Source organism: Pinus tabuliformis, chromosome 8 (assembly GCF_031772625.1).
Source record: "Pinus tabuliformis cultivar Carrire ecotype Pingquan chromosome 8, CPIR1, whole genome shotgun sequence".
Lineage (NCBI taxonomy): Eukaryota > Viridiplantae > Streptophyta > Pinopsida > Pinales > Pinaceae > Pinus > Pinus tabuliformis.
The window spans coordinates 37,556,389-37,628,477 of NC_142294.1; positions in this window are offsets into that span (position 1 = coordinate 37,556,389).

Genomic DNA, 72,089 nt, shown 5'->3' on the forward strand with positions numbered 1-72,089 from the left:
GCTTCCAAGAAACATATCCAGAAACAAGTAGAGATGCACCCCATAGAGTACAAGTATCACATTTTGGGGAATCTGAGTCCTGAATGAATAGATGGATAGGAGTATTAATAAGAGGCATCCTTCTGTTGTCACTTTCATCAAAGTTGTCAATTTTGAAGGTCTCATTTCAAAATTTCCCTCTGAATTGAGTTCACAGACATGGATTGGAAAAGCAACCACCATGAAATAAAAAAGATTTGATCTTGCTCGTGGTTTTACTAGAGGACCCACATCAAAGCACAACATTACCAGCTTGAAATAATCGAGCAAGACAAATGAAAATGCAATGATTTCTCTCATGCAGGGACTAGAAAATTTCCATGATAGAGTCGTGTACATGAAATGATGGGAAGAAAAAAATCATCATGGAGTCCCATCCATCTAATTTCAGGTCCATCTCCTATGATCCGTTCTCTAAGGCGATTTTCATCGTAAGGGGGCAAAATTGAAGAGGCAAAAGAAACCCCTATAGAGTGCATGGTGGAAATAATAGAGGATGCAGAATCACTGCACAGATAGATGGAAAACACATGGAAAAAGTTGCCACTCCACTCACTTCGATGGGACTGAGATGATCTGCTCATACCATCTCTCATCTTTGTAATTAAGATTATAACCAACCCCAATCGTTGGCCTTTGGGCTGCCAATAAATGGCTATAAGCTTGTATATGCACATGGGTCTCTTTGTAATGAACTTTATATGGAGATGAAAAGAGGAAAATCAACCACATGCGAGGAGAACATGAGCTCCATATAAAGGTATTGTGAGGATAGAATGTTAAGGGAGCCAGAGGGAAGGAGACCCATTTTTTGAATCCATCAACAGAGAGGGTTATGAGCCATCATTTTGGTCTTTCTCCCTTTCCAATAGAGGGATTCAACCTCATGACCCCCTACTATTATATGCCTCTTGCTATAAGAGATATTTGATTTCCATCATGGGGTCGAATATTCCAACAATGAAAATCATGAACTCAAATCGCCAACACAGAGTACCAACTCTATTTGATGTTGGGTATCAATGAGTGCCCTTATTCACTGGTAACAATACTCTTAACAACACCAAAACTCCTTAAATTGAGTCTCCATAAGTATGTCCAGTCTCTACAACTCCACAGCCTCAAATGCTCTGCATCTGGGTTGAAATGCTCACCATTAAATTTGGAGTCACGAGAAAATGAATTGTCATGTCAGAAGCATTCATTGATTATTATGATATTGATAGGAAATCCATGAAAATACAACACAACCAAAATCAGATCCACTTTATCAACACCTCCGTTTATCTCTTTTCCCTTTTCATTTTCTCCGATGATTCGTACACAATTTTCTGGTTTGAACCCGATCGAAATGCGATTTGGGGAAATATTCTTCGATTTTGTTTGGGTTTGACTGTCAGTAAATGTGGGGAGATTGAATATCACACCACTCAAACTCCTCTCCCCAAAATTCCCCAATCCTCCTCAGCATCTCAACCCAAAACACATTTAATTACTTATGGTACACAACATCTCTTAAAAACTTGCAATTTATAATACTAATAACTCCATGTTACAATACTAACAACCACATATTATGCTCAAACCTCTAATAATAACTTTATCTAAATTTATGTTCAATAGTTGTCACATATAGATGCATCTAATCATGTTATAAGAAAGGAGATCACATGCATGTCTATTTGTATGCTAAATAAAATCAAGATAAAACATAAGGAGTCCAATGATCTAGAAACATCCAATGCAATTGATTCAAACAGGATTAGCTGAAAGGGTGTCACATGGAAAATCAAGCACCACCACCCAACCTAGACCTTACTTCCTCCAGTTCATCCCCAAGCCGAGAGTACTTGCCCATTGATCAACAACCTCTTTTTTATCTCTTAAATGGGTATTTAATTCCAAACTTAGCATCTTTCTCCAGCTAAGCAACTTAATGGATATTTATCTCCCATCCATTAAGCTTATCTAGAATTTGATCTAGAATTCTTATAATGAAAGAATTATCCATTTCCATTCACCATTGAGATTTCATTTGGAAAGAGTCTCATCTCTAGGTGTCTCATTTTCCAAACATTTAAACTCCCTTCATCTATTTGGTAATAAAATATTTACTTCTGTTTTTACCCCCACTCCTAGATTTTCTGCTATAACTGTAACATCCCATTACGTGAATAAGTTTTATTATTTATTGAACAATTATTTAAATTTTATGTATGTAGTTAGCAACCTGAATTGTGTTTAAAAGACTTTATAATAGAAAATGCAATGATGAGGTCATGGGGAGTGACCCAAGAATGATAATAATAATAAGGAAAATAATTTCTATTTTGGGCTTGACAGTTAAAAATCATTTATGTCTTGATATTCCTTCTCCTTTTCCTAGAGAGGGGCAGACAAATCCCACTCTAAGCCGAAAACAGAAAAATAAAGGAAAAACCGAGAGAGAAAGGTGTTCGATTGGAGAAAGATAGGAAGAAAAGAAAAGCGAAACCAAGATGGTTCGAGACATGGGCAGAATGATGGTTTGAGACATGGGCAGAATCGCCTAGTTTGGGGTTTCATAGCTAAATAGAAAGTCAGTTGAACCCTATTCAAAACTGATTTTTAAAGGTACAGTACTAGGTTGGATTGGGGAATCCTGAGACCCAGGTACAGGTACACGATACTTTCAAAGGAAAAGAAGGACCGTGGGTAAGGAAAGGCTTGGGGGGAACATGATGTAATAGCCTATTTCACTGTTGGGAGGCAAATATTTACGAAGAACAAAACACACAGAACCTTAAAAGATAAGTAAATATTACAGTTTTACAGTTTTCTTTTATGTAAATTTTATGAGCTTATTTACTAGCAAAGCATAGAACTTGTTTTTGGTTAAATGACTGTGTCAAAGAGATACATGTATAAACCTGTAAATATAATTGCTAGAAAGAAGAAGTTTATCTCTACATATTACATTAGACAAATGTAGTTAAAATAGACTGATAAGAATGCAATATAATGTCATTCTTTTAGAAGAAAAGAATTCTTTTTCCATTGTGTTCCAAGTAAGAGGTAGATTGCTAGAATGCAGATGGCAGAAAAAACATCGTGGAGGGAAAGAGGAATTATGTAATGTCAACTAAAAAACAGAAAAACATATGTAAAGAACACAACCACCTGTCTAGTTTATACATGGAGGGAAAGAGGAATTATGTAATATCAACTAAAAAATAGAAAAACATATGTAAAGAACACAACCACCTGTCTAGTTTAGACTTCATAATACCGAACATATTCTCTTTATAAGAAGGGGAAAGACTGCGTATTAGTTAAGAAAAGTTCACTCCTCGGTGGAACTTAAAACAAAAGAAGAAATGTGTTCAATACATGTCCAGAATCTCTCCAGAGAAAAGACTTTAGGATTGTATAATTCAAGAAGATTCTAATTCTTGATAAATTGCTTAAGCCATCTTAACAATGTAATTAAGGACATTCGGACTTAGAATTTATATACAAAAATCGATGAAACCAGGATTATGTGTCTCTTTAAAAAAAATGACACAAAGAATGGGAGACGTAATATCATCAAAACATTCAGTTTCGAAAATTATAAAACGACCGGACTAGACTGTGCTTCACCATTAAATGGGGAATGATATAGGGCTGGAACGATGTGGAGAGTCCATGGTCTAGGGCTGAGTATAAAACCACCTGCTGGTCAATCTATATGAAAAATGTTGGTAAAATGTTTCCCACAAGCCAACTATGGTTGTATCGAATTAACATAGGTCGTGCCAAGTGCAATAAACAACCAATACTATACCTTATTGGTTTCCATATCCAATTTCCACTTTGTTTCGTAGTCATTAGACCATGTACGCTTGACTGCACACCTAGGTGGGGGAAAAATAAATAAGGCCATGATTCAATTTTTTTTAAGAATATTAAAATTATTAAAAATAATCAAATGTAAAATAGAATGTTATAAAATAAGAAACTAAGATAAAAAAGAAACGTAATATAAATAGAAAAATGAAATATGGATGCAGAGGTCCTCTCGATTCGGTTAAGTGAAATTTAAGGTTGTACTACACACAAAAGTTAACCACCGTGGAATGCTTTACCATGAAACTCGGAGGGCATGAGTTTGAAATAACCATTGCATGGCATAGGATTTAGCTTTGTTTTACTGATGATATTAGGCTAGTTATCATTTTCAAGTTTGGGTTTTTTGTGTAGTTGGGTTGAGATAGTGGAATTAGGCCATTGGGCAATGGAGTCACATATTTAGGTTGATCAAACACATAATTTACAATCTAAACTTACAGGGCAGGTTAGGAAACTTCACTGGATCCTTTAATATTTATGGTGTGAAAGAGCAGAAAAAGATAAAGCAATCCAATTAATAAACAGAGCAATTAAGAATTTTGTTTTTAATTTTTAGAAGAAAACATGGAAATTATTCATAAGTTAGATACATAGTGTACTTTTAAACAAATTATGTTCGTACTCTTCTTAGAATAATTTAGATTATAGAAACATATGTGAAAAACAATGAAAACATTCAACAAAGAAAGATGCACTTCACCAATGAAATTGACACAAGAATCCTGTAATGCTTGAGTTGTATTACTGAAAAATGATCAAAGGTAGCCCTATGAGCTTCTTTACAATATAAATCCTTTCTTCAAAACTAATCCCAACCCTTCATAATTCGAATTATGAAGTACTTATAGAAAAATTTACAAATTATCTTGATCTACAATATCAAGATAGGATCCTAAAAATATGTAACAACTAATTACAAAAGTAGTACAAAAAACTAGGGATCTTCTAACTCCTGGAGCTGTTGGTATTAACTTTGAGGAAAATTGTTGATGACTTGTCCTCAAAATGTGTTGCTTTGTTTTTTGTGTGTTGGAGATGAAAATCTTTTACTCAATGATGTCACACAATTGATCCCATCTTTCATCACTAGGGATAGAAAGATTGAGTAATTTTCTATACACTTCATCGACTTTTTTATACTTCTCAAAGGTTGGCTTGTTGATGAAGATGTGTTTGATTTCATGTTTAAAAGTTAAATCAAAATCCAAAGCTTCTAAGAAGCTTTCCCTGTGATATGTCCCTTGATACCTGCAAATTTGGATTTATCTGTAGAAAGAACATAAAGTTTCTAACAGTAATCATCCAAGATGATCAATCTACCATCTGGTGCTACTAATCCTAGTAATCCTCTCTGGTTCAATAGATTGAACTCAGTGTGAAATCTCTAGACAACATTTTCTAGAGTCAGAGTTTTAGTCTCCAATTGGGTCATCAGGTTCCTTTTTTGAAATACTTTCTTGATCTCCGAGATAGTCTCTGTCTTGTCTGCTATCTGCCTCTATTCTAATTCTGATCTGGTATTTTAATTCAACACTTTAATCATGGTTGTGACCTCGCCTGGTTTGTGTCCCAGAGCATCTCTAACATGTTCTATTATTGTCTTAGGTCTTTCTATCATCTCTTCTTGCTCAAAAATTATCTGAATGGATGGCCAAATATCAGTCATGGCTTGACTAATTTTCAGCCAAACATTTTCCTTGGCCTATGCCAAAGTCTGAGCCATCAGTGACTCATTTTCCAATCTCTCAATATTTTGGGCCAACTGGTGAGATTTCTGCAACTCAACTACATAAAATTTGTCAATTTTCAACCTCTGTTCTTCCAGATTCTTTGATTTATTCTTTAACTTATCATTTTCTTGTCTCTGAAGAGACAGGTCCTGAATAATTTTGTTCATGTCACTTGATGTTGATGTAGAATCCTCGGTTGTTCCTGCAATATAAATCGGTATAGTTGTGACTGTAGTCATAGCTAATTGCACGTCATCTTCCTTTTCTTTCAGTAACTTTTCTATTTGCTCTTCCATCTCCTTAATCTGAACATTTTGGTTAATCATGAGTTTGAGCATATATTTTTTATCTTGCTCATTTTCTTCTATCTCTTTTGCTTGTGGATCCTCCGTATATGGTAATTTAAGATGCTTTCTAAGTGTTGCTATATCTGTATTCTTTTTCTTCAATATTTCTTCCACTGCTTTGACATCACTAGGATCATAACCCAGTTTGATCACTAAGTCCTCCAATGGTTTAATTTTGTTGTCCTTTGCTAATGAGGAGATTTTCTCCAGCTTTAACTGTGATTGGACATTACTGAGTGATGTCCTTAACTTTGAGGTTGTCATAGCAGTGTTGGTCATGGTGGAGAAAATAATGCATATCCATTTGATCTATAGGATGTATCTGCTTTGCATAAAATGAAAAAATAGTCTTCTTATAATCTGAAGGGGACTTTGGAAATGGCACTTGAGCTTATAAAAATGCCATATTCATTCTTCCTTGATCACTACAAAATGTTGTTAATATTCTATGCTAGGAAGTAGAGGCATGCTTCCAAAACTAAGCATATGTGTCAGCCTTGATTGATTCATTCTTCTACTTGATTTTCAGAATTTTATTGAAGATGTTTGGCTCATCTTGATTATCTACCAATTCTGTTGACTGTACTAATTCTGAGGGATCCTGTGAAGTTTAGGAGGATGGAGTTGCAGAGAAAAGATCCTTTGACCCTATTGAGACCTGTGTAGCAACCATAAAATGGGTTTCCTTCCATTCTTCCTGCTGAATGGGGATTGTTTTAGGGTCAATCCTTTGCCTTTTCTAATAAATAATGAATTCTTTGGCACTGATTTCTGTAACTGGTGAAGATATTTCTTCCCTCAATCTTTTTTTTTGCTTCTCTTGAGGCATTCGAGTTTAGGATATGGCTGTTGAGAGAGTTTACTCCTCTGCTTCTTGTAGTGTGTTTTGCTCGGAGGGCATGAGTTTGAAATAACCATTGCATGGCATAGGATTTAGCTTTGTTTTACTGATGATATTAGGCTAGTTATCACGTTCAAGTTTGGGTTTTTTGTGTAGTTGGGTTGAGATAGTGGAATTAGGCCATTGGGCAATGGATTCACATATTTAGGTTGATCAAACACATAATTTACAATCTAAACTTACAGGGCAAGGTAGGAACTTCATTGGATCCTTTAATATCTAAGGTGTGAAAGAGCAGAAAAAGATAAAGCAATCCAATTAATAAACAGAGCAATTAAGAATTTTGTTTTTAATTTTTAGAAGAAAACATGGAAATTATTCATAAGTCAGATACAGAGTGTACTTTTAAACAAATTATGTTCGTACTCTTCTTAGAATAATTTAGATTATAGAAACATATGTGAAAAACAATGAAAACATTTAACAAAGAAAGATGCACTTCACCAATGAAATTGACACAAGAATCCTGTAATGCTTGAGTTGTATTACTGAAAAATGATCAAAGGTAGCTCTATGAGCTTCTTTACAATATAAATCCTTTCTTCAAAACTAATCCCAACCCTTCATAATTCGAATTATGAAGTACTTATAGAAAAATTTACAAAATATCTTGATTCACAATATCAAGATAGGATCCTAAAAATATCTAACAACTAATTACAAAAGTAGTACAAAAATCTAGGGATCTTCTAACTGCTGGAACTGTTGGTACTAACTTTGAGGAAAATTGTTGATGACTTGTCCTCAAAATGTGTTGCCTTGTTGTTTGTCTGTTGGAGATGAAAATCTTTCACTCAATGATGTCACACAATTGATCCCATCTTTCATCACTAGGGATAGAAAGATTGAGTAACTTTCTATACACTTCATCGACTTTTGTATACTTCTCAAAGGTTGGCTTGTTGATGAAGATGTGTTTGATTTCATGTTTAAAAGTTAAATCAAAATCCAAAGCTTCTAAGAAGCTTTCCCTGTGATATGTCCGTTGATACCTGCAAATTTGGATTTATCTGTAGAAAGAACATAAAGTTTCTAACAGTAATCATCCAAGATGATCAATCTATCATCTGGTGCTACTAATCCTAGTAATCCTCTCTGGTTCAATAGATTGAACTCAGTGTGAAATCTCCAGACAAAATTTTCTAGAGTCAGAGTTTTAGTCTCCAATTGGGTCATCAGGTTCCTTTTCTGAAATACTTTCTTGATCTCCGAGATAGTCTCTCTCTTCTCTGCTATCTGCATCTATTGTAATTCTGATATGGTATTTTAATTCAACACTTTAATCATGGTTGTGGCCTCGCCTGGTTTGTGTCCCAAAGCATCTCTAACATGTTCTATTATTGTCTTAGGTCTTTCTATCATCTCTTCTTGCTCAAAAATTATCTGAATGGATGGCCAAATATCAGTCATGGCTTGACTAATTTTCAGCCAAACATTTTCCTTGGCCTGTGCTAAAGTCTGAGCCATCAGTGACTCATTTTCCAATCTCTCAATATTTTGGGGCAGCTGGTGAGATTTCTGCAACTCAATTACATAAAAGTTGTCTAGGGGTATGATTATAAGGTGTGGTTTTATACGGAGCTGCAAGACTCACCCCAAAACCCTGGACAAGTTTTACCTGTGAAAAGAAATGTCAGCCTTCTTATGGATTTAAGTGGCGTAGGGTGCATACATATTTATTATAATAAAACTACTAAAGGCGTTAACAGAAAAACATCAACATACCTGTAGACCCCGAACAATAACAAAACCTCAACCTTAAAATTAGATACTGTTGTTCATGTTGTAGAGCTCAGACTCGCCTTGTCGACCCAGAAAATGAAATTTTTCTAGTCGGGATGGAGCCAAAGGTGGTTACCCTATCGAGAGCTGGAACGATGTGGAGAGTCCATGGTCTAAGGCTGATCGAACGGTGGGTATAAAACCACCTGCTGGTCAATCTATATGAAAAATGTTGGTAAAATGTTTCCCACAAGCCAACTATCGTTGTATCGAATTAACACAGGTCGTGCCAAGTGCAATAAACAACCAATACTATACCTTATTGGTTTCCATATCCAATTTCCACTTTGTTTCATAGTCATTAGACCATGTACGCTTGACTGCACACCTAGGTGGGGGAAAATAAATAAGGCCATGATTCAATTTTTTTAAGAATATTAAAATTATTAAAAATAATCAAATGTAAAATAGAATGTTATAAAATAAGAAACTAAGATAAAAAAGAAACGTAATATAAATACAGAAATGTAATATGGATGCAGAGGTCCTCTCGATTCGGTTAAGTGAAATTTAAGGTTGTACTACACACAAAAGTTAACCATCGTGGAATGCTTTGCCATGAAAATCGGAGGGCGTGAGTTTGAAATAACCATTGCATGGCATAGGATTTAGCTTTGTTTTACTCATGATATTAGGCTAGTTATCATGTTCAAGTTTGGGTTTTTTGTGTAGTTGGGTTGAGATAGTGGAATTAGGCCATTGGGCAATGGATTCACATATTTAGGTTGATCAAACACATAATTTACAATCTAAACTTACAGGGCAGGGTAGGCAACTTTATTGGATCCTTTAATATTTAAGGTGTGAAAGAGCAGAAAAAGATAAAGCAATCCAATTAATAAACAGAGTAATTAAGAATTTTGTTATTAATTTTTAGAAGAAAACATGGAAATTATTCATAAGTTAGATACATAGTGTACTTTTAAACAAATTATGTTCGTACTCTTCTTAAAATAATTTAGATTATAGAAACATATGTGAAAAACAATGAAAACATTCAACAGAGAAAGATGCACTTCACCAATGAAATTGACACAAGAATCGTGTAATGCTTGAGTTGTATTACTAGAAAATGATCAAAGGTAGCCCTACGAGCTTCTTTACAATATAAATTCTTTCTTCAAAACTAATCCCAACCCTTCATAATTCGAATTATGAAGTACTTACAAAAAAATTTACAAAATATCTTGATCTACAATATCAAGATAGGATCCTAAAAATATGTAACAACTAATTACAAAAGTAGTACAAAAAACTAGGGATCTTCTAACTGCTGGAGTTGTTGGTATTAACTTTGAGGAAAATTGTTGATGACTTGTCCTCAAAATGTGTTGCCTTGTTTTTTGTGTGTTGGAGATGAAAATCTTTTACTCAATGATGTCACACAATTGATCCCATCTTTCATCACTGGGGATAGAAAGATTGAGTAATTTTCTATACACTTCATCGACTTTTGTATACTTCTCAAAGGTTGGCTTGTTGATGAAGATGTGTTTGATTTCATGTTTAAAAGTTAAATCAAAATCCAAAGCTTCTAAGAAGCTTTCCTTGTGATATGTCCCTTGATACCTGCAAATTTGGATTTATCTGTAGAAAGAACATAAAGTTTCTAACAGTAATCATCCAAGATGATCAATCTATCATCTGGTGCTACTAATCCTAGTAATCCTCTCTGGTTCAATAGATTGAACTCAGTGTGAAATCTCCAGACAACATTTTCTAGAGTCAGAGTTTTAGTCTCCAATTAGGTCATCAGGTTCCTTTTCTGAAATACTTTCTTGATCTCCGAGATAGTCTCTGTCTTGTCTGCTATCTGCATCTATTCTAATTCTGATCTGGTATTTTAATTCAACACTTTAATCATGGTTGTGTCCTCGCCTGGTTTGTGTCCCAGAGCATCTCTAGCATGTTCTATTATTGTCTTAGGTCTTTCTATCATCTCTTCTGCTCAAAAATTATCTGAATGGATGGCCAAATATCAGTCATGGATTGACTAATTTTCAGCCAAACATTTTCCTTGGCCTGTGCCAAAGTCTGAGCCATCAGTGACTCATTTTCCAATCTCTTAATATTTTGGGCCAGCTGGTGAGATTTCTGCAACTCAACTACAAAAAAGTTGTCAATTTTCAACTTCTGTTCTTCCAGATTCTTCGATTTATTCTTTAACTTATCATTCTCTTGTCTCTGAAGAGACAGGTCCTGAATAATTTTGTTTAGGTCACTTGATGTTGATGTAGAATCCTCGATTGTTCCTGCAATAGAAATCGGTATAGTTGTGACTGTAGTCATAGCTAATTACATGTCATATTCCTTTTCTTTCAGTAACTTTTCTATTTGCTCTTCCATCTCCTTAATCTGTACATTTTGGTTAATCATGAGTTTGAGCATATCTTTTTTATCTTGCTCATTTTCTTCTATCTCTTTTGCTTGTGGATCCTCCGTATATGGTAATTTAAGATGCTTTCTAAGTGTTGCTATATCTGTATTCTTTTTCTTCAATATTTCTTCCACTGCTTTGACATCACTAGGATCATAACCCAGTTTGATCACTAAGTCCTCCAATGATTTGATTTTGTTGTCCTTTGCTAATGAGGAGATTTTCTCCAGCTTTAACTGTGATTGGACATTGCTGAGTGATGTCCTTAACTTTGAAGTTGTCATAGCAGTGTTGGTCATGGTGGAGAAAATAATTTCTCCAAACTATCTATGCATATCCATTTGATCTATAGGATGTATCTGCTTTGCATCAAATGAAAAAATAGTCTTCTTATAATCTGAAGGGGACTTTGGAAATGGCACTTGAGCTTATAAAAATGCCATATTCATTCTTCCTTGATCACTACAAAATGTTGTTAATATTCTATGCTAGGAAGTAGAGGCATGCTTCCAAAACTAAGCATATGTGTCAGCCTTGAGTGATTCATTCTTCTACTTGATTTTCAGAAATTTATTGAAGATGTTTGGCTCATCTTGATTATCTACCAATTCTGTTGACTGTACTAATTCTGAGGGATCCTGTGAGGTCTAGGAGGATGGAGTTGCAGAGAAAAGATCCTTTGACCCTATTGAAACCTGTGTAGCAACCATAAAATGGGTTTCCTTCCCTTCTTCCTGCTGAATGGGGATTGTTTTAGGGTCAATCCTCTGCCTTTTCTGATAAATAATAAATTCTTTGGCACTGATTCTTGTAACTGGTGAAGATATTTCTTCCCTCAATATTTTTTTTTGCTTATCTTGAGGCACTCAAGTTTAGGATATGGCTGTTGAGAGAGTCTACTCCTCTGCTTCTTGTAATGTGTTTTCCTCCCATTGATCTTGATTCATGATTTTTTCAATCTCTGGTCTAGGGGTATGATTATAAGGTGTGGTTTTGTGTTCCACCCTTAAATTGGAAATTATACTGAAGGGGTCATAAGACCAAGTGAAACTTAGGTGAAAATTCATTTGCTTGAGGATTGAATTTGCCTCAATCCATGTTGCTCTGCTATTACATATAAAAGGTCTGACTTGTGACTTGATTTTGAATTGTGATTTTCTTTTACCTAAAACAAAATGAAGTTCATCCATATTAATCATTTGTCTGATATATTCCAAAGAAAAGATCCTCATTGGAACATATTTGGGCAGCTTATATGGGGGTAATTCACACCCATATACTTATTTTTGTGTAGCTCTCATACAGATACTAGTCTCCAGTTTTGTTTTGATCACTTAGGTGCAAAATCCTCTTAATTTATGGACTGATCCTTGGCTCAATTTGACCGTTGAGAAGCCATGCAGCTGTATGAATAAACTTGCCTATGAAATATGTGAAACTGAACTCCATTGTATTTCTTCTTACCAATGAGGTCCACTCTATCACTGATTGATTGACTCCTTGGATAAGTTTTTTTGCAATGCTATTGGAAATTTGTCACCTTGTTGAAAAAAAACATATAAACTAATACATATGGATACTTGAACATGCCTTCGGTGGTGATCTTCATCAATTTTTCATGGATATTATCAGCTAAAAGGTGACTAAAATTAAACATGAATGTTGGCTTATGTTCCTTAGAAAATATGGATAGAAAACCTAGAATGGGTTCATCCACCCATTGGTCTGACTAGTACCCTATAAGGCAAGACACTAAAGAGATGATCTGCTTAGTTTTTTCTGGGAACATGGAAGCTGGATAGAGAGGGATTTTCTTGGGAAGTTGAGCATCCTCTCGGAGGAAAATCTCAAATATTTGGGCTCTCTGAGGGAAGGTGAGTTTATGATACAGATCCATTAGGGAAGCTACAGAAAACTAATTGAGAGAATCATTCTGATGGATTAATAACATTTGATTTATAGTTTCTGGTGCAATAGTGAGCAGAATGTCTCCATTCTGGGCCATAATGGTTCTCTAAGTTGGATTGTATTTGGCTTGACACCATATGATGAAATCTGGGAAATGAGGGACCTGTGGGAACATGAACATGGGCAGTAAGGATTCCCAGATATTAATGTCATCCCCCTAGTCTAGATAGGTTTGCTTCAACTAGTGGTGTAATTCGAACAAGTCGAATTCACACTCAGTATCAGCAATCTTGTAATACTGGTCAGCCAGGGGTATATGGTCGAGGTCTGGGGTAGCAGAGGACATAGGGTTTTCCTCATTTGGTTTGGGATTGGAAGATTTCCCCTTTCCCTTGGGTTCCATGTCTGCAAACTGTGGAAAGAGGAAAGGGACAAAGATTCGATCAGAACAGTACTTAGATGGGCAATTTAGCGTTGAATTTAAGGAAACGACACATATTGGTGGTGGGTGGGAGATGTTATACGAAAGATTAGTACCTGTAAATATAAAATCAAGGGTGCAAAGGGGGATCGTGCAAGTTTTCCAAGGTTGATTTATATCAATCAGATTGGTGGTCATTGCGCACATGTCCGTTACAAAACGGGTGGATTTAGGCATAAATGATCAAACGGATAACTGTAATGGGAGAGTGAAACAGGCTTATGATATAATGGGTACTTTTTTAGGCGAATGACAAAGGGACAGTTGGCATGATGACAGGAGCGGAGTGTCAGAATGTGAGAGTTGGCATCGATGACCGTTGGCGGGCGTGAAGGAGAGGAAAGTGGTTTTCGGAGGGAGGGGGGGTGTGAAGTCACCAGTGGCCGCCACGTAGCGTGGTGCCCAAGGATTGGATTACCGCTCTTCGGACCCCCCCCCCTCCCCCCAACCGATAATGGCATGATGGACTTGGGGGGCAAAAACGATCCCATGTCGTTGATCTGGGCAGGGTAGATTGCGGTCGTTCAATTGTGCACCCAAGATATCACCTAGCGACAAAACGTTTTATCGTTTTGTGACTTATGAGAAAACCCGATATTTAATACCTAGCATGTTTTATTACATATTTTTAATCGTGGTTAAATAACACAATTAATTTTCGAAACCTAATTACTTATCCTAAGCATGATTAAACTATTCAAAAGGTGCATTATGATTTGCAAGCCTTTTATTTTATTTTTCCTGTTCAAAATAATATGAAATTCTATTTAACTGCTTCATTGAGCTTTAGCCAAGTTTAAATAATTTGGCTAATCTTTCCTCTAATCTAACTAACCATTTCAACCAAGATTAAGCTAGATGGTTGATTTATTTCCCTAACCTAACCTAAGGACCCAGTTTAATCACAATTAGACAGTATGATTAACTGCATCATTTATTTCTAAGTGGAATTTAAACAAGGTGCACACTTATATACAAGCATTTCTAAATGAAGGTTTTTTTCCCCTCGTGGCATTTTCCATATATATTTTTTTGTCTTTTTTTTCTTTCCTTCATTTTTTCTTTATTCTAGTTTTTCTATCCCCTACAATTTATTTTCTTTTTCCTTTTTGTATACTAACCTAAGGGACCGAGTTTAATCATGATTAGATAGTATGATTAACTGCATCATTTATTTCTAAGTGGAATTTAAACAAGTTGCACACTTACGTACAAACATTTCTAATTTAAGGTTTTTTTTTTTTGCTGGTGGCATTTGGACTTGCTCACCTAGGGGGACATTTTCCATATATATATATATTTGTCTTTTCTTTTCTTTCCTTTCATTTTTTCTTTATTCTAGTTTTTCTGTCCCCTACAATTTATTTACTTTTTGTTTTTTCTATATATATAGAGAGATATTTTGGGAATAAATTTCAAACATGAAACATTATTTACATTTTCAAAAAGAAGATCATCAGGTAAAAACAACTCCTCCTATGAAATATAGGACCCCAATAGGATCTATCTTTTTCCTTGCATCCATGGAAACATGACAGTAAATTGATGAACAAAAGATCCTGAAGTGTGACACATATGGTCTCTTCCCTGAAAAAGCTTCTTTTGGTGTACTCATCCCATGAATCTGACAAGGACTCCTGTTCTGCACATATACCTTTGTGTTGCATGCTTCAACCCACAAGTGAAATGGTAGGCCCTGAGCATGCAACATCACTCGTGCATTTCCCACAATACTTATGTTCTTCCTCTCAACCACTCCATTTTGTTGTGGTTTATGGGGTGTTGTCAACTCCCATCAAATGCCATCTTTTACACAGAAGTTCTAGAACTCATTCGACACATATTCACCACCATTATCGCTCTTGAGAGCCTTCACTTTCCTGTCAGTGTCTTTCTCAACAAGTGCTTTAAATTCACAAAAATTGGAGAATGTCTAGTCTTTCTTCTACATGAAGAAAATCCATCACTTACATGAGAAATCATCTACAAATATAACATAATACCTATGCTTGGTCGTGGAGGCTGTCATAAATGTCCACACACAACCGAGTGAACTTTTTCAAGGATTTCTTATGCTCTGTTGTCCTTATCATGAAAGGTGGCTTTGGTTTACTTCCCCAGTGTACACCCTTTGCATGTATCTCAATGCTCTAGTGCACCCTTGGGAAGTTCTGTAGAAATCTGTTGCATGATCTTTAAAAATTGCATGGTGAAAATGGCCAAGTTTCCTATGACATAATTCACTGATGTCTCGACTTTGCACCTTCTCCGTTTTCGTGCTCAAAGCAGCCTAGTCTTCTTCATCCAATTTGTAGAGGTTCTTCACCGGAACCCCGATCCGCTTCACTTTTCCCATGGCGATGTGTTTTAGGAAAGCCTTTCCTTTTCTAAATATCACATTGTAGCCATGATCTTCCAACATAGCAACTAAAACTAAATTCTTCTTCAGACCTAGATCATACATGATATCTTTTAATGTGAAAGGGGAGTCAGACTTCCTCTCAAAAGTAACTGTACTGATGCTAGTGGTGCTATACCTTCCATCATCTCCCATCTTGATTTGTTGGACATTAGATAAACCAACGATCCCCGTGCGTTTCGCGACATAGACTAACCACCCCTCGTAGATCCTTGTCTTTGGTGATGCGACCGTTGACTAACACATGCGGGTTTTGGTCTAACAAAAATTGTGATACCTAACAAGTGGTATCAAAGCGTAGGTCACGAGTGCAATACACACCCAACTCGCATTAGGGGGAGATCGTTGGACATTGGATAAACCAACACTCCCTGCGTGTTTTGCGACATGGACTAACCGCCTCTCATGGATCATTATCTCTAGCGATGTGATCGTTGACTAGCACCTGCAGGTTTTGGTCTAACGACAATCGTGATTCCTAACACGATGTGCATCTAGAGGCCCTTCACCTCCAAGTCACTGAAAAATTCTTTATTGTCTATCATATGGAATGAGGCTCCACTATCCAGATACCACACACGACCCATCACCGATGTCACCATGCATGCCATGAGGGTTAAATCCAATTCCAATTGTGAAGCTAGAGATTCACCTACCACTCCTCCTAAGGGATTCTTTCCTACCTTCTTGTGTGGACACTTCGTGGCATAGTGTACCAAATCATGACATGAAAGCACTTGATTTTCGACAAGTATTTCTTCTTGCCTACCTGACCAGAATATCCTTTGGATTGGGATTTCTTCCCTTTCCCTTTCTTTTCCTTTCCAGCCAAGACACAGTTCTCCTCATCCTCAACCTTGGATGAACTCTTGTCTCTATTTCTCCACCTAATCTCTTCCTGCACGAGATCATACCATAACCTCTCCCAGCTTGGTAGTTTGTCTCTACCATTCCCGAATCCTGATAACTGTGTCAACTCTTGAGAAGACCCAACAGAGCTAGAGCTACCAAATATTTTTCTGGAAAGTCACACCGACCCCACCTAGTTCATCATGACATTGGGTGAATTTTCTAAGGTACTAGAGAATTGATTCAACCTTATGCATTTTGATGCTCCGAATCTTGTCCTTTTCCAAACAATATGATCTTAAACTCCCTCTAATATGATCCTCATCGCTTTAGCTACATCCTTCTTCCACTTAGTGAGATCCTAGGCATCAACTGTTGGGGGTTTAACTACATCTGTCTTGATGTAATCTAGTAGCTCATTGTCATCTAATACCGCCTCCATATGGATCTTCCATGCCACAAAATTTGCGGTTCCTTCCAAAGCATACTAATGCCTAGGTCCGGTGGAAGTCATATTCTTAGTCCTAGAGAAAGCCTACAACACTGATCTTGAACTTTGAACCTCCTACACAAACTTCGAATTCTCTTCTCTACTGTGATTCTAGCTCCGATACCAAGTACAAATTAATTGTAGATTCAATACTGCTCATGTAATGTTCTAAAACATAAGAATCAAATCTACTCTACTCATATGTGGAATGGAATTCACGATTGAGAAGCAATATCAAAATCATGCAACATGAATCAATACACATAACACGAGGATATATCTAGGGGAAATTAATAGCTCCAGATCCGTTCCTATCTATATTGCATTAGTCTGAAAATAAATAAGAAATACAATTCTTGCTTAATCCTGAGGAACCTCCGCACAAGTATAATCTATCTCACTATCTCACAAGTTGACTCTGGCCAACGCTTAGCCAATTTTCTTGCCTGCCAAGCTTGTAGGTTTTAACCCCGTACAGAAATTCCCTACATACAAATTCTAAAACATAGAAAATAAACAGTGCGAGAGCATAACACATATACGCAGATATTTTCCCCTAGATCCCAAAACCGGGACTACCATCTTCATTTTTCATTATGTTCCTTTCAATGTTACAATACATATTTATACATGCCAAAGCATTCAATACCATGGATTGAAAACCATTGCATCCAAAACCATGGACCAAAAACCATCGCGTCCAAAACCATGTGTGAAAAATCATGCACAAAACCATAGGTAGGTTTGCCCAACCTAATATAGGGTCCAAAAACAAAATTTACCCCATAGAGTGGGGTTACCTGCACCCCTCAAACCCCCTGTGACACCCCCCCCTGAGCTACGCAATCGGTGCAACAAAGGGGGGGCTTCGCCCCCCTTCTAACCCCCCAGTTAACTACGTGGGCTAGTCGTGGAAAGAATATAACACAACCCAACATTCTCCCACTTATTGTTTTCTTTCCGCAGGGGGCCACAAGAGAGCTTAGTCATTTATCCAGCCCTGCAACACCCATTGTTTCTCTGCACCAAGAGAAATTCTCAAAGCTCACAAATTTTGTCAATGCATCTACAGTATTCTTCAAAGTGTCCACCTTTACCAACAACACCTTTTTGTCTTCTATCATATCCCTCACAAAGTGATACTGAACATCAATGTGCTTTGTCTTTGAATGATATGCAGGGTTCTTTGCAAAGAAAAATTCACTTTGGTTGTCACAGTCTATCCTTATAGCTCCCTGTACTAACCCCATACTTGAACACAATCTCTGCAACCAAACTGCTTCCTTGCTTGCATGAGTGGATAATATCTTCAAAGTGACTGTCTGCGACGTGCACCGCAAAGAGATGCACGTCAGGTAGCCCTTGCTCCAAATTAGTATGTTCCTCTCCAGTTGCAATGCGCGGCAGATGATCAGGTCCCACGTTCAGTCGTCCTAACTTCACAATAACTTAAAAGCCGTACTCCTGGAACAACAGCAGCCACCTACATATTCCCCCCCCCAACATAGGCTTTTTGACCAGGTACTTCAACGCAGAATGATCCATATACATCTTAAATTGTCTGCCCAACAAATAGTGCCTAAACTTCTGGAGCGCGTACACCATAGCTAATCCTTCACGCTCTATCGTGGAATAATTTTTCTCTTCTTGAGACAGCTTCCTACTTGCAAATGCTATAGGATGATCCAGTTCTCCCTCACCAGCGTGTGTCAGCACGGCCCCCAGTGCAATACATGATGCGTCCACGTGCACATCCTTCTTCCAGTTTGGGAAGACTAGGATCGACGCGGTGACCATTTTCTCTTTCAACACATCCAAGCTCTTTTGACATTCATCATTCCAACAGAACGTAGCATCCTTTTTCAACAATTTCTCCATAGGTGCGGTGGGCATATCTCTTGATGAACTTCCTATAGCATCTGGTATGCCCTAGAGTTGTGCGCAGCTATTTCACATTCCTCGGTGCCTCCAATTTGATTATCATCACGATCTTCGCGGGGTCAACCATCAATCCTTGTCTACATACCACATGACCCAGTAGGATCCCAAAAGGGACACAAAACAGAAACTTCTTCAGATTGAGCATGATCTGGTATCTCCTACATGTATCTAGCATCAAGTGCTGACTCGCCACATGGCGCTTGACCAATCCAAACACTGTCCAATCGTCAAAGTATACCTCCAGAAATTTTTGAATGGAGTCTTTGAATGTCACAGTGACTACATGCAAAAAGATGGTTGGCACATTCTGCAGCCCAAAAGGAATTACGGTGTACTAAAAACATCCCTATTCAGTCACGAAGGTCATCTTGCTTCTATCCTCAGGTGCAATTTTCATATGATGGTACCCAGAGAATCCATAAGTGAAAGGGTATTCTTCTTTTCCAGCTACATTATCCAGGACCTCATCAGTGAACAGGGTCGGGAAAGGATCATGCATACAAGCGTCATTCAATTTCCGGAGATCCATGCATATCCTTATTTCTTCTTTATGTTTCTTTTCCTGAACCACTATTGGGATTACCCAATCGGATTCTTCCACCGACTCAATAATACCTGCCGCAAGCATCTTATCTAACTCATCATGCCCTCTTTCCTTATACTTCGGATTAAGGTGGTAAGGTCTTTGTTTCACAGGTTTCGTGTCTAGTTTCAGGGTGATCTTCATGACACCCAGGTCTCCTATTATTCCCTTCAGATCAGAAAACTTCGTGGGGAACAAATCTTGATATTCGTGGAGGAGCTCAATGACCTTATCTACTATTGCATCATCCCAATAGTCCCCAATCTTCACAAATTTCGGCTCCACTTTTGTGCCAATGTTGACCTGTCTAGTTTTTAGCAACGCGGTTATGTCTGGATCCTCTATCTATGGTCCTTCAACCTCGCGGTGACCCTCGGTTTTCGGAATATTAATCTTTCTAGGATCCTTGTCTTCTTCTTCAGCAGTCACGTTATAGCATTCCAATGCATGGCTCAGCTGGGTAGTCCAATCAGGTTGAATCAGGTCCAAAGGATCCTGTGGTATCCTAAAGATCGCTGCTTTAACCTCTTGTAGCGCTGTGTCAATACAATCAAACCCATCCTCAAAGTTGAACGTCATTATAAACCCCTAACGCAAGATGTCCCATTCTTTAGTGCCATGGAAAAGCTCTATTTCTAAGTACCAATTCAATGGTATGACATTCAGGATATGACAAAATAGATGCACCCATTCAGGCTGGGGTTCCACTCCATAAGCCTTAGTCCATTTGGCTAGGTGATCGCGCAGATCATCCCTTCCATCATACTTGTCTGTCATCCATACATCCTCAAATATTTGCGCCAATCACTGAAATTATCCTTGTTTGTGCCCCACCATCTTGTGGGTGTAGTGTGCAATGCCCAATCCAAGGCCTAGAAGCAATGCTTCTTTGACAATTCTCTTTCAAATGCATCCAAAAAGAGATCAATGTCAGTTAGCCCATCATATTAAGGGAGATTCCTTACCTCTGATGACACGCAATGTAATGACTTGGTCATCATATTACAACGCAGTGTAGATACTTCATGCAGCTGGTTCTACCAGTACTCTAGTTCTTTGTCTGAATCTGATGTGTAGGAGCTCTCGCAGTCCCATGCAATACATCCATCTGCTGTCAGATTTACCCAAACCCAGTCTTGCCCGCGCCCCTGATACTCACCTCGCGCTCCCCCAGCACCTTGGCCCAGAGGCCATGTTTCTGCCTGCACCCTGTATGAAGGTGCCCTATACATCATTAATTTGTAACTACGACAATTGCGCTCCTCATGACCTACTAATTGAAAGAAATTGTAGAAGAACTATTGTGGTGTTTGCATGAATTTCTGCAGCAAATGGCAATTGTCGGTCGCATGTTTCCCAGCTACTTGGCATATGGCACACCATAGCGTGGGCCCTGCACTTGGCCCTGCCACTGCCTCCAACCTTAGAGGCATTGGTCCCCCCTCTGCAACATAGTTCACAAAGACTGGACAATGATCCTTTTCATGCCCCTGGCCTTTGCATTTTAGGCACCAAACTTCTTCGCATGCCTCCGACTGAGTTGTTCTGTCTTTTTTCAGACTTTACATTTCGAGGGAAAGGTTCTACAAATGCGGATGAATCTCCTGAACCCCTAGATTAGCATCCTGCATTGTTGTCTCATGCAGTCTCATCATGATTTCTAGAGCTTCTGCCTGGATCCCAATCTTTTGTTGTGATAGCGCAACCCTTAGGTGGGGCAGGAGCGAGGCCACAAACCATTCATGGTGTTGTCCATCAGTTAGGTTCATGTTGGCTTCTCAGATCGTACACTTCAATCTTTGATCCAAATCCCATGACGTCTCCCCAGGCTTCATCATGATCTCCTTTGAAACCCACAATTGATTGCGCTTGAGACTTAGGTCTACCAAATTCTCTATTCAGCGTAGTCTGGATATCTGCCAACGTGGACGTTGGGTTATCAGTACTGTACTTAATGTACCACGTTAGTGTGCGGTCTTGCAAAGCACTAACCAACGTGGCTTTCTTCATTTGGTCGTCCGTGATACCTTGAGCTTCCCATACAACCTTCGTAACGAACCAAAATTTTCAATGCATCAATCACCCTTTTAAATCTTAAGGAGCCATTTAACAAGATAATATGGAAAATTCAATTTAGTGTGTGCTTAGTTTCAAACATCTTCTCATTTACTATTACAACTACTTCTAGTTAACCTTCATAGCAAAGGCCTTGGATAAAATCATTATGTAAATTGGCATAAGGGGATAGATTCATTACATCCATATCTAGAAGTGGAAGAACCTAATATGCATGACCCATTTCTTGTTTTGTTCCCATTTTTATATTTAATGTATTACCCCTAGGAAAAGTGTTTATATACTTTAAATCATGACAACAGACACATTTAGTATAATTTGATGGACAAGAATCCGTTCCTTCTACCATATCTTTAGCATATCAACTGCAAAATTGAGAACCACCTAGTTGCTTAACTGTTACATCATAATTGAGATCAATAGTGCTTGTATTTAGGTCACCTTCTTAGTGACAAATTTTGGGTCCACACAATATCCTCCTCTTCTATGCTAATCATCATACATAGTAAAGAGACATTGAAAACCAAATGTTGAGAGGCTGGAAACTCTCCCACTGATAGGATCAAATATGGCTATGTCCCGAGAAGTCAAAATTGTTAGTGTTGGCTTGATGGGTCCTGACCCAGGTTCATCGTTAAGTAGCCAAGCAAACCCCTACACTACTGGCCCTTTCGGCATCAATCCGCAGAGTGCGGACTGAAGTCTCACCCGAAGCAATATGGGGGGATGTAGGAACCAAGTTTCCGCACCCTGAGATGGTTTTGATGTTGGTTTGTAAACCTTAACTCTGCCTTCATGCAGATCGATAAGCCCTTTAGGGATTATCAATGTACTTCTCTTATTCATCCTTGGAGCCTCCATGAACGTCTCTGATCGTCCTTTGCAAACCCTAAATAGATAGATTAGGGGCTTACACGCCTCTGTAATTATCCTTACTTCTGTGTCTACCCAGATTAGCTTAAGTATTGGTTAACTTTAACGTGCATTATATTTATCTTCGCGTAAACATATATTCTTACTTGCGTTCATATGACAAAGTAAAATACATAGATTCGCGCATTAATGTGGCATTAATTCATAACCCCGTATTCAACATATCATAATCGCAACATTCATAGCAGAAGAAAAATAACACACACACAGATGAAACGTACACAGTAATTCCAGAATACTTCTCTTTATTGATGATTTGGATTCTCAATACAGACTCTATCTGCCCTATGCACACAACTGCAGGGGTCTGCGTAGTCAACTGCAGACTTCTACCCTAGGCCTCTGCGCACTTAGCTACAAAGCCTCTTCCTATGCTAAGAATCTCGCTCTTATCTCTTTACAAACTCATCAAGTATTTCTACTTCACTGACTCCCTCGCTTAGACTCCTCTAAGACCTTCTTTTTATACAATCCCAGGGTTCGCGGACCAAGGGTGGATATCCAAAACCGACACAACCTATCTAGACTAACGGAGGAAAACCCTTATTGACTTTAGATATCTTCGTGCTCCGTGACCACAAAATGTGGAGACTTTACATTTCTTTATACAAAATTCGGGCCTTCTGCCCCAAAACTTGGGTTTTTAACCCCAAAATTGACCCCTAGGAAACCTGTTCCCAATAGTTAGCCAACAATGTAAATGTTAACACTAACTGTTATGTGTTTGGTCTATCTAATAATGTAATGGATTGTTGTAATCACTAGGAAGAATTAAAATAATCTTCCAAGTCTAACATCTCATTCAATCTGTTGTAATTCCATCCAAAATTCTATCGATCTAGGTCCATTTATTCTGTTTGTTAACCTCCGGATTAAATAGGCTAATTTCTAGTAATTTGTATGTAGGGATGGGCTTGACAATGTGAACTCTATATATTGTCTTGCATAGTTTGTTTTTTAAGAAAATATTGGTGTGCTCAACTTTTTTTGGAGTCATATATATCGCTCTAATGGAAATAAATGGACTAGTGACACCCTTCCCATGTTGAGACATATCTATTCACTTGAATTATAGAAATGGTTCACTTAGGTGTCCAATGATGACATTGTAGTCTATACTGACATATCAATCCCTTGTTATAACGAAGTCTCACCTAAGGCACATTGATAGAACATAAAACAATGCAAGAACCAATAGAGAGTGCAATTTTAACTGCCATGAAAGTGATTTCATTATCATTCTGTCCATTTATTCTATCCTTGATGGCATAATATATTATATCCATATAAGCCCATTCATCGAAACAGAAGTTATAACAAATAGGAGATAGACATAATTCATATAAAATGGACACATAAAAAATTGTGACTGTCATGACACTGCACAAGATCTTGGATTTGGTATAGTTGTTGAAGGATAACAATCTTAATGACTTCAGTCTATCCAGATCAATCACATCCATACTTTATATTAACAAAACAAAATACTCTATTACATGGGAGCCTGGTACAAACCTAAAAACACATGACAATCTACACCAGTCATGAACAAGTTGGGGAGGTCAAGCCTCAAATCACTAGAACTGCTCTTCTAGATCTGACTTGGCTCATTTTCCTAAGAAAAAAGAGTCTAACTTGGGAAAGACTGCTCACACCATCCTCCACACATATTCAAAATTTTTTACTATCATGAAAAATTACATGTAAAACAAAAGACTGAGAAACAAAATTTAAGCTTTCATGTTCTTATTATCTTGAAACCCTGCTTAGACAACAATTGCACTTTCAATACCCCTCCATGACCATAATGAGCATTCATAATGCAAGGAACTAGAGTTTGTCATTATAAGTTCTGATCTCTATTTTCTTCTTTTTTTTATCCACAAAACTCATACACAGTCAAATAAGAAAGAAATGATAAATCACATAAAGATACATGTTTAACTCAAAATATTTTAGAGATTTTCATATAGGTTCAAAAATTATTTAGTGAGTCCATGAGTTTGATTCAGAAATTAGGATCCATGTAACACACATACATGGATCTCATATTATTATTAGATCATTCAGCATGTTCATACAAAGCTTGTGGGGGTCCAATTGAATAGAACAATTAAGAACAAGACTTACCCATTAGGCCCATGGGCTAATCCATAGCAACTTTCTTTAATAACACTAGAACTACGCTTAAAATCCACATGTGACTGCGCATGAATCTCTACTATTTCAATGTGAATATGAGTGTATGCATCTATCTCCCAACAACGTGTGTGAGCAAGACTGTAAGTCTAAGATAATAATATATTTCCCTCCTTGTGCGCCAAAGTATAGTCATAGAGATCTTGCATAGAAATGCAGGGCTACAATCACACTTTGTGATCAATTGATTAGTGCTTTGGAGGAGACTTAGTTTCTTGTGCAATGGACTTTAGGTTTAACGTAACAATAATGTTCTCCAATTCATTCAAAACCAAGTCTCTATTTCATTTGCACATAGGTTAGAAAGAAAACAACCCATTAAACCACATATTTGTGACCAACAAATGTGAAACATTAAACACTAATACATGAATAAGGAAGGCATTGCACATCTCACCAAAATGAAGCCATGTAACTAGTCATACCAGCGATGAGGAGAGCACAAGATACATTGAACAAAGGAAGAAGGGGACGTTGTTATCTCGTGACGAGACCGAGAACTAAGTTCAAGACCATGCTTCTCCACCCAACCTTAGACTAGGTTGTGTTGTAATCATTCTTGAGGCCTAGTCACCCCAAGCCAGGTTCTAAGCTTGAGAGGATTTCTCTAGGGACCAAATATATTCTACTAATTGGACTAGGAATCCCAAACAACATAACCACTATAACTTCAACATTTCTTTTTTCATTTTTTTGGATGTTTTTGGCCAGTCTTCTTCAAAATGCATATGCTGGGTCTGATCTCTCTCACCGAGTCTCCCTTGTATTTTGTCCTAAGCTAATCGAATTTCATTTCGTGATAGAGCCCTTTAATTCCAAATGTTGAACCTAGGAGCTCTGATAACACTTATCACATCTCTCGTTCAAGACCCTTCTTCTTTTTCCTTTCACAATAGGAAACTTTGTTACAACAAATCCTTAAAACAGACAATAATACTCTATCTATCCAAACTCCAGAATAACTATCACCGTTGTTGCCCCAGGAGAACCGATAAGTGGGTCTTCACCTGCTATACAAATACCTCTAGGAGCATATCTCATACCCAACCTTAGAAATAGAAGCCTTCAAGGAGAGATGCTTTGTTTGGGTGAGTGATGAGAAGATAAGCAATTAAATAATCTGATAAGAGAATTAAAATAGTGTGCTACAAACAAGAACTTCACAATGCGAAATAAACCTGCAAAAGAATAACCCAATGTTCATTGTAATCCCATTTCCTTAAAAGAAGATGACAACCACTGGTTCCAAACAAACTCTTCGTCTGGATCCAAAATTGATGCAACACTTGGAAAAGGCCTTTTAATATCTCTTGACTCATAAATCACATCTCTCCTTCTCACATCTCTCTTCGCAAGACTTAAATTTGCATTTTTATTCTATAATCTTTTGTCGGTATTCCAACAGATGTTCAAGATTGGATTATACACGGATGGGCACAAAGTTTTAGTTCTAGAAAGATAGGGTTTGTTGAAATGGGGTTCTATTTCTTCTCCCAAACACACATTTGTGAGAACTAACAGGCTTCCAAGAAACATATCTAGAAACAAGTAGAGATGCACCACATAGAATACAAGTATCACATTCTGGGGAAACTGAGTCCTGAATGAATAGATGTATAGGAGTATTAATAATAGGCATCCTTCTGCTATCACTTTCATCAAAGTTGTCAATTTTGAAGGTCTTATTTCATAATTTCCCTCTGAATTGAGTTCACAGACATGGATTGGAAAAGCGACCACCATGAAATAAAAGAGATTCGATCTTGCTCGTGGTTTTACTAGAGGACCCAAATCAAAGCACAACATTACCATCTTGAAATAATCGAGCAAGACGAATGAAAATGCAATGATTTCTCTCATGCAGGGACTAGAAAATTTCCATGATAGAGTCGTGTACATGAAATGATGGGAAGAAAAAAATCATCATGGAGTCCCATCCATCTAATTTCAGGTCCATCTCCTATGATCCGTTCTCTAAGGCGATTTTCATCGTAAGGGGGGGAAATTGAAGAGGCAAAAGAAACCCCTATAGAGTGCATGGTGGAAATAATAGAGGATGCAGAATCACTACACAGATAGATGGAAAATGCATGGAACAAGTTGCCACTCCACCCTTAAATTGGAAATTATACTGAAGGGGTCATAGGACCAGGTGAAACTTAGGTGAAAATTCATTTGCTTGAGGATTGAATCTGCCTCAATCCCTATTGCGCTGCTATTACATATAAAAGGTCCGACTTGTGACTTGATTTTGAATTGTGATTTTCTTTTACCTAAAACAAAATGAAGTTCATCCATATTAATCATTTGTCTGATATATTCCAAAGAAAATATCCTCATTGGAATATATTTGGGCAGCTTATATGGCGGTAATTCACACCCATATACTCTTATTTTTGTGTAGCTCTCATACAGATACCAATCTCCAGTTTTGTTTTGATCACTTAGGTGCAAAATCCTCTTAATTTATGGACTGATCCTTGGCTCAATTTGACTGTTGAGAAGCCATGCAGCTGTATGAATAAACTTGCCTATGAAATATGTGAAACTGAACTCCATTGTATTTCTTCTTACCAATGAGGTCCACTCTATCACTGACTGATTGACTCCTTGGATAACTTTTTTTGCAATGCTATTGGAAATTTGTCACCTTGTTGAAAAAAAACATATAAACTAATACATATGGATACTTGAACATGCCTTCGGTGGTGATCTTCATCAATTTTTCATGGATATTATCAGCTAAAAGGTGACTAAAATTAAACATGAATGTTGGCTTATGTTCCTTAGAAAATATGGACAGAAAACCTAGAATGGGTTCATCCACCCATTGGTCTCACTGGTACCCTATAAGGCAAAACACTAGAGAGATGATCTGCTTAGTTTTTTCTGGGAACATGGAAGCTGGATAGGGAGGGATTTTCTTGAGAAGTTGAGCATCCTCTCGGAGGAAAATCTCAAATATTTGGGCTCTCTAAGGGAAGGTGAGTTTATGATACAGATCCATTAGGGAAGCTGCAGAAAACTAATTGATGGAATCATTCTGATGGATTAATAACATTTGATTTATAGTTTCTGGTGCAATAGTGACCAGAATGTATCCATTCTGGGCCATAATGGTTCTCTGAGTTGGATTGTATTTGGCTTGACACCATATGATGAAATATGGGAAATAAGGGACCTGTGGGAACATGAACATGGACAGTAAGGATTCTCATATATTAATGTCGTCCCCCTGGTCTAGATAGGTTTGCTTCAACTAGTGGTGTAATCCGAACAAGTTGAATTCACACTCAGTATTAGCAATCTTGTAATACTGGTCAACGAGGTGTACAAACTGTAGAAAGAGGAAAGGGACAGGGATTCGATCAGAACTGTACTTAGATGGGCAATTTAGCATTGAATTTAAGGAAACGACACATATTGGTGGTGGGTGGGAGATGTTATATGAAATATTAGTACCTGTAAATAGAAAATAAAGGGTGCAAAGGGGGACCGTGCAAGTTTTCCAAGGTTGATTTATATCAATCACATTGGTGGTCATTGCGCACATGTCCGTTACAAGACGAGTGGATTTAGGCATAAATGATCAAACGGATAATTGTAATGGGAGAGTGCAACAGGCTTATGATATAATGGGTACTTTGTTAGGTGAATGACGAAGGGACAGTTGGTACGATGACAGGAGCGGAGTGTCAGAATGTGAGAGTTGCCGTCGATGACCGTTGGCGAGCGCGGAGGAGAGGAAAGTGGTTTTCGGAGGGAGGGGGGGTGCGAAGTCACCAATGGCCGCCACGTAGCATGGTGCCCAAGGATTGGATTACCGCTCTTCGGACCCCCCCCCCCCTCCCCCCAACCGATAACGGCATGATGGACTTGGGGGGAAAAAACGATCCCATGTCGTTGATCTGGGCGGGGTAGATTGCGGTCGTTCAATTGTGCACCCAAGATATCACCTAGTGACAAAATGTTTAATCGTTTTCTGACTTATGAGAAAACCCGATATTTAATACCTAGCATGTTTTATTACATATTTTTAATCGTGGTTAAATAACACAATTAATTTTCTAAACCTAATTACTTATCCTAAGCATGATTAAACTATTCAAAAGGTGCATTATGATTTGCAAGCCTTTTATTTTATTTTTCCTGTTCAAATAATATGAAATTATATTTAACTGCTTCATTGAGCTTTAGCTTAAATAATTTGGCTAATCTTTCCTCTAATCTAACTAACCATTTCAACCAAGATTAAGCTAGATGGTTGATTTATTTCCCTAACCTAACCTAAGGACCCAGTTTAATCACAATTAGGCAGTATGATTAACTGCATCATTTATTTCTAAGTGGAATTTAAACAAGGTGCACACTTATATACAAGCATTTCTAAATGAAGGTTTTCTCCCCTCGTGGCATTTTCCATATATATTTTTTTGTCTTTTTTTTTTCTTTCCTTCATTTTTTCTTTATTCTAGTTTTTCTATCCCCTACAATTTTTTTTCTTTTTCTTTTTTCTATCTAACCTAAGGGACCTAGTTTAATCATGATTAAATAGTATGATTAACTGCATCATTTATTTCTAAGTGGAATTTAAACAAGCTGCATACTTACATACAAACATTTCTAATTTAAGGTTTTTTTTTTTTTGCTGGTGGCATTTGGACTTGCTCACCTAGGGGAACATTTTCCATATATATTTTTTTGTCTTTTCTTTTCTTTCCTTTCATTTTTTCTTTATTCTAGTTTTTCTGTCCCCTACAATTTATTTTTTTTTCTTTTTTCTATATATATATAGAGATATTTTGGAAATAAATTTCAAACATGAAACATTATTTACATTTTCAAAAAGAAGATCATCAGGTAAAAACAACTCCTCCTATAAAATATAGGACCCTAATAGGATCTATCTTTTTCCTTGCATCCTTGGAAACATGATAGTAAATTGATGAACAAAAGATCCTGAAGTGTGACACATATGGTCTCTTCCCTGAAAAAGCTTCTTTTGGTGTACTCATCCCATGAATCCGACAAGGACTCCTGTTCTGCACATATACCTTTGTGTTGCATGCTTCAACCCACAAGTGAAATGGTAGGCCCTGATCATGCAACATCACTCGTGCATTTCCCACAATAATTATGTTCTTCCTCTCAACCACTCCATTTTGTTGTGGTTTATGGGGTGTTGTCAACTCCCATCAAATGCCTTCTTTTACACAGAAGTTCTAGAACTCATTCGACACATATTCACCACCATTATCGCTCTTGAGAGCCTTCACTTTCCTGTCAGTGTCTTTCTCAACAAGTGCTTTAAATTCACAAAAATTGGAGAATGTCTAGTCTTTCTTCTGCATGAAGAAAATCCATCACTTACATGAGAAATCATCTACAAATATAACATAATACCTATGCTTGGTCGTGGAGGCTGTCATAAATGTCCACACACAACCGAGTGAACTTTTTCAAGGATTTCTTGTGCTCTCTTGTCCTTATCATGAAAGGTGGCTTTGGTTTACTTCCCCAGTGTACACCCTTTGCATGTATCTCATTACTCTAGTGCACCCTTGGGAAGTTCTGTAGAAATCTGTTGCATGATCTTTAAAAATTGCATGGTGAAAATGGCCAAGTTTCCTATGACATAATTCACTGATGTCTCGACTTTGCACCTTCTCCGTTTTCGTGCTCAAAGCAGCCTAGTCTTCTACATCCAATTTGTAGAGGTTCTTCACCGGAACCTCGATCCGCTTCACTTTTCCCATGGCGATGTGTTTTAGGAAAGCCTTTCCTTTTCTAAATATCACATTGTAGCGATGATCTTCCAACATAGCAACTAAAACTAAATTCTTCTTCAGACCTAGAACATACATGATATCTTTTAATGTGAAAGGGGAGTCAGACTTCCTCTCAAAAGTAACTATACTGATGCTAGTGGTGCTATACCTTCCATCATCTCCCATCTTGATTTGTTGGACATTAGATAAACCAACGATCCCCGTGCGTTTCGCGACATAGACTAACCACCCCTCGTAGATCCTTGTCTTTGGTGATGCGACCGTTGACTAACACCTGCGGGTTTTGGTCTAACAAAAATTGTGATACCTAACAAGTGGTATCAAAGCGTAGGTCACGAGTGCGATACACACCCAACTCGCATTAGGGGGAGATCGTTGGACATTGGATAAACCAACACTCCCTGCGTGTTTTGCGACATGGACTAACCGCCTCTCATGGATCATTATCTCTAGCGATGTGATCGTTGACTAGCACCTGCAGGTTTTAGTCTAACGACAATCGTGATTCCTAACACGATGTGCATCTAGAGGCCCTTCACCTCTAAGTCACTGAAAAATTCTTTATTGTCTATCATATGGAATGAGGCTCCACTATCCAGATACCACACACGACCCATCACCGATGTCACCATGCATGCCATGAGGGTTAAATCCAATTCCAATTGTGAAGCTAGAGATTCACCTACCACTCCTCCTAAGGGATTCTTTCCTACCTTCTTGTGTGGACACTTCGTGGCATAGTGTACCAAATCATGACATGAAAGCACTTGATTTTCGACAAGTATTTCTTCTTGCCTACCTGACCAGAATATCCTTTGGATTGGGATTTCTTCCCTTTCCCTTTCTTTTCCTTTCCAGCCAAGACACAGTTCTCCTCATCCTCAACCTTGGATGAACTCTTGTCTCTTTTTCTCCACCTAATCTCTTCCTGCACGAGATCATACCATAACCTCTCCCAGCTTGGTAGTTTGTCTCTACCATTCCCAAATCCTGATAACTGTGTCAACTCTTGAGAAGACCCAACAGAGCTAGAGCTACCAAATATTTTTCTGGAAAGTCACACCGACCCCACCTAGTTCATCATGACATTGGGTGAATTTTCTAAGGTACTAGAGAATTGATTCAAGATTTCTAGCCCAGTCTGCATCAACAAAGCCACGAATATCCAACACTCTGTCCAATCCTGGTCTTCCTTGGTAGCACAAACCATAATCACTAGTGCCACGCAAATACCTGAAAACTTGCTTCACTGTTGTCCAGTGCTCCTTCCCTGTTTCGACATAAACCTGCTCAATACTCCCACTGCATGTGCAATTTCTAGTCTAGTACAGACCATTGCATACATCAAGCTATCGACTACACTTGCATATGCAACATGGGACATGTCCTCTTCCTCTTCTTGTGTCATAGGACATTGTTGAACAGATAACTTTACACCTACAGGAATAGGAACCTTCACCGGTTTACTATCCTGCATATTAAGCCTCTGCAATATTGTCTCGACATACTTCCTCTGGTTTAACTAGAGCTTCCTCTTTGTCCAATATCTTTTAATTTCTATGCCCAAAATATAGTTTGCAGCACCAATACCTTTCATGTCGAATTTGGAGGACAAATGGGTCTTCAAATCCTGGATAATTTCTTTGTCATTTCCAACCAACAACATATCATCCACATACAAGACCAGATAAATAACACGGTCACCAATTAATTTAAAATACACACAGTGATATGCTTTGCTTCTGGGGAAGCCAAGTCCCTGTATAAATGTATCAAATTTCTGATACCACATCCTTGGTGATTGTTTTAACCCATACTTAGACTTCTTTAACTTGCATACCAGTTCTTTCTTACCCTTCACCGCAAAACCTTCAGGTTTCTTCATGTAGATCTCCTCTTCCATATCCCCATGAAGAAATGTTGTCTTCACATCCATCTGTTCTACCTCAAAATCAAAAGCAGCAACAATAGATAAAAGTAATCTAATAGAAGCTACCTTGGCAACAAGAGAAAAAATATCACCAAAATCAATTCCTGGCACCTGGGAATAACCTTTTGCTACCAACCGAGCTTTGTATTTCTCCACCTTTCCTTCTGCATTTGTCTTCTTCTTGAACACCCATTTGTTGCCAATGGGTTTCCTTCTAGCCGGCAACTCCACCAGATCCCAAGCCTCATTTTTGTGCAAAGATGCCATTTCATCAACCATGGCCTCTTTCCAGAGTTTTCCAGCCTCTGAATCTACCGCTTTCTTCACAGTTTTGGGATAATCATCAATAATAGATAAAGCAAAATTTGAACAGAAAGCAGATGGACTATACCTTTCTGGCTGCCTTCTTTCTCGAACTAATCTTCTCACACCCAGAGTTTGTGGCTCTTCATCTTCTGATTCCTCCTCTGTTGTAGAGTCTGATTCTTCCTCCTTTAGCTCAAACTCTATCTTCTTAGGTTCCTGTTAGAGCCTAGATTTTTCTCAGGCTGAAAAGACAAGGTTCTAGGTCCAAATCAAACCACGCTCAGCCTCGTAGCTAGCCCTACGAGGACAGGAGAGGGCTCTCTCCGGGTCAATCTCGGCAAAAGACAAGCGATAGGGCTCGAGATGACTGAAAAACAAACTAATTTTAGGCTAGGTATGAAGTACAAGGGTTTGATTTGAGTTTTTGGGGGTTTTGTGCTGGAAACAGGGAAAGGCAAATTAGGCTTGGGGATGAGGCACAGTTTCTGCAGAGTTCTGATTAGGGCAAGGAAGGAAATCGTTTTTATGCTTTAAAGTGAGTGATATGGATAGATCAGACTGGTGAGGAGCTAAGGAGAGCAAGAAAGTCTCAAGAATTCTCCTTAAACAGATGAAAACATGGAAATTTAAACAAATTCAAAGGCAGAGCATAATAGTTAATGGATTCCACCTTAATCACTCATTTGTTCAAATTCAGAAGAAAAGAGAGTAAAATGATACACATAACACTAATGAACTTACAATTACTTAGAGAAGCACACCATCAAAACATAAAGCCACATGGATCCCAAACAGTGTTGCAAAACCTTGGTCTTTCCTTAGCCAAAAATGCAGAGATAGAATGTACAATGATATGCCAAAACAATCCCAAGTGTCCAACCCTGAAAATGACTTGGGAATTACATGATATAGACTAGCCCAACCCATTCCCTTGCCTCTAGGGGTCGAGCTCATCATTCTAGGAGTTGTTTGAACTAATTCTAAACAAAGCACTAAAATCTAGGCAATCAAAACAACTTGCCTCTATAAGGTAGGAAACTGATTCATTCATTAAATTTTCACTTTTTGGTGAATGAATCCTCTAGAACACGTAAATAAGTGCAAACATTACATCATGTTTATCCAATTACATCAATTTAGATCAAAAATTACATCACAAAGCAAAACTAGTCAAACTGGCTGAATTTCTGAGCTGGAAGGTGAAAAATTGAGCAAAAATCCTTTGTGCGCCGCGCCAATTTCTCTGTGCGTCGCGCCACTTTGAGGCTGAGTTTGAGGCACTTTATAAAGTCCAAATTGAGCCCAAGTGTGCTTGTTGGAAAGCCTTGCCTGTCTACTTTCTAACCCAAGTGGAATTTCTGAATTTGGTGCCCATTTGCCCCTCCAAAACTTCAATCTCCCAAGACTGCTTCCTGTGTGTCAAAATAGGGGCAGAAAGGTCATTTTTGAGTGTTTTTTGACCTCCTGGGGACTCAAAACTTGCCCAAACTTCTTGGCCATGCACCAGAAGTCATGATTTTTCATGAAAAATCCAAAAATATAAATTTTTTTCCATTTGGGGCTTCCTATCAAAAGCGCGCGCCACGTGGCACGGCGCACAGGGAGAAAAACCCTGTTTTTTGTACAAAAAATTTCCAAAATGTCAAAAATGCCCCAAATTTCTTGAAATTTGGGTTGGAGCTTCTTCATTAAGTGTTATGTTGGGCTAAAGAGGCTTCGGCTAGTATCTGAAGACGACTAAGCTCCCTTTGCCTCTTTTGCCTCCTTATTGCCTTCCTCAATTTTGCCTTCAAATTCCTGATTCGGGCCTTGCAAACCTTGTTTCGTGCCATGTAGTGGAAAGCCATGTGTCTCAGCAATGCATGATCCTTATCGGCCTTGTCCAATAGCCTCTCTAAGTGCATGTTAACTCTCTCGATATTAGCCTCCCGATCCTCATTAATCTCTTGCTCCAATGACGTGAGCTCAATTCTTCTCCTTTGTGCAGCTTGGCGATGCTCGCGAATGTTTTGTAGCTCCATGATTGCTTGCTGATCTTCAAGCTATTTGTTCCTCTGCTCCAAGTATTTCATGGTCCACTTAGCTCTCTCCAAGTCAAGGGATAAGGCTTGGATCTCTGTTTGCTGCTCCTGGATGATCTCCCTAAGTTTGGCACTTTGTGGGCCCGTATCTGTATCATCATCATGAATGAGAATGAAGTTGGTCTCTCTTTCACCTAAAGGCCCCTCATCCTGCATTGGCCTCTTGCCTTTGTCCTGTACCTGTGATGCTGATGGAGGAAGCAAGGCCCCTTCCACCCTGGGTGGAGATAACACTCGCTTTGCCGCTGCAAACAAATGTCTGGTGCCTCTCTGATATGTGATGAATACCGGCACACTAGCGGTCTCATGGCGCTCATACTGATGAGAAGGTTGACCTTCATGCTTAACCTCTGATAATCCCTGTGAAGCTCTAAAGAAGTCACGGGAGATGAAATCATCCCATGTGATGCCCTGTACTCCAAGCTGATGAACCACCAAAATCTTAATAAGAGCAAAATGATAGACACTGTTAAGTTGTTGCTGAGGTGTTTTATGCTGCACAAGGGTGGTCATCCTCTCTATGTTCCAGAAAATGAAATACGGAATGTTCATCATCCATACCCTGGTGAAATGCATGAGCAACCTGATGTGATAAGCATAGAGACGAGAGAACCGTCCCTCACAGCTGAAATATTTCATGATCAACTTCATTAGTGGAGCATATTCATCTTTCAGATATTGGAATGGGAACACTCTCTTGAGCTGCCTCAAGAAATCGGCTTTAATGTATGGCTCATAATGCTGCCAGTCAATCTTCTGCTTCTTGTGCCATGGTTCTCCAATGTTCGGTATGCCGGTTGCTAATGAGACAGATTTTGGTGTAAGTGTGAATGTGACACCAGCTAAGATATCTTGATCTCCATGTAAGTGTAGCACAAAAAGACGAGCCAGCACATGATGAAATTGAACACTAGCCACCTTTTGACAAAACTCATAGCATGACTGATGCTGAAAACAAAACATGGCAAGAGGGCAGGCCTGCAATTCTGTAAAGGCGGTCGCTCCTTCTCTAACATGTCTGCCACCTTTATGAGGCCTCTGGGGTGCCTGTTCTTCCAAGGGTGAGTCACTTTGGGTTTCCACTTCATAGTCAGATGAATGCTCAGATGCCATGACTACTATTTTTCAACTGCCTTAGAGAAAAGATGCTGGTGTAGGAAGACTATGTTGAACTGCTCTTTTTAGTGATGTATTCAAATTCTGCCACCAAGGGGAAAAATGCAACAAGGGACTGTTAGGAAGGGGAGGGAAAAGATGAAGAGTTTAGGGAATATTAGGATACATTTTGTTTAGGGAAATGTAGGAGGGTTTTGGAAAGTTTATCTAAGGTAGGGTTTGGGGTTTTTACATTTGTAAAGGTGTGGAAGGGAATTGGGAATAGGAATTTGGTCATTTTTAGGGATAGGGAAGAATAAAATTCAGGAGAAATGGAATAAGGGAGAAGGGAATGATGGAAAGAAGGGAAAAATGGGATGGAGGGGGAACCTTGGTAACAAAACAATGAATTTGCAACCCTAACAGCAATTGGCTTGAGGAATTTTAGAGGTGGGGTTTGAGAGTTTTTATTTCAACCAATAGCAGCTATAAACCACCATCACATTGGCACAAAAATGAATGAAACATTACGATGGTGGTCCTACCTGGCAAATCCAAACGATTAAATGGCAATTTGGCGAAGTTTTGAACGAGTTTCGAGCTTTCAGGTGTATGCGCTGCGCCGCATACCCAACACGTCGCGCTCTGCCAGTGCGCCGCGCCCATTCAGATTTGCACTGGACAATTTCTCCCAGTGCGCCGTACTGATTCAGATTTTCACTGGACAATTTCTCCCAGTGCACCGTGCCTCCCCAGTGCGCTACGCCCGTTCAGATTTGCACTGGACAATTTCTCCCAGTGCGCCGCGCCTCCCCAGTGCGCCGCGCCACCTGTTCTATGCGCCGCGCCCGCCAAGTTTCCTCCAACTTCACCCAAAACGCGCACTTGCTCACCCAATTGCTTTGAACTGTTACCTCTTTACTCTTGGCATTCAAAATGACCTTGACCCTCATGGAGAAATCTTTATAAAGACATGGAGACATGGTTTTGATTTTTGATTCTCCAAAACCCATTTTTATAATGTTTGACATTGGCACTTTTTCACACTTTAATGTAACTCTGTTTTTCACACTTCCTTTTTTATTTTTCACTAAAATGATGAAATTTTTGGCAATTTTTGTAGGGACAGCTGACATGGAATTTGGCAAAGGAGACCAGGGTTGTGCCTGAAGATTTGAAAAACTGAAAACTTTGAAAATTATTACAAAAGGACAAAATGTTTGACTTTTCTTCAAAACAGAGTTTTGAAGAACAGTCATAATCCATCAACATGACGATGAAATTCATGAAATAAAGAACATGTGTAGAACCTCCCTCTGGCCTGCTGGCATTATTAGACATTGTGAAGACACATTTTGTGAAACCCTAGACCTAGTGACTGAAAATAACTCTTGCTGATCAAAAGACATGAAAACTTGATTTTGATGAACAGACCTGAGCCAGCAGTGCATAGCATGAGGGGGATGAATGACAAAGCCCTTCCGTCAGATTATGGCATGCTCCTAACGGAATGCAACTGATCGAGAAAAATGGGACACCTAAAAATGGAATGCAAAAAGAGTTTTGATCTTTGACGGAGGGATGACCAGACCGACTCTAACAGTTCCTTTGGTTGGACTTCATGTTTAATAACATCTTTCACCTCTCTGAACACCACATCTCAAATGTACACAACCTTCCTTGTTACTGGGTTCCAAAGCTTATAACCATTTAAACCATCCTTATACCCAATAAAGATGCACTTTTTAGATTTACTATCCAACTTGGCTCTTTTCTCCTTTGGAACATGTACATATGCATCACATCCAAATACCCTTACATGTGAAAGAGAAGGTTTCTTACCAGTCCATACCTCTTGTGGAGTCTTATCTTCCAATGTTGATGAAGGTGATCTGTTGACATGGTAACATGTAGTCCCCACAGCCTCTACCCAAAATTCTTGTCCTAACCCAGCACCACTGAGCATGCTTCTTGCCCTTTCCATCAACGTCTTGTTAATTCTTTCTGCAACTCCATTTTGCTGAGGTGTATATGGAGTAGTCTTCTGTCGTGCTATACCACACTTCTTACATAATTGATCTTCAAATTCCTTACTGCAAAACTCTCCACCGTTATCTGTCCTCAGCACCTTTATCTTCTTCCCTGTCTAGGTTTCCACCAGAGCCTTAAATTCTTTATACCTGTCAAAGACTTCAGATTTCTTCTTAAGGAAATATATCCATGTATTCCTTGAGAAGTAAGCTATAAATGATACATAGTACACAAACTTACCCAGTGATGGAACCTTCACAGGTCCAAACACATCACTGTGCACAAGCTCTAATATCTATTTCGTCCTCTTACCACCAGAGGGGAAACTCACCCAATTCTGCTTTCGATATATACAATTTTCACAGAAATCAAAATCTAGAGAGCTATTACTCATACCTTTACCATGAAGTATTCGAAGGCCCTTCTCTCCAATATGTCCAAGCCTTTGATGCCACAGCATGGTCTTCTCTCCAAAGAGCACTAAATTTTCTGCTCCACTTTCAGGAACCACAGAACTGTTGCACCCATCAATAACAGTGCTACCTTGCAGCTTGTACAGAGTTCCAATCTGAACTCCCCGCATCAATACAGTGCTCCCCAAACCATTTTGTAGGTATCCTTCTCGAACACTGTTTTTACACCTGCATCATCTAGCTTGCTTACGGAAATCAGATTTCTGGCCAATGCAGGAATATGCAGAACACCCAGAAGTGTTCTAACTCTTCCACCTTGCAGCTTCAACTTTACTTTTCCGCAACCAACGATTCTAGCCTTCCCGTCATCCCCCAAGAAGACATCGCCACCATCATAGTTCTCATCTCGCAGAACAACTCTCTATGGGGAGTGAAGTAAAAGGATGCACATGAGCCAATCAACCATGCCTCATGATCTACATGTGTACTTGAAGAAGCCAAGTACACATCCCCACCTTCGTCTGAGGTGGTTTTCGCCTCTGCAGAAGGAGCATCATCAGATCCCTTTCCTTTATCAGGAGCTTTAGATTTACAGTCCCTTTTGTAGTTCCCTTCCTTTCTGCATTTCCAGCACACCACCTTTACAAGTTTTCCTGGAGATTTAGATTTCCCTCTAGATTTAGATCTCCTACTCGATGACTTTTTTTTTTCTGTTCTGGGACCGTCCTCGTACAGATAAGGCATCACCATTCTGGCTCTCCATATTTTTCCGTCTCATCTCCTCCGTCAACAAGGATGAGACTATTTCATTAAAATGCAAGGTAGTTGCATTGCTACCTATTGCAATAACCAGACTATCCCACGAATCTGGTAGAGAACACAACAAACTGATGCACTTATCTTCATCTAAAATTTTAATGTCAACAGATAATAACTGACCTACCACAGTATTAAATGCATTCAGATGTTCTATCACCGAGTCTCCATCTTTCATCCCCAGGTTATATAGTTTTTTTCTGTAGGAACAGTTTATTCACCAGAGACTTAGATTGGTACAAAGTCCCTAACTTGTCCCACAAAGCCTTCGCCGTAGCTTCCCTTGATACAGTCAGCAATACTGAATCTGAGACACACAATCGTATTTTTCTCTTAGCCTTCTAATCCAACTTCTTCCATTCTTCATCAGACACTCTTGTTGGTTTAGTACTCGGATCTACCACGATCCACTGATCTTTATCCACCAACAGATCCTCCATCTTGAGTTTCCACAACTCAAAACTCTGACCATTAAATTTCTCGATCTCTATCTTTCCACTGCTCACCATCTTCTTTCACCACCCGAATCGATCTTGCGGATCTCCCACTGAACAGGGTCTACCACAGGCCCTAGTGAAACCCCTCAACAACAAAGGCGTCCCCTTGAAGCCAAAACAGCTTTGATACCAAATGTAGGTTTTAACCCCTACAGAAATTACCTGCATACAAATTCTAAAACGTAGAAAATAAACAATGTGAGAGCATAACACATAAAACACATATACACAGAGATTTTCCCATGGATCCCAAAACTAGGACTACCAGCTTGATTTTTCATTATGTTCCTTTCAATGTTACAATACATATTTATACATGCCGAAGCATCCAAAACCATGGACCGAAAACCATTGTGTCCAAAACCATGTGCGAAAAATCATGCACAAAACCATAGGTAGGTCCGCCCAAGTTAATATAGGGTCCAAAGACAAAATTTTCCGGGGCCTCAAACCCTATGAACCCCCTCCCCCTGCTACGCAATCGGTGCAACGAAGGGGGGGCTCCACCCCCCTTCTAACCCCCCGGTTAACTTCTAGGCTAGTCGTGGAAAGAATATAACATAACCCAAGAAAGCTCCTATTTCCTTGTGTTGTTTCTCAAGGAATTATCCCCCTATTAATTAGGGAAATCCCCATCCTAAACTGTGCAATCCCTATAGGTCCTTCTCTGACTACATGCACCACCTGTACAACTTGGATAATTATACAATTGATAGTACACTACCCTTGAACTCCAATCTCAATTGGGTAACTCGTATTTCATGCATGCATGAGTTAATTATGGTTGATTTATTAGTTAACTGGTTGAACACTGAAGTTGCACCCCACTGCTAGACCTCCTACTAGTTCCTCCAACAGTTGGAACTAGTTTAACTGACTTTAACTCAGTTTAACTGAATTAAATTGTTACAACTCAAATTAAACTCAACCTAGGCTCCTAAAATTTAGGAATCACTCTACAAAACTCAAGTTAGGCCCTAAATTCGAATCAACTAAACTAATTAAGTGAAACTAACTTAGTTAACTCATTTAAGTTGTCTTGTGATGTGGAATTTTGATTTTCTCCTTATTTAATTAAAGGGAAAATTAAATCAAGATTTTCTTCTTGTCATTTTCAACAAATGAATGCACATTTGCGATAGGTCTTAATTTTTTATGTTTATCATTCTTTTTATCAAGATAGAATTACGGTCTAGTTGAGCAATATTTTCTGGCACACTTTTCGGTCAATAGGCGATACTTTTTATCTCTTGTGCGAGCTATTAAAGTAAGCATCTTTGTTATTGAACATTGTTTCATGATAGTTCTAATCATTGATATATTTGTGCTTGCAAGTTGGGAACAACTTAGATGGCTCCATTGGAAATCACATTCCACACGAGCTCAATTTCTTCTCTTAAATTAGATTAGGGTTTAGGTTTAGTTTTAATTATTTGCTTTTTATAATATTTTTGCATGCTTGTTTACTCATATAATTAACCTCATTCTTTGCACTCTATTTTTGTTCCACATATAGTTGCATTTGCTTTGAATCTAGCATAGCCCTTGCATTACATAACTCTTTTATTTTTCATTTAATTTTGGTTACTTCTTTATTCTTTCCTTTATTGCATCTAGTTAGTGATCTCATCCTTTGCACAAACATTGTTTTCCAACATTCTCTTCTCATTTATTGCAGGTAGCTTTTGTTTGTTGCATGACATTATGCATTTATTTTGCATTCAATATCGTTTTCATGCATTACTTTTCATTTCATTGCATTTAGCCTTAATGGGTTGCATTGAATTATTCATACATTGTTAATTTAACTTCTTTTCTTCACATTATCTTCTTTTCATTTCAGACATCTCTAGTTATCTCTACATTTAGTTTATGCCTTTGCAATTCTGACTATTTTTACATTTAGTATCATTTTGTTAGATTACTTTGCATTTCATTGCATTAAGAAATTACTTACATTGGATTGAATTGTTATATTAGTTTAGCATTTAGCATTATCTTCTTCTTGAATTGCATTCAATTTTTGCTTACATTTCCTTGCATTTTCTCTTCCATTTTGCATTGCATTACGCTAGCGTACATCCTCCCATTCAAGCCCTATTCTCTGCATTGTCTTTTTCAAGTCTATACATAAATGATACCATGAAAAGCTTTGTTATCTGCCTTGCCCAAATGTTGACATCCCAATACATGGTTTTGTGTGGTTGTTATAGTCACTCCAAGAGGCAGCCTCATGCAAACCGTGGTATTGAAACCCTGTCCCACATATTTTTTACATGACTTTGAGCTATTATCAAGGAAAATATGAGTTGGTATTTTTCGGGACCTATAATCCATTCGTAAGACCTATATCTATAACATGAAATCTATTTCTAGTCTAGTCTTGAACATTTTTTACTTGTGTCTTTTCATTGTACACCTGTTAGTTGGAGATATGATGGGGAAATGTGACATGAGGGAAAACCTAAGTCACAAAATATTATAGTTTCTGTAAAACAAGAAACCTCTCTTACTTGTAATATGAGTTGGGATCTCTCATCTACCTTGGCACAATGAATGCCATAAAAATAATACTAAGTGCATAGAAAAGAAAAAAATCAAATAAAGGGTAAAGGCATGAGAAAGGATTCCTTTGTAGAAAGGTGATGCAAGCAACTTCGCTAGGGCTATGGACACTTGTTGGTAGTGAAACGATGCTTGTGATTTCTTGAGTCACTCTGATTCTTGTGATTTCTTGAGTGACTCCACTGGGGCTATGAATACTCACTGGCAGTGGAAGAACACCATAAACTCACTTTATGTTCTGATTAAAATAAACCCTCTATCATGTTCTCTATATCATTGTTGAAAATTAACATGTGTGAACTTTTGGTTGAGTGTTTAAAGACTAACAGGACCTAGATAAAGAGACAGATATATTGCACATCTACCAATGGTTAGGTAGTCCATAGTGGTACTTGAAGTATTTACTTAATACTTCCTTGAATCATTAATAAGACTCAATTTGTTAAACAAACTAAGGAAGAGATTTAGATTCTACTAATCATTTACTAATTATTGTAGCCCCTACAACATCCCCCCCCCCCCCAACCAATTTTTTTATAGCATATATGCCTAAATTTTGGGTCCCCCCCCTACTTTTCAAGGTTTTAACAAGTAAGTCTATGTCTTCAATTGGTCAAATCCTTAGATGGCTTAGTTATCATTAAGGATTATGGTTGCTCATGCTTTCGCAAGGCACCTTGTCTATGCTCATCTTGCTTCATATTTATTTATGTTCTTCTGAATGCATAATGGTTTGGAGAGGTGCTGCTTCATTCACATGTTTTTTAAGATTTATACTACCATAACATGCATTGCAATCTACAAGCATGAATTTTATATTGCTCGAGTGAAAAATCCACCCATGCTTTACCTTTATCCTCATCCTCTAAGGTGCATCTTTAGCTTGAATTCTCTTGAGAATTTCATGGAATTTTAGAGCCATAGTAGTTTCATTATCATGTTATAAAGTTGCATCACATATCAATGCCATTTTCAATCATTATGTTGATTTGTATGCTTTAAGGAAAATGATTGTTCGTGCATTAAACTTGAATCTTCAAAGAAATCACATTTAACATTGAACTCCTTTTCAAGAAAAGGAATTTAATCTTCTTTGTTTCTTGTATTTCCAAGATCATTTCCAAGGTTCTTTTGGAGTTCCTACAAAATCCATCTTCTTGAAGTTATCTCGCTCAACTAGCTTATACTTACAATTTCTCATATTTATTGTGCACTCAAACTTCAACATTCAATGCTTGTAAAGCTCATCTTGTGTCTTGAAAGGATCATAATTTTACTAATCTAGGATAACACTCAAATGAAAGTTGTTGATAAGTAAACATAACGCTCTCACACTATCCAAAAATGTTATTGAAATAATCCTAATTTTGAAGATAGGCAAGAAAGTTGAAGTTGACCTATGCCTGATATGATTTGGAGATCCATGTCATGAGGGATTCAATATTTGTCAAGTTTGTTGGTTTTTGTCGCCCTTAATGATAGACCTAGGTAATTCAACAAAATAACCACCATGATGTCTTTGTATGAAGGCCGATTAAATTATAAATATACATCATCATCACTCGAAACTAAGATTCACTCAGTGAATTAAAGCATAATTTTTAGGTTTAAGATATCATAATCTTTATCATTGAATGCTTGTGTTGATTGGGAATAGAGGTAATTATTTTATTTTCTTGATGATGATTTAACAGTCACCAATAGGATGTGTACTTTCAACCATATCTTTACCATGTAGTTATCGAAGGCCCTTCTCTCCAATATGTCTTAACCTTTGATGCCATAACACTATCTTCTCTCTAGGGATGATAAAGGTCTTTCCTTCTTCATTAATACTCTTAGAAACAACATGATTATTCCATCCATCAGTAATCGTGCTACCTGACAACTTATATAAAGTTCCATTTGGACTCCTTTGAAAAACACCATAGATCCTTGTACCATATTGCACCTTATTTTCTCAAATATAGTGTGCTCACACACATCACTCTTCTCACTTATGAACACTAGTGTTGTGTAGGCAATCCTTTTTGTGGAAAGAAATGATCCCTCTAGTCCTATGGGAGGATCTATCAACAACAGAAGACAATTACATGTAATCTTTCCTAATTCATACTAGAAAATTCAAAGGAGGATATATCTCCTACCTCCCTTTGATGCTAATATCCTTGATGTCAACCTTGATTCCTTTGCTTCCAAGCTCACAATATCCTCTTTTTTGTTGTAGATGAGTGCCTGCAAGAAAGATCAAGTGGAGACAACAAACCCATGCAAAGCATAACACTTTCTAATACAAATTATGTAACAAATCAAGGAGTATTACAATAAATGGACAATAATTGAAACATTTATGGAAAGAAAACATATATTGTATTATAAATAGATGAAAAGGGAGCATTACAACCAATGAAGCCTTGATGTTGGAAGCCTCCTTCAAGTGAGATTCCAAGTCCAAGCCTTAGCCTTCAAACACCTTTCTCCTTTGCAAATGGGCAAAAATTGGGCATAATTCAACTCTTAGGATGGCAACCAACCAACCAACAGGAAACCATTAGTGGATGGTGGGAAATTCATTTATAGGGAAGGAGAGGGAGTTGAGGATCCATGAAAAAAGGGAGGAGTTCCACATCTCAAGGGAGAGATCCATAGAAGTAGGATCTAGGGTCAGGAATGGGAGGTCTCGTTCCAATCTTCATCTACCTGAAACCACATCGTCATTCTCGAGCTTCTAGTAAGGGAAGATTCTCCTTCATTTTGGGAAAAACTGCCTTAAGAGGATCACACAGTTTTGCCTAATAAAATTCGCATTAGCAGCGCTAGACATGTGTAATGCCAGAAGTTACTAGCGCAGGACATTAGTTATAGGAAACATGCTGGGCTTGCAAACAAGGTTTTTTGACAAGTTCTTCAGAATTCTTTCAAGGCAAGTTTTCCTCCTTTTCTTCAAGGATATTCTTCTAATTTTCACAAACATGTTTCATGGTGAATACATTGTTTGCAACAACTTTCATCACTTTGCGACACTTGCGACATTGACAACACAAAGTGCGACACTTCAGGATACGAGACTGGGAGTGTGACAAAATATTGTATAACAGATTCCCCCTAAAGCATGAAGTCAGAACAGGAAGTGATGGATGAAGTTCTTTACAAGCAAAGGCAAGGACTTAGAGAACCACTGTCAAGACACCTGCAAATAATACAATATATCTGACATATTTGATGTAAGTATGCCTAAAAAGTTGGTATATAACAATACACATCGATCCACGACATGGACACAACCATCCGAATAAAAAGGGTCATGTTTACAATCATGAATACTTAATAACTCCACGCAACCTGGATTTATCAAATGAAACCTAGGGTCTTCACCTCTATCTCGATCCAACCAAAGTACGAATCTCACCATGCGAATAGATGGGTCGAATTCGAACATGGTAGAAACCACCTGATTATCAGTCAATGATGTAAACTGTTAACAGGCACGAGAGAAACCACCAATGATGACGATGGATCTCAAGGTACAACAACACAATCCACAAGTGTGAACAATGAAGCTAAAGTTGAACACTCACAGAATCATTCAATCAAAGGCCGATGATGTGAACCTATCATCGAATGCGAAGAACCTGCTATTGAAGCATGCAAGCTCCAAGGTACTGAAAGGGAGTTCCTAGATAATCTTCTTGGATAATCAGTTGGAGTTGATAGGAAGTGATCTATCGAATGAGGGCCATAATGTTTCCCACATCATCAACACGAAACATAGGATTTTTCAAAGTTGGCAAGAATGATTCAGGATTGATGAAGAAAATTTCAAACAGGATATAAGTGGTTTGAATTTGCAGGTGCGACTTCTCTTGAACATATCGACAACACAACTATGGAATTTGGCATCATTTGACTCAAAATAGTATTAAAGGTCATGGTGAAAATAAAATATAATCAAATGAGAGGCAAATGGATTTCCCAAACCTAGTAAGCCAAGTGACAAAGTGAGGATGCCCCAAACCTGACATGAGATACATATGAGTTTCATGGAAGAGAGACATACTGCCTTTCATACAAAATAGAGGAAATATGTTCTTTCCATTTCCTCCCACTATTTCTAGCAAGTACCTCTTTATTTTTAATCTCAAGTTTGAAGAGGATACCATATGCTTGTCGTATAAGTTCATCCTTCAGATGAATCCATCCTAGTATTTATAACGAGCCCTAGGAATGAGTAGCTCGGTCTTGTCATGGTGACAAGTCCTTCATTGTTATAGTTTTATGGGTCTGACGGAGGGGTATCTCGACATCTTTCATGTTTAGAGAGTTTGAAAAAAGAGGTGAAAAGAAAACTTCAAATGTCCCTTTTTGTATATAGTCTCTTAAGTCCAAAAAGGTAGAAAACAATACTCAAGAGAACCTCTTAGCAATGTTCAACTAAGGTATTCCTTTTTCATATCTAGTCTATCTCAGTCCAGAAAGGGTTAAACGTATACTGAATAGACGTCTTTTCAATTAATTTAACGAGTTCTAAAAGACAAGTGCTCGACAATATTTCCATATATGTGGAGTCTGAAAAGAGATAAAAGTGGACTCCACCTAGAGGAATGTGTTGTATAAAAGGATAGCAACGGGCTCCGATCATGATGGAATTGTTAAAAACATGTAAAGGTCAAGAGGTTGGCTAATAAGACCACTCATCACAGATGTTCCCCAGGCAAGGGTAAAACAACCAACTAAAAGTGTATGATCGGCCAAAGATATGGTGACGATGGAATGAAAAAACCAAGGCTCATATAGCAAAAACAAGCTGATAAAAATGGCAATCACAAGAGGTAAAGTGGGAATGTTTCATTTTTACACAAACTTGAAACATGGTAAACTATGCTTGAGGATACTTGAACACAGTTTCATCTTTTCACAAGCTTGAAACATGAGAAAAAACTATGCTTGGATTTGGTTTCATTTTTACACAAGCTTGAAATGAAGACAAATTATGCTTGAGATTAGTTTCATTTTTACACAAGCTTGAAACAAATAAAAAGTATGCTTGAGATAAGTTTGCATGCCCCCAACATAATGACTCAATTCGAGGTAAATGCCCCCAAGCTTAATTTCATTCACCTAAGTAAACTACTGGTTACTAATAAGTGGATGGAATGAAGGTTCATTTACGAGATCAAGTGACATAATCGATTGGGAATTTATGAGATCTAATCAAAGACTCGAATTGGAAGGGGATTTATTTCATTTTTAACAAGCTTGACACATGAAAAGAACCATGCTCATAGGAAACTATTTCTTTTTTTTTATGAGGTTGACATAGTAAAATAACTATCCTCACAAGAGCTTGTTTCAATTTTTAAGGAGCTTGACACAAGAAAAGGAACTCTGCTCTAGGAACCTATTTCATTTTTTTAACGAGGTTGACATAGTAAAATAACTATCCTCATGTTGACGTTAATGGACCGCCAACATCAGGGGATCTCCCCGGTATGAAGTCCCAACTAGACCTCACACCATTTGGTGTAGGAGTCCCATCGGTACAATGGTCCGGTTACCATTCTATTAAAGATTTGCCTCAACTCTTACTTGTCAACACATGAGAGTGGTATACTTTGTCTTCCAAGAAGTGAGGTTTGTGTGCCTAGTGAGTGTAAGTGTCACTTGTGGTTCTTTCACTGTAGAGGGAGAGGGTGGGAGTGAGTCCCAAGTCAGTTGGGAGAAGTCCCAACTCTAATAGGAACACACAACACAACATGACATGCGCAGCTTCTAGTGGAACAATCCACACGGATGCAGTAGTCACAACACACAAGGGAAGATAACAGGTATAACACTCAACAGAATATTTCGCACAAGTGCAACGGTTGTTACAACAAGTTTTATGTGAAAGGTCTGTCTAATGTCTGGGGAGATAGGCACCATGGGCGAGACAACGTTAACATCCTATACAACATGTTTTCATTGGCAGATTATGCATTACAACAATTGAAATAAGTTCAAGTGTTCAACACAAGTTAAAGAAACATTCATTACAAGTGTTCAAGATTAGTCTTACAACAGTTACAATACATGTGTGAAAATGTGTTGGCTTGTTATCAGGCTTCTAAATTAAGCAAATGTTCCAAGACACATTGTTACACCATACATCACTAATCCCGTGCATGGGGCATTAGAGCCACTACTTACTCCTCAAAGAAAAGATTATAGACTCTCTTGGCTATGTGGGAGGAGCTAAGGTGCAAAGTTCTTTACATGTACAAATGAGGGGGTATTTATAGCCAAGGGTGAAACTGACCCTTGTGGTTGTTCGACTACCCTTATGACTGTTTGACTTCCATGACTTTTCGACTTTACATGACTCTTTGTACAACAAGTGGGTCTCTTGGACTTCCACGTTACATTACATTGATTTGACAACATGGCCCACAATGGATATGTGGACAACATGACTCATGACATGACTTGACATGACAATGTTGGTACATTCGTGTTATTGCTGGAGTGCATGTCGCGCTGCAGTGCTGCTAGGTGATGGATGTCTTCATGGTGTGTCACAGCTTCACCTCTGCAATTTCCTCAGTCAGTAGAGCGGGTAAGGTTAGCAGCCTCTGTGCAATATTTGAGGGGAGTCAGTCCCAGGGTGGTTGTCAGGTCCGACTCTCTGGGTGGCCAGCTTGAAGGTTGAGTGAAATTCTTGCGAGCATCATAGCTTGAAAATACTTGCTTGGTGCTTCTGCTTTTTTCTGGTTGACAGTCTATCGAGTCGATGGCGGGGTGATGGTCCGGCTGTCAAAGGGGAGTCTGGTCATCAGAACTTCAGCAAAATTACTAAGTGTGTGAACGAGTGAAAGATACAAATATGATCTTACAAACACACACCCTCATGACTTGACGACGAGATGACTCAAACCATCTAGACACACATGTTCAACATGACTAATCGACGGTGCAAGCAACAAGTGCGAAACTCGTGATTGATCATTGATCAACCATGAGGACGCTTACACGACAGTGAATGTGACTCCATGTGTGAGTGCGACAGATGTTTTCATAGCGAACATAACATGTACACACGAAGTGAAGACCTTGAGCATGACCAGAACATGGTCGCAAGTAAGACATTAACATCACATGAAAAAGCTTGGGTGGAATGAACAAACAAGGTGGGTGTGAAGGCTCACACGAGCTCACGGAGTGAACCCGAGTGTATGCAACCATCAAGTGAAACTCTCAATGGAGGCTCTGAATTTGGGTGTAGACCAAAATTTTGGAAGGTGGTTGTAGCCACTACAACACTTGGTGACACACTGGTAGAACTCCAGCTTCTCTGTTTTGGTTCATTGATAGCACACAGCCTTGGTATTTCGGGGAGTATTGAAATGATGTGTGGGTTACTTCGGCTTCCCCACTTACCCCATGGACATACATGGTTCACCTTTTTCCAACTTAGTCAAACACAATCAAAATTTTATCTTGATCACAGTGTTTCGAATCTAGGAAGGGTAGTTTAGCTCGCGAGTTGAAGATTTTCAGAGTATAAGTTTTCATCTCTGGTGTTGCTCCACTACTAGCAGGCCTGGACAGTACCCCGATGGAGTCACGCAAGAACACACACATTGCTCCACTGCCAACGAGCCTGGTCAGTACCCCAGTGGAGTTGCATGCTTCGCCTCTCTGCGCAGGAAGTGTTTCTCTTCTTTCGCCTTTGTATTTTCAAGAGGACTGTGCATAGGCACTTATTAATTTTTGGGGTGTAAGAGGGATCCTAACTTATTGAGAGTAGAAGAGGTTGTTCCTTCAGAGAAGCATGTGAGACCTCTGACATAGGTTTGCTCATTTAGATTTTCCCCTTCTCCGTTTCTACTAGTTGGATGAGCTTGAACACACAGAGCAGAAGGCTAAGTACAGGCATGGGGATTCCTAGTGTGGACACAGGTTCATGGTTGAAAAAAAAATTCCCTTGTAGAAAGTTTGTATTTTTCGTCAAGACTTTATCGGCCGAAGGTTATAACCAAGCATAGAGAAGAAGAACACAAGACTGGCCAAGTGTTGCAGTGTAACAAGTCTCTTCAAATTTCAGCCACATACTCTATTCAAAAGCCAGAACATAGTAGTTGGCAGCACTTATTTTCCAAAGCAAAAATAGTAATATACAGGGCTAAAAAAACAAACATAAACAAAAATAGTAAGAAGAGCAAGCAAAGTGAAAAAAAAAGATAATAAGCAAAGCAAAGCAACCAAGTTAGCAAGCAAACAAACATGCAAACCAGAAAGCAAAGACAAGCGAAAAAGAAAACACTACTCCTACTCCTACGTTAAATGGTCAGGGTTACGTGAAATGAAATTTCCAGTGAAGCCACCATAGGCGTACCCGACCTGCAGTCACAAAGATACGAGTGATTAAAACAGATAAAAAATAGTGTGCAACAGAAAATGAAAAAACTTGAAAAACTTGCACATGAGAGAGAAGGTCTCGCCTGTGGGTGGAAGAATGTGTCACAACCACCCAACACACATGCTTACCTCTTCCGTGACTACTGTTTTTCAACAAACCTTAGAGGACTCTTTCGAGTGTTTGTTGTTCTGCACCAAGTTTCTTAGTGAGGAAGGACTGAAGCTTGTTACCTGTAACATGACTCGCCAAGTAAGATTGTTCTAGCCATTCAGCGATTGGATCCTAAAATTTGTGATGTATGTTTTGAACGATTCGTGATCTTTGACAGGATGGATTCTTGATTCAAAAGAGGGTATCATGATGGGAATCTGATACGGATGGATAGATCTAGTCATTCTCATCAGTCATGTCAAGATAGCGAGGGCCTACCATAGCCATCAGCGCACGCCGAGGTGCCTCACTTGCTTGACAAAAATCTAAGAATAAAGATGTTACATGATGAAAATCATAGTGTGTGAAGCGACTTTCATTAGATGTAATGTTGGGAAAATGATAAACTGCATGACAACCACCCAAGGTAGAAGAAAAATCAGACCAGTCGGTCGAGATGACAGATTCCCAGTTTGACATGAACAAAGAATATTTTTAAACAATTGTGCAAATGCTCTGAATGAGGGAACCAAGTTCGTTGTCCGCTAGACATGATAGAACACCCACCTGCAACTAGTGAAAAGGTGCACAAGCATCATGGTAATCATAGAAATGTGGAAAGGATGCAAGCACTTTGAATGTGTGAAACCAGTTGCGGTGTGGTGAAATGAGAGTAACTTGATTCGCGTGATAGGTTGTGCACTCGTCATCACACAGGGAGATTGTTGGTGTGATGAGTGGGAAGATTTCATGTGCGAAATTTTCAAAAAGACCAAGAGACGATTACGAGAGAGAACATCTAATAAGTGTGATTCCAGATGGAGATAGTCTTTGAGATGGTCAACTTCACTGTCCCATGATTGGATGAGGGACGGACACTCCCAACCCGAATTGGATGTAAGAGAGGTGGATGAAGATGGACATGTTGTAACAGACTCGTGGATTTGATCATTAGTGAAAATCTGAGATTTTGAAATACAATAACCTGAATAGTAAATATTCTTTACTCGGGGATCCATGTCGAGTGCAACCATGCAGATAGACGGATTGTGCTTGATAAACGAGGTATGCTTTGGTTTGATGGGCTTACTAGAGTCGCGAGGTCCTGACATAACCATAAACGGACGTTGAAGTGCCTCGACTCCCTAGCACGTCCCAAAATTTTCCAGAATTGAAACATTGCATTTGGGGATGTGAACCAGATCATGCATGGCTTGAGGATGGTTGTTGTTACTGATTTCAAAACTTCTCTTAGAATGACAACCATCTCTATCACAGGCTTCATCAAAATTTTCAGCAAGCTAACTTCATGAGCTATCATCATGCAACACACAAGATGATGACGAGTGGGAAGAGTCATGTGTGCTGAGACTATTTTCATCATGGACAACCTCATTGCCTTGTGTCGATCGAGGAGATAACTTAGAAGATGAAGAAGCAAGAGAATGTGGAGTGTTTTTGACGCATGTTGATGCGCTGTGAATGATAGGACACACAAGCAAGTGAGGTGCAGAGGAAGCTTCAATATGGATGTCTGCTTTGACCGGTACACATTCTAGATCTGACTTAGAGTGTACATGAGATGAAAATAGATCATATGATGTGCTTGGGCATTCATCACGACATACAGAAGCATGGGAGTGATGACAACCCAATATTGGAGGTTGATCGAAAGAATTGACTATGCATGATGTTTCACCAAGATTCGCGGATCAAGGATCGATCAAGAATGGAAGCTCAATGTCTTGAGAGGAATTGATTGTGTCTTCATTGTCCTGCTCCTCCGCTTGTATGATGACACTGCCTTCCACATGACTGCAACTTGAGCCAGCAACTCAAGAATCAAGAGAGTGCGCGCAGCTATCTTGTGAAGTAGATCGCTCAAGCGAGTCATGGTGCAAGGAGTCATGGCTTGTAGATGATGGAGGATGGAAGAGATGCAAATTAGACTTAAGACTTGGGTTAGGAATGGTGATTTCCTATTGCGGAATGGAGGGATGAGTTTTCGCCATAGGCTTTCCTAACCATTCTAGAAATTCCTCCATTGGGGCAGGAGACAGCTAAGCAGATGGATTGGAAACATGCTGCATAGATTTCTCAGCTTTGCAACCACTGTGAGGGGGGACCCTCTTCGAGACATGAGATGTCCCATGATCCACAAGAGTTGAGGAAGAAGGGAAATCGGGAAGCTCACCATTTTGGGAGGCATGAACCAAGCATTTCAGCTCTTGGCTCGTGAATTCAAGGTCCACAAACTGCTCAGGAATTTCATGACATAGGTGAAGGAAGCAGGTAGAAAAGTCCTCAACTGATTCACCAGGCTTCATTCTTAAACGAGAGATTCTTTCATAGACATCTTAGTGGTCACACTCATCGAAGGCTTGATGGAGCTCCTTGAGGAAACTGAGAAGGGAATGGACGGAAGCAGGTGGTAGGGTATGACACCATCAATTAGCATGACCTTCAAGGGTGAGGAAGAAGAGTACACAAACAATCTCATCACTAATAATTTCCTGAGATTCACAGAAATGAAGAAAATCATAAATGTGCTCGGTTACGAATGTTCTGTCCTCACTATCAAACTTTAACAAGGACAAGTGATCGAGAAGCTCATCAGGGATTGATAACTGATTAAGGGAGAAATGAGAGAAACACCCCAAGAGCACAAATTGTGTATTATTCATGGGTAAGAGATTCAACCCAGATGTATGGGCTCAGCTTGTCATCTGGCCCTCCTTCTAGCACCAAAATGTTGACGGTGCTAGACCCGCCAACATCAGGGGATCTCCCCGGTATGAAGTCCCAACTAGACCTCACATCGTTTGGTGTAGGAGTCCCATCTGGTACGATGGCCCGGTTGCCATTATCTTAAATATTTGCCTCAACTCTTACTTGTCAGCACAGGAGAGTGGTCTGCTTTGTCTTCCGAGAAGTGAGGTTCACGTGCCTGGTGAGTGTAAGTGTCAATGGTTCTTTCACCGTAGAGGGAGAGGGTGGGAGTGAGTCCCAAATCGGTTGGGAGAAGTCCCTACTTTGCTAGGAACACACAACACAATAGGACATGTGCAGCTTCCGGTGGAACAGTCCACATGGATGCGGCAGTCACAACACACAATGGAAGATAACATGTATAACACTCAACGGAATAGTCCACAAGAGTGCAACGGTTGTTACAACAAGTTTTATGTGAAAGGTTTGTTTGATGTCCGGGAGATAGCCACCACAGGCGAGACAATGTTAACATCATATACAACAAATTTTCATTAACAAATTATGCATTACAACAAGTGAAATAAGTTCAAGTGTTCAACACAGGTTAAAGAAACATGCATTACAAGTGTTCAAGATTAGTCTTACAACAGTTACAATACATGTGTGAAAACGTGTTGGCCTGTTAGCAAGATTTTGAATTAAGCGAAAGTTCCAAGACACATCGTTACACCATACATCACTAACCTCTTGCGCGGGGCGTTGGAGCCACTACTTACTCCTCAAAGAAAAGATTACAGACTCTCTTGGCTATGTGAGAGGAGTTGAGCTAAAAAGTCCTTTGCATGTACAAATGAGGGGCTATTTATAGCCAAGGGTGAAACTGACCCTTGTGGTTGTTCGACTACCCTCATGACTATTTGACTTCCATGACTTTTCGACTTTACAATACTCTTTCTACAACAAGTGGGTCTCTTGGACTTCCACATTACATTACATTGATTTGACAACATGGACCACAGTGGAGATGTGGACAACATGACTCGACATGACAGTGCTGGTACATTTGTGCTACTACTGGAGTGCATGTCGAGCTACAATGCTGCTAGGTGATGGATGTCTTCATGGTGTGTCACAACTTCACTTCCACATGGCAAAGTGTGCGAAGTCTTCGATGGTCGTTCGTTCACTTGATGTTTCTTTGGCATGTTTCTCCTTACTTGTATGTTGGAAGGCTTGACATGCTCATATGTTCACGAAAGGTGCATGTTCGTATGTTTGTCTATCCATGAGCACATCTTGCATTTTTGCTCGTTCGTCCGTCCGTGAACACATATTTTCATGATCATCCATTCACGAGCACATCTCTTCACATGTATCGTTCATTCATCTGTTGGTGAACTTGTCCTTCTGCATGTGCTCCCTTCATTCATCCCATTCATCATCACGCCATGTTTGTTGGTGTACTGGTACTTGCAGTCACTCATGGCGAGACGACATCAAATCTAGAAACCTCCTAGTTTACCATGACAAATGATCATTTTGGATGTAGGTGAACAGGGGAGGCAACAAGGCTACGAGGCAGGATGATGGCTCCGGGCACTGCTGATGAAAATTGCGCAAGAGTCACTGGGTGATGAAGATGGGCAATCCAAGTCGACAGTGATTGTCCGCGAGGTCTGGCTCGGTTGGAAGGAAAAACTGCACAAATTTTGGGAGGGACAATCTAGGCTACAGGAAGGCAAGGCAGACAAAATCTGCGCATTTTTTGGAATGAGCAGGTAGTAAGGGCTTGACAACAAAATTTGCACAATTTTCTGGAGGAACAAGTCGAGCTGCATGGAGGATCAATAGGCAGAAATTGCACAGTTTTTTGGAGGAACTGGCCGAGAGCCTAGAAGCCAAAACTGTGCAATTCCTGGAGGGAAATGGCAACTGGACGCTGGGTCACTGGCAGTAGAAACTACACAATTCCCAAGGGGAACTGGCAATTAGCTGTCGGGAGCTTGGCAGCAGAAACTACACAATTCCTGGAGGGAACTGTCAATCTGTTACTCGGAGCTACTAGCGGGAGAAACTACATTAAGCTTGGGAGGCCGGCCTATTGATCATCTCTGCATAATGTATGAGCTGAGTGGACTACTGGGTAGTAGATGGCCTGCTCATGAAAACTGCACAATTTCTGGATGAGCAGTCGGTCGACTATTGGGAGGACTGACTGAGAAAACTGCGCAATTTTCTGAGGGAGACAGGGGCGGGCACTAGGTGTCTTTCGCCCTCTCTGCACAATTTTCTCAGTTAGTAGAGTGGGAAAGATCAGCAGCCTCTACGCAATTTTTGAGGGGAATCGGTCCTGGGGTGGCTGCCAGATCCGACTCTCTGAGTGGCCAGCATGAAGGTTGAGTGAAATGCTTGTGAGCAGCGCAACTTGAAAATATTTTCTTGGTGTTTCTACATTGTTCTGGGTGACAGTTGATTGAGTCAATGGCGAGATGATGGTCCAACTATCAAAGGGGATTTTGGTCGTCAAAACTTCAGCAAAATGACTAAGTGTGTGAACGAGTGAAAGATGCAAATGTGATCTTACAAACACACACCCTCATGACTTGACGACGAGATGAATCAAACCAACCAGACACACATGTTCAACATGAATAACCGACGGTGCAAGCAACAAGCACGACACTCGTGATTGATCGTTGATCAATCGTGACGACGCTTGCGTGATAGTGAATGTGACTCCGTGTGTGATTGTGACATATGTTTTCATAGCGAACATAACATATACACACGAAGTGAAGACCTTGAGAATGACCAGAACACGGTTGCAAGCAAGACATTCACATCACATGCAAAAGCTTGGGTGGAATGAACAAGAAAGGTGGGTGCGAAGGCTCACACGAGCTCATGAAGTGAACCTGAGTGTATGCAACCATCAAGTGAAACTCTCAAGGGAGGCTCTGAATTTGGGTGTAGGCCAAAATTTTGGAGGGTGGTTGTAGCCGCTACAACACCTCATAAGATCTTGTTTCTTTTTTTAAGGAGCTTGACACAAGAAAAGGAACTCTACTCGAGGAACTATTATCTAGGCAATCCCTTCTATGGATAGAAGCGATCCCTCTAGTCTAATGAGTTCATATAGTAACAACCAAAACAAATACATGCAAAACTCTCATAGTTTAAATCAGAATGACATGAGAGAGGAAAGATGGCCTACCTCACTCATATGTTGTCACTTTTCGATGTCAATCTTGATCTCCTCACTTCCAAGCTCGATCCTCATTATTTTGTTGCGAATGAATACCTGCAAGAGAAATAAAACAAAGACAACAAAGGAAAAACATAGCATATGCAATCTAATGTAAACCATACGATAGATCAAGGAGCATCATACTAAGCAAGTAGTCATTTACACGCTTATGGAAAGTAAACATGCATTGTATTAATAATAAACACAAGATGGAAGCATACAACCATTGCCTTGATGTTGGAAGCCTCCTTCGGGATGGGTTTCAAGTCCAAGCCAAGACTTCTCAAGCTCTCCTTTCTCCTTCACAAATTGGCAGCAATTAAGCACAATTTAGCACCAACATGACCAATCTAGTCTAACCAACCATTTGAGGGTATAAGGGAATGAATTTATAGGGAAGGAGAGGGAGTTAGGGATCCACAAAAAAGGGGACGAAGGTCCACACCTTAAGGGGAATATCCCTAAAGGTATGATCAAGGACTCAATGTGGGAAAACTTGACCATATCCTTATTCAACAATAACCATCTTGTCGTTCTCGAGGATTCTAGTAAGAGAAGCTTCTGCTCCATTTCTGGAGAAACTGCTTAAAGAGGATCAACGCATATTTTCCTATCCAAAGTCGCATTGCTGGTGCTAGTCACTAGTTGGACCAAAGGGTACCAACACGAGTTTTCCTGATAAAAGTAGTGTTGGGCTTGTAAATAGGGTTTTTTGACAAGCTCTTCCAGAATTACTTAAAGGCATTTCTTCTACTTTTCTTCAAGGATGCTCTTATCACTGTTTTTCATGGTGAATTCATTGACATATTTTGTCGCTTTGCAAAATTTTGGGCAAAGTTCAATAACTCAGGGTATGATACAGGGAGTGCGACAAATTATTGTATAACATATGCCCCCTAAAGCAGGAATTTAGAGTAGGAAGTGATGGCTGAAGTGCTTTACAACACAAGCCAAGGACTTTGGAGAACTATTGTTAGAAGACTTGCAAATGAAACATAATGCAACATATATGACATCTCTAATTAGGCATTTAACAACACATGAATCCACAACACAGGTGCAACCATCTGACTAGAAAGGATCATGTGTATGGATCCATGACATGGACGCAACCATCTGACTAGAAAGGATCATATGTATGGATCCACGGCATAGACGCAACCATCTGACTAGAAAGGATCATATGTATGGATCCACGACATGGACGCAACCATCCGACTAAAAAGGATCATATGTATGGATCCACAGCATGGACACAACCATCCGACTAGAAAGGATCATTTATACAATCATGAATACTAAATAACTCCACACAACCTAGATTTATTAGATGAAATCCAGGGTCTTCATCTCTGTCCCAGTCCAACCAAAGTACGAATATAACCATGTGAATAAATGTGTCAGAGTCGAACATGGTATAAACCACCTGATTACCAGTTAATGATGTAAATCGTTAACAAGTATGAGAGAAACCACCAATATTGGCAATGGATCTCAACGTACAACAACACAATCCACGAGTGTGAATAAGGAAGTTGAAGTTGAACACTTGCAGAATCATTCAATCGAAGGCAATGATGTGAACCTATCATTGAATGTGAAGAACCTGCCATTGAGGCATGCAAGCTCCAAGGTACTAAAAGGGAGTTTCTAGATCATCTTCCTAGATAATGAGCTGAAGTGGACAGGAAGTGATCCGTTGAAGGAGGGCCATAATGTTTCCCACATCATCGACACGAAATAGAGGACTTTGTAAATTTGGTGAGAGTGATTTAGGATTGTAGCAGAGAAGTTCAAATCTGGTATAAAAAGTTTGATTTGTAGGTGGAACTTCTCTTGAACATATCGACGACACAACTCCAAAGTTTGGCAGCATTTGACTCAAAATGGGATCAATGGTTATGATGATGATAGGTAACGATCAAATGAGAGAAAAATGGATTTCCCAAACACGGGACTGAGAAAGGATATCCTAAACTCGACACGAAATGCAAATGAGTGTCATGTTCAAGAGCGACATGCTACCTTTCATACAGAATACAAGACACATTTACTTCCATTCCCCCTCGTTGTTTCTAGCGAGTACCTTTTTATTTTTAATCACAAGCTTGAAGAGGATACCATATGCTTGTCATATAATTTCATCCTTCGGATGAATCCATCCTAGTATTTTTAACGAGCCCTAGGAAGGAGTAACTCGGTCTCGTCGTGGTGGCAAGTCCTTTGTCGTTTTAGTTTTACAAGTCCGATAGAAGGGTAACTCGACATCTTTTTCATGTTTAGAGAGTTTGAAAAAAAGGTGGAAAAGAAACCTCCAAAGGTACCTTTTCGTAGATAGTCTCTCAAATCCGAAAAGGTAGAAAACAATATTCAAGACAACCTCTTAGCCATGTTTGACTAAGGTATTCGTTTTTCGTATTTATTCCATCTCAGTTTGGAAAATGGTTAAACTTATACAGAGTAGATGTCTTTTCATTTACTTTTACAAGTTTTAAAAGACAAGTGCTCGACAATCTTTTCATATTTTTGGAGTCTGAAAAGAGTAAAAGAGGACTCCTCCTAGAGGAACGAGTGGTATAAAAGGATATCAACTTGTTCTGGTCATGATGGAATTTCTCAAAACACGTAAAGGTCAAGAAGATGGCTAATAAGACCACTCATCGCGGATGTTTCTCAAGCAATGGTAAAACAACCAAGTGAAAACGTATGATCGACCAAGGAGATGGTGATGATGGAAAGGGAAAAACCAAGGCTTATCTGGTAAAAGCACGTTGATAAAACGATAATCACGAGAGGTAAAAAGGGATATGGTTTCATTTTTACACAAGCTTGAAATTGAGACAAACCATGCTTGGATTTGGTTTCATTTTTACACAAGCTTGAAACAAAGATAAACTATGCTTGAGGATACTTGAAAATGGTTTCATTTTTTCACAATCTTGAAACATGATAAAAAACTATGCTTGGATTTGGTTTCATTTTTACACAGGCTTGAAATGGAAATAAACTATGCTTGGATTTGGTTTCATTTTTACACAAGCTTGAAATAAAGAAAAAACTATGCTTGGATTTGGTTGCATTTTTATACAAGCTTGAAACATAAACAAACTATGCTTGGATTTGGTTTCATTTTTACACAAGCTTGAAACAAAGAAAAACTATGCTTGGATTTGATTTCATTTTTACACAAGATTGAAACGGAAACAAACTATGCTTGGATTTGGTTTCATTTTTACATGAACTTGAAACAAATATAAACTATGCTTGAGATAAGTTTGCATGCCCCAACATAATCACTCAATTCGAGGTACATGCCCCCCCAAGCTTCATTTCATTCACCTAAGTAGACTATTGGTTACTAATAGGTGGATGGAATGAAGGTTCACTTACGAGATCAAGTGAAAGACTCAATTGGGGATTTACGAGATCTAATCAAAGATTCGAATTGGAAGGGGATTTATTTCATTTTTTAATGAGCTTGACACATGAAAAGAACCATGCTCATGACACCTTGTTTCATTTTTTATCGAGATTGACACAAGTAAAGGAACTCTACTCGGGAACGCTGATTCATTTTTTAAGGAGCTTGACACAAGTCAAAGAACTTTTCCCTGAGGACCTATTTCATTTTTTAACGAGGTTGACATAGTAAAAGAACTATCCTCATGGGGACCTGTTTCATTTTTTAACGAGGTTGACATAGTAAAAGAATTATCATCATGGGAACCTATTTCATTTTTTAATGAGGTTGACATAGTACAAGAACTATCCTCTTCACCTTGATCATGGAATATGAGAGACCATGGCCTCCAAGAGGTTCTCATCAGATGGGAGAACAATGCTCTAGAAGAGATACATGTCAAGGGATCTAATGGAAAGACCAAGGTCCAATGCCTCTAGTACATGGTGTACTATATCACTGACTAGATCATTAGTAGACGCAGGCATGGAGCAGGTGGCCACATAGTTAACCTGTGGCGGGGGTGATAGCACTTGCATTCAACGACCATTTAGGGAATACGGTTCATCGGGAGTCAAATTAGGACCAACGAATGAAAGCTTATCAATGGCCACAATTCTTCCTTCATGCAGGAAGCATATGACATGAAAGAGAGAAGAGATAAGAGCTCCCATAACATAAACATAGTCATGGCCGAGGAGTAAATTAAAATCCAAAGGGTCTTGGACAACCATCACATCGAGATTGATAATTTTTCCTCCCAAAGTAATAGGCAACTTTGGAAGGATCCCGAAGGGTTGATTGGTTCCTTTGTTAAAAGCTAATAGATTCCGGGTAACAGGCACAAGCTTCGGAGAATCTAAATCTTGCTACGTAGTTGAGGACAAAATACTAATAGATGCACCTTCATCTATGATTGTTCCAGGTACGGGTATATTATAAGCCTGTACCATGTTCTGAAAGGGCACATGAGAAGGAAGACGATATCTTGCCAGTTGACTCCAATCAAAGAAAGTGACTAAACTACCTGGAGGGGGTGCCATCGGAATGGGAGAATTTCTCCTTTGCATTACAGGAATAAGAGGATCACCCCCTAGATCATTGGAATAGGAGGATCATCCCCTTGTATTGTGGGAATAGGAGGATTTCCCCCTAATTCTTTGGAATTTGAAGAAACCAGAAGAACTTGAGCGATATGAATTTCACTCTCTACAAGATGGATATGATTGATTGAAAGCAGAATCGGGTCAAACATTTTCTCAACCATTGGTTGGTCGGGAACAAACTCATAGGATTCAACATCAAAGAGAATGGGATTGACCATAGATTAGTTCTGATCAATCACTTGATCAACTACTGGAGGGTCGAGGGAAAGCTTCCGATAACTAGTCGAAAGACGAGGTTGAGAAGGGGTAAAGTTAGCCAACACTTTCTAGGCTTCATCCATATAAGGACCAAGGTGAATATGATGATTCCCTTCACATAACCTACAAGGAAATTTGAATTTTCCCTTTTTCACATGGGCTTTATTGTCACTAGTTGAAGATTTATCGCCAACATGATCTCCAAAGGCTGATGACAAAGTTCGATGTGAACCTGTGGACCACACTTATAATATCTTGGGAATACCAGGACATTGTCGAATAAGGTGGTCACCCTTACAAATCTTGCAAAGGAATTTCACTTTACAAGGTTGATTGGAAATTTCTCAACATCAATTGCACCAGTAACATCGATTGCTTGGTTGCCCCCTTGCTTACTTTTCTTCTTCTCAATCTTCCTTTTCTTCTTCTTCTTATCCACCTGGTTACTAACTTGCATGTTTTCACTAGACAAAGAAGAGGAAGAAGACCGAATGGGTGAAGAAGGCAAAGGATCAACTTTAAGATCAACTAGAGGTTGATATGGCTCAGGTGGAGGAGAGCTTGGTTGAGGAGCATTTTGGGCATTCATAACCATAGGGGTCGAAAATAACCAAACCGACAAAATCTAGGAAGGGATAATGTTGCCATATAGGGAGCACAAACATTTCCAAAAGAAGGAAAAGGACTAGGATTCCCATCAGAGGGGTTTACTTGGTTGGTAGACCGAGGAACTATCGCCATTAGTCTCAACCTAAGATCTACTATGGAGTATTTCCACAGGAAGGATATTATTTCGCAATCAAGTAATTGTAGAAATTAACAACAAATAAATCAAAAAGGGGTAACTAGGCATAAAGGTTTACCAAGAAATCGTGAACTGTAATATACACCATGGTGAACCAAGGACTTAACGTATAACAACTGATCTCCCCGAATGTTGTGTTTGGTGTATCACGGTATACAAGGCAGCCAACTTGGTTACCTATGGATGGATAGTAACCTGTAGGGGACTCCAAAAGTATACATGATAGTACGTGGGAGTGTAGTCCATAGTAGTGTTGTCTAATGCGTAAGCATTTGATGAGAGTGTTCCCATATACTTACAATGTGTGGAGCGCCTCCGATATACCCGAAAGTACTGGAGAATATTACTATACACTTCCGTACGTGGAACAAAATTTCACCCCAAGATACAATGCTAGCAAATAACGACAACTCCTACATTTAGCGACGTCGGAACACGTCTCTAGCCTAAACCTCTATATGTTTTCGATAATGACAAATGCTCCTTAGGTTAATTAAGGTAAAATTTAAGTTTATCGTCAATTAAGTTTCGGTTTTAAGGCTCAAAACAATGTCACCTAGACACCTATGATGCAACTATCATGATAAAATGGTCCTTTCCATTTCGATGAAAGCTAATCTAGTAAGGAAAGAGATTCAATGATGCAACAAACAATAGTGCAACAAACAAAGCTTTCCTAACTAGATCTTTCACTTTCATTTTTCAAATGCAACCACCAAAAGCGAAATGATTTCAATTTTTTTTTCAATGAATGAGAATGCACTCAATGCACGATTTAGCTTTCAATCAATAAACAATGTAATTTATGTTTAATGATGATCCCAAATATGACTTTTCAATGCAATGTGATCTAATGCACTTTACGAAAAGTAAACTTTGAGATGAAAACTAAATAAACGCAAAATCAATTTTCTTTTGTGGTCTCAAAAGAACTAATAATGCTCAAACAACAACAAATCATTATTACTTCCGAACATATGAGCAACAAACAACATTTTAATTGACTTAAGAATCAAAGACTTAACCAAAATTTACTTTCACGACTTCAAAAAATGGGAGGGACTTTTTCACACCACAAAGAAACTAACACAAATCAAAGAAAATTCAATGCACACAGAGCAGGAGGATGACCTCAAAGATCAGGACACACTAGGATTTTTAGTATAAACCCTAAAAATTCTCAATTTTAAAGATCAACACTACTTTACATAGCAAAATCTGTGCTGACAAGGTCATCAACGTTACTTTACATAGAAAAATCCATGCTGGCAGCACTACTTTACACAGCAAAATCCGTGCTGGACGAGAAACTAGACCAATGCGGGCATACAGTGGAAGACAGGGTTTTCAGTGCGAATATACTGGGAAAAAGTAGCATTGTTAGCGTGACTGTAACTGATAAAAAATGCGTTGAGCGAGGAAATTTGAGGAAAAATAAGTAGATATTGAGCAAAACCCTAGACTTGATACCCTAAATGACCGACTACTCGGAGTACATACTCAAAGGAAATCAAAACCAAGGATCATTGAAAGGTTGGTCAAACTAATCAAAAAGGCCGAGTGCGAAAGGAGGGTTGAAAGGGCTATAGGCTCCCCAGCGGAGTCACCAATTTGTTATCTAGGCAATCCCTTCTACGGACATAAGTGATCCCTCTAATTCAATGAGTGGATCTAGTAACAACCAAAACAAATACATGCAAAACTCCCCTAGTTTAAATCAGAGTGACATGAGAGAGGAAATATGGCCTGCCTCACTCCTATGCGGTCGCTTTTCGATGTCGATCTTGATCTCCTCACTTCCAAGCTCAATCCTTGCTATTATGTTGCGAATGAATACCTACAAGAGAGATCAAACAAAGACAACAAAAGAAAAACATAGCATATGCATTCTAATGTAAACCATACGATAGATCAAGGAGAATCATACTAAGCAAGTAGTCATTTACATGCTTATGGAAAGTAAACATGCATTGTATTAATAATAAACACAAGAGGGAGGCATACAACCACTTCCTTGATGTTGGAAGCCTCCTTCGGATGGGTTTCTCATCTGAAAATGAGATCTTAAATCAATATAAAGGTATTACAGATTCATTTGTAGGAATGCTTATATTACTTAGTGCAACGGATCGAAAAGATTATGAATAATATACACAATGAGCAGTTAGAAAACGCAACAATCACACACATTAACACAGCAAAATAATTAAGGAGTTCACCAGACTTCCTGGCTACGTCTCCTTGTCTATCTTTCAGTGTTCACCTCTATATTATGTCTTCGAGAGCAAATTATTACAAGTGTGAGCTCAAACCGAGTCTCAACACAACAATGACAAAACAACAGGGACGTACTTGAAATCCTCAAGTCTACAAGAGTACACAGACTCTCCCTCTTGCTCTCTAACTTCTGCTTTCTCTCTATCTCAGCAACTTCCTCCTGTCTCTTCCATTGAATGGCTTTTAAGCCTATTGGCGCTTGTCTATTCATCTCCCCTTTCAGGCTCTCTGGCTCCCAGCCGCTATATGTTCAAATCCCTTTTTTAGCGTTAAACAATCATTGTAGAACGCCCTCAGGTATGGTGGCCACCTATTTTTAAATGGAAAGGACCACTGGTGTGGTTGAAATCCCCAAAAGTCGTTTCTTTGTTTACAGAGAGAAATAAACAGAAAACGCTGAAAAATCTGTAAAAACACTTTCTATCGGACTTCAAATAACATTGAATCTGCCCTATAGTCCTATCGAGTCCACCTTTGGTTGCTATCGCAAGCCCACCGTTGATCTGCATGATCTCCTATCCAACGGTTGATATCCATTTCGGGTGGCTTATGTGTACGGAGGTTACCCGCCCAAAAAGGCGGTTTTCTCTCTCCTACGCCAAGCCATGTGTCAGCCGGTGTATGGGATCGGGCGAAGCCCATCCAATACTACTTACTGCCTGAGGCCTGCCCGAAATCCCACTTACCACAGAACTCAAATAATATAGAGCTGCATTTATAAACCTTTCGGGTCCGGTTTTATCGCTTTGGGCGCATTTCCTTTGTATTTCGGTTTTATAGCGGAAATGAGTAAATACATAGAAAAACCCTACAAATCCCTTTTTATTGGAACTAAAATATATCAATTCGCATTCATAAACCCTTTCGGGTCCGGCTTTATCGCATGTTGAATATCTTCCCCGATCTCCGATCATTGATCGCTCCGATCGACCTTATTGGCTATCGGCGCATCGCATGGTCGCTGGTCTTTGGTATCACCCCTTGTATAGTTGCGATGTGATATTACGATGCGATATATCGCAATAGCATATCGCCTAGTCTTCGGGCCACGGGTTAAGTCCTCCTTGTGGTTTAGCGATGCGATATTGAGAGTAGATCTAGACCGTTGATCTGAGCGCTCAATTGACGGTCCTCGTTGACTCACGCTGATCACTATCGTGATTTTTATACGGCTGCCTCTGATATCTCTTGTTGGCCTCTACCGATTTGATTTGGACTGTTGATCGGTCCGATCCGACAGTTCCTGTGCATCCTGTTTAAACATTCACTTTACTCTGTTTTTCGCCATTTCTTAATGTTTTTCCCATGTGATAGTGTTTCCAATAGTTATGTATATGAAGACTTAGAGGTTTTTAGGATCCATTTTGGATCACGCCTTCCCACTGAAAAGCTTTTGGACCACCAAAAGTTGGTTTTTAGGTATCAATCAAGTGAGGATACAACTCCCTCACTTGTTTAACTTCTATCCATCATGCTTTGCTCGGATTTGAACCTTTGAGCCCTATTCTCAGGTACTCAACATCCCCTCGATGCGTAGTTCTTACCTTCTTGTCCAGAACTATGTCTTCCTGCAACTCATTGAGATATTCAGGCAACAAATCCTCAATAGAAGGCAACTGACTTCGCTCTTCAGGATCTTCAATCATTGATGTTTCATACAATCTCAAGTTTTCTGCATTAACGACTTAATAGATCTATATATAAGCTGGTAAATTAAGGCGAGAAGCATTTTCACCAATTTTATGAATTACCTTGAAAGGTACATACCTTATTGGTTTCAGCTTCTTACCTTCACCTTACATTTTGTCTTTGCTAATATACAGCCAGACTTGATCACCAACTTGGAAACTATGCTCAACTCGATGCTTGTCATGTCCTCCCTTGTACTTAGCTTGACTTCTTTCCAGTTGTTACTGTACTGCCTGGTGAATTTCTTGGATTTGTTCAATGAACTTGGTTGCTTCATCCACATCACTGTGTCCATCAACTGCTATGTCTTTACCAAAGACAAAATCCAAGGGATACTTTGGTATAAAACCAAAACAAGTCTCAAAAGGAGATCTCTGAGCAGAAGAGTGCTTGGCACAGTTGTAAGCATGTTGCACATAGCACAAGTGCTCATCCCAAAGCTTGGGATGCTTGCTGCAATAGCCTTTGAGCAACTGGATCACCGTCCTATTGACCACCTCTGTCTGACCATCTATTTGTGGATGAAATGATGTGCTCTTCTTCAACCTGGTGTCCATCAACTCCCCTAGATTTGACCAAAACTTCCCAACAAATCGAGAATCTCGATCAGATACAATAGAAGTGGGTAAACCAAAATGAACCCATACATTCTGAAAGAACAACTTTGCTGTTTGTTCAGCTGTAACTTGCTTGTTACAAGGTATCAAAATACACATTTTACTGAACCTATCCACAACAACATACAAATAATCATGACCTTTTCTAGATTTTGGCAATCCCCAACAAAATCCATGGAAACACTTTCCTAAGGACGAGAAGGAATTGGAAGTGGAGTGTACAAGCCTAATTTTCTATTACTGGGCTTGCTTGTAGCACACATAGTACACCCTTTGATATATCTAGAAACTATTTCATGCATTCTGGGCAAATAACAGAACCTCTGCAATTGTGCAACTGTTTTACTTACACCAAAATGACTTGATATTAGAGAAGTATGTGCTTCTCGAATTATGTTAACTCTTTCAGTTTATGGAATGCATAACTTTCCCAAATGATATAAGAGTTGGTCCTTTACATAATAATCCAATTCATCTACTTGCTTGCCATGACTTAAAGTTGTATATACATCTTTAAAATCTACATCTTGAGCATATTGTTCAATGTAACTTTCATGCATTATTGAGTTATGCTTAAGTATAGTAGATGCATTTATGATTGGTCTTGACAACATATCTGCAACCTTATTGTGTATGCCCTTCTTATATCTGATGACAAGATGAAATTGTTGTAGAAAACCCATCCACCTATAATTTCTTGATTGCTGCAATTTAGTTTGTGAGTGCAAATATTGAAGTGGTTGATGATCTATATGTATGATTATTTCCTTACCCATTAGGTAATGTTTCCACTTTTTCACACTTTGTACTAATGCATACAATTCTTTATCATATGTGGGATAATTAACTACTGTAGAAGTAAATATCTCATAATGATAACATATGGGTTTACCATGTTGCATCAACACTGCTCCAATGGCATAGTCATTGGCATCTATCTCAATCTCAAATGAATGTTGAAGATCTTGCAGTGCTAGTATTGGTGTTGTGCTAATTTTTTATTTTAAGGTGTCGAAGGCTTTCTACTATTTTCCTCCCCATTTAAACACCTGTTTCAATCCTGTTAAAGCATGTAATGGGGCTGCAATCAATGAAAAGTTAGCAATAAACTTTCTCCAGTATTGTGCTGCCCCTAGGAAACCACTAACCTCTGTAGCATATTTGGGCTTAGGCCAGCTCACAATGACTTCAACCTTAGAGGGGTCTATCTTCAATTCACCACCCCCTACAATATGACCCAAATAATTTAAAGATATTTTGCCAAACTCACATTTTGACAGTTTTACATAGAGATTTTCTCTTTTCAAAACATCTAAAGTCTGCTTTACATGCTTTACATGGTCCTCCCATGTCTTACTAAAAACAAGAATGTCATCTAAATAAACAATTACAAAATCAGCAATAAAAGGTCTGAGTACATCATTCATAACTCTCGTAAACGTAGCAGGAGCATTAGTTAAGCCAAAAGGCATAACCAACCATTCATACAGTCCTTGCTTTGTCTTGAAAGCAGTCTTCCATGCATCTTGTTCTGCAACTCTGACCTAATGATAGCCACTTCGCAAGTCTAACTTAGAAAAGTAAACTACTTCTTTCAATTGATCTAATAGATCATCAATACGAGGAAGAGGATAATGATTCTTGATTGTTATTTTATTTAGTGCTCTATAATCAATGCACATTCTCCACGAACCATCTTTCTTTCTCACTAGCACGATTGGAGATCCACATTGTGATGTGCTTGGTCTTATAAACCCTTTATCGAGCAACTCCTGTACCTATTTCTTTATCTCTGCATTCTCTAAAGCTGACAACTTGTACATTCCAATGTTAGGTAATGGAGCATCTTGCTGCAAACAAATATCATGTACTATTTCTTGCTTCGGTGGCAGACCTTTTGGTTCTTGAAATAGAACATCATACTCTGAAATTTTTTTAACTAAATCAGCTTTCTGTTTAGAATCACAGCCTTCAAATGCATTGGATTTTTCAGGATCCTTTGCCTTTACAAACATTAGTAAAAACTGCTTACTTGAATTCACAATTCTTTTCATTTGTCCTGAGTTAATGAGAGAATAGTTATTTTTGAGTTTATGATCTCTTACAATATATTCTATTCCATCTTTAGTGAGTTGATACTTATTTTCAGCTCTATAGAAGATAGCTTTCCTAACATACAAGTATGTACTTCCCAAAACACTACCACATATATCCAAGGGAACTATATCTAACTCAACCTCATCTACAAATGTTGATCCAATAGCAAACCTAAGTTTACATTGTCTTGTTGGAAATACTGAGAGGGGGGGTGAATCAATATTTCTTTTTAATTGTTCTAGTCATTACCAAAAGCATATATATATATATATAGAACACATAAATCAACAGCTGAAATTAATGCTTTTATTAAACACAACACAGTGCAATGAAATAAATACAATATAAGTATATATCAGATTGTGATTAGTTGTCAAGCTCCAACTTGGACTTTAGTGAGGCTCCAACCTCCAGAGCACCAACTCTGTTTTGCAATGGTTCTACACTTAGGAGCACCAACCCCTAAGGACTTCAGTCCTGTTCAATTCTGAGGCTCCAACCTCTTGGGCTCCAACCCAACCTTGGTATAAACTAGTATGATGCTAATCTCTGTTCAGCTGAGGTTCTTCTTCACTCCTACCCTCCTGCCTCTACTCTACTGCCTCTGTTGCTTCTACTACCTCTGCTACTTCTGCTGCCTCTACTACTTCTGCTACCTCACCCTCTAGTTCTTCACCACAACCACTGTAACCACAATTCTCTGTTTTTACTGTTTTATTCATTCCCATGCCTATGTCCATTCGTTTCCGCTTACACCACCTCTTAGGCTTCCTCCTCGGTCGTTGCGGTTTCCTCTGCGCTATGCAAGTTCATTGACTCTCTGGGGATGCGTAGATTCATGAGACAGGTCCAAATGATACATGGAGAACACATCTTCTCGGTTTACCATAACAATGCTCCTTTTGGCAATGATTGCGGGAATACACAAATTTCTTTCAGTTAAATGGAGATGTTTTGTCCCAATCGCAATCATAATCGCCATGATCCACCCCTATTAATTGGCATTCAGCCTTCTAAACCATCAGAACAGCCATTGTAAGCCTTTCGGCTTAAAAACACCCCGTGCAAGCCAAATATTTCATTACACAGAAAATATGAGAAAAGACAGTCAAACAGACTAAAAGGTGGACTTCACGAAATATTACAATCGCACCTATTCCTGTATCGAGTCCGAACTTAAATCGCAATCAGCGATTTGTGACCCCCAAGGATCCTTTATATATCGGACCCATGACTCCACCGATGGCTGACAGTTGATCCTCCACTGCTCCGATGGACCAGATGTGATATGGTATTAAACCATAGTTAATATGCCCATCGGGTCCATAGCCTATCGCAATCAGTGCTTCCAATGTGGCAAGGCTTTACGGCTTGTGATATGCGACAAATGCAATCATAGATTAAGTCATATTGTAATGTGCAGCGGGTCGGCGTGGATATGCATCGCAGTCGGGAGTTGCCGCTGGCGGAGGTCCGATGCGATATCGCTATCGGCGATCGTAATGGACCTCTTGACATATTGTAGCTCCCGCTTCTGAAGTGCCAATGCGATACCCGTTATCAGCGACCACAAGTCGCACAGGGTCAGGGCTTGACGTTAACATAGACCCCTCATAGTGATGCAATGTGTTGGACCCGATACAACTCAACACTCTCATGTATAGAGTTTCAAGTCACCAATCCACCTCCGATAGTGTTAAGCCTATGTATATGGGCTTTCTGTCCGTCGATAGTGTTAAAGCATGCATACATGGGTTTTACGGGCCAGAAAGTATAAATGTATATGTATATATATCTATATATATATATAAATAAGGTTTTGCACCTCCGATAGTGTAAAAACACATATGTATGATATATGCTCCTCCGCATATATTTTCATGCATGTAATTCTTTTGTGGCCCGATAGCTCCCAATAATATAAATGCACCCATTACTCCTCTGATGGCTCTGTCTGCTTCCTTATAGCTCTGCTAGTTCCTCTATTGCTCCGATGGCTGTCTGCGTCTTATGTTAGCTCTGTTTGCTCCCGTACTTTGGCATATATATATGGTATATATATGGCTCCTCTGTAGCTCCGATAGCTCTATTTTGCATATATGGTCCCCGAACACTATTTAAATGCATGCACACACATATACATACATATATATATATATATATCTGAGTTCTGCTCCTCTTGGCTCCGTCTGCTCATCTTGGCTCCTTTTGCTCCTCGAATATTGCCATATTGACATCAATGACAATCTGTGTCCAACAATATCCCCCTTTGTTATTGATGGCAATATTCTTCTGCTCTCTCCCTTTGACATCAATGGCAAAGGAATGCATATGGACTCCCCCTGTCAAACTACTCCCCCTGTCTTGCTACATCTTTATGAATGAACTTGAGTGATGATAAAGAAATAACCCCCATCTTTTGACGCAAATGTTCGAATGCTTCTCGAGGAAGAGGTTTGTGAAAATATTAGCTATCTACTCCTTAGTACTGATATATTCCAGGACAATGTTTTGTTCAGCTACTTGCTCACGGAGGAAATGATACTCGATTGGTTGTGTTTGGTTCTTGAGTGCATCACTGGATTTTTGCTATAGACTGATAGCACTTGTGTTGTCATAATAGACGGTAATCGGTTGATCCGTACATATGTCAACATCTTTTAGAGCTTCCTTCATCCATAGTATCTAAGTACAACAGTCTGCTGTAACAATATACTCATCTTCGGCTGTGGATAATGATATGGATGACTGTTTTTTGCTGAGCCAGGATCATTAAAAGTCTTCTAGGAAGAACGCATTTCCACTAGTACTTTTTTGATCATCTATAC